The sequence below is a fragment of the Gossypium hirsutum genome, chromosome D10 (genome assembly GCF_007990345.1).
Source record: "Gossypium hirsutum isolate 1008001.06 chromosome D10, Gossypium_hirsutum_v2.1, whole genome shotgun sequence".
Taxonomy (NCBI): Eukaryota; Viridiplantae; Streptophyta; class Magnoliopsida; order Malvales; family Malvaceae; genus Gossypium; species Gossypium hirsutum.
Window position 1 is genome coordinate 22190699 of NC_053446.1, and position 72089 is coordinate 22262787.

The following is a 72089-nucleotide window of genomic DNA, read 5'->3' on the forward strand; positions in this document are numbered from 1 at the left end:
AATCCTTGTTTTTTTTATTTTTTTAACACAATTACAAGTAATTTATTTGAATTTGGTTGTTTTCAATTTATGACGGTTAATATTGTAGCTTAGTAATTGATTATTATTATATATTTAATTTTATTTATTTATTTATAAATAAATCATTGCAATATATGTAAAAATAATTTAAAATATAAAATTTTATTAATATGTATATAAATTTATTAATATATGTAAAAGTAACTTTTTCGGAAAATATTTTCAGGAAATCTGCTACACAACAGAAAATATTTTACACAAATTCATCCAAACACCAAAAAATATTTTTAGTAAATTATTTTTTAAAAAAGTAAATCATTTTCTAAAAATTATTTTCCGGAGAATATTTTACTGGTAAATAAATAGACCTAATCTATCATTATTACGGGAAAATGTTACAAATGGAGTTCGATAGCAACTATTTCAACAATACCAAAATTTAACTATTGTAGTGTAACCAACCGGGCTCAATACCGGAGTTCATAAATTATTGTAGCTGTTGTAAGCCTCGATGAAAAACATCATTGAAGCTATGCAATTCTTCTTGAGAAAGTGCTAACCCAAATTCAACCCCACCTTCCTCTTCTCTGCTCTCAGCCATGGAAATGGATCCAAATGAACCAATGTGAGCCACCTCTGTTTTTCTGGGTCTTCCCCACCCAAAATCTATCTCATAAACACCAAATTTGGGTGATGCAGCTATGCTTATAAAATGGATTCCAGGTTTTAATATTTCTTTCTGCTTTGACAACCATTTCTCTGCCTCTCTTAATGCTCCCACCTCCTCCAATTCCTTTACTTGTCTCCCAATGGCCTTTGCAGCCACAATAACTCCTTTCTCTTTCACCAGTTCAGCCTTTTTAGCGGTTGCAAAACGTGGCTGAATGCAGTTCCCGAAGTATGTTGCAGGCAGTTTCAGGTGGTGTCTGCAGTCTGCTGAGAAAACCATATGAGAATCGCCTGATGGTGAAGGATGTTTGGTTTCATTTTCTTGTAATTTGTTCAAACAAACCCACATGTAAGCACATGTTACTACAAAAGTTGAAATCCTTAATTTCTCCGATTTGTTTTCCTCCATCAACTTTCTTGTAACCCAGTTTTTCAGTAACTCAACTTGGGATCGTTTGATGACAAAAGTGACCCGAAGCTTGTTAGTGGGAAGGGTGCCCAACTCCTCCGTACCCCATTTGTCCTTCACGAATGTAGATGCAAGCAGCCCCTGAGGATCTTTGATCAAATCACGGTTGAAATCAGGTGGTGGAAAATTGTTGAGAAAACTGGAATCCCCTTGGGATCTATTAAGAAATGCCCATGATTTCATGAAGTGAATAAACGCTCTACCGTCAGCTACAACATGGTTAAACGTAACACCTAACGCAATCCCTGCGTTGGGAAACACAGTAACCTGAATAGCCATGAGAGACTTCTCCAACTTCTTCATTCCATTTCCATTTGTGCTCGTATTTGCAGGCTGCAATTTCGGGAGAAGAACCTGGAACTCCTCAACACGCCGTCCATGATCGCCGATAAGATGGCCGAAATCTTCCGTCGACTCTTTAGCAATAAAGCAAACGGAATTGCTGTCTTTGAAGTGAATATAAGGCAATTGAGGCGGTGGAGGCAACACAAGATTGCCCGCAAAGGGAAAGAAATGTTGAAGAGCGAGGGAGAGAGATGATTTGAGATTGGGAACAACAGTTTGCATAAAATAGGGAGTAGGGTAAGGGAAATCATAGAAAAAAAGGCGTTGCATGGGAGGAAAACCGAACCAGTATATATCCAAGAACGTAAGAGGAAGAGTCGAAGCATTAAGAACCGATCCATGCGGGAGGAACACCAAGCTATCTTCAAGAATTTTCATGGTGCAATGATCTGCAGATAAGAGGACCTTAAATAGAAGTTGCGCTTGCCTATGCTAAAATCGGGTTGATTCTTATTAAAATTTCAATGTTATGGAGTTTTAAAGTTCATAAATCCTATGTATGGATTTTGTAACTCGGAGGGATAATTTCTGGGCTTATAGAATCAGCCAAGTAAAAGTTTAAACAATTGGCTGGGTAAGACAAATTTAGAAAAGTCGAGGCGAATATTATGGCATCTAATAATATTAACAATGACTGCAATTTTTCCAAAAAAGCAATCAGTTGTGTCGCTTGGTTTGAATTTAGGTGGATTTACCAAGATATCTCACACTTTAAATTTACTTAATTTATTCTTATTTTATGACTTTTAACACATAAAAATTTAAACTAAGAGATAAGTCGGCAAAAATGAAAATGAAAATGAAAAACTAATAAATGTTAGTGGTACGAAAAAGATAAAAGTATTATCATAATAATATATAACTTGTACTAGTAATTTAATCATATATTTAAATAATAGTATAAATATAAATTTTCTAATAAGATAAAGAATCCCGCTACCGTTACGCACCATTTCAAAAAGAGATATCAAGGGATTTACGTAATTAAACCCACCATCTCAAATAATTTTATGTTATTTATAATTAATTAACTATAAAAATTGACAACACCTTGGTTGAAATATCAAGGTCAAGATCATTACACCTTAACTTTATTAATTTACGATGAATTTTAATTATTGTAATTAAATTTTATTCGGTTAAGTTTGAATTTTATATTATATTTTTATTTTTAAGCATTTCATAATTATTATTTTTAATAATGATAGCCATTATTTATTATTTATTAATAAAAACCGAAGAAGAAAAGAGATTGCCTAGCCTTTTTTTTTTTTGTTCAATCTTCCCAGAGCGTAAGTTGCGTGTGAGACTTGCTCAAGTTTATCATTTCAGGCTTTCATTTCTGTCGAAACCTTTTTTTTTATAAATAAAAATTTAAAAAAAAGGATCGACTTTGAAAATAAAATAGGAGTCACCATCGATCTTTTATTGAGGTGTGATCGGTATACCTTAAAACGATTTTGGCCTACGAGATTTTAAGAAAATAAGTTCGGGAGTTGATTACGTACGAGGAAGGACTAGTACCCTCGTAACGCCCAAAATTGGTACCGAATTGATTGTTTAATGTCTTAGTGTCGAAACTTGAAAAGATTTTTAAATACGATCCCATGAAATAAAATCTAAGCAATTGAATTAGATGATAAAACGGACCCATTTCAAAGAAAATAATCGCCACACTAAGTGAGTTAGAGTGCAACAGTTTAATTTTCGAAGTTAGATTCATTTTTTTTATTTTTAAAAAATTTCATATATTTGAGAAGGATATTTGGTTATTTGGGTCAATCAATAAATTAGAACCCAGTAAGTTAGGGTTTAATTTCTCAAGATTCTTAAATATCAAATGTTGTCTTTATTTTAAAATCGAGATAACAAAATGTCGTATCCAGTAAGTTAGGATCTAATATTTTGAAATCTTAAGAACTTTATTTTAACAATTGTATGGTTTTAATAAAATGAACACTTGATTATCTAAATTCGTCGAGAATAATTGAAGCCCATTAAGTTAGGGCACTATTTTCTCGAGAACCGTGAATATCGAGTATTTTGACAATTTGCAAAATAAGATGATTTTTAAAAATTTAATGAAATCAGATTTTTTTTAAAAAATAATGTGATGAGATATTAATGTACAACACAAAACAATAATTAATAAACTAAGTTTAGATTAATGGTCATCAATAATTTATGAATACAAATAAACAACATAATATATGTACAAATAATAATCACTTATCTCAAACCAAGCAAACATAATTATCAACATAAAAAAAAACCATAACATTAATAATTAATCTTTAAGTACCTAAAAAACAAGAGAAGAAATGATAATCAATGAATTACGAACATCAAAATTTAAAAGAAATATATATGAATTTGTATTAGATTCCAAATAGAATTAATAAAAACATACACTATATAAATAATAGTTTTAAGATTTACAAAAATAAAATATGTGTATATATAAATGAATTCGAAAGAAAATATATAAATAAATCTAAAGGGAAATTTAAAAGTAATAACTAGAATAGTATGAAATCAATGATATATATATATAATAAAAATAATTTAATATAGATTATACATGTATATATAAAAATAATATTGTATAAAAACATTTTTTGTATTAATCTTTAAAATAAATAAATATAAATAAAGTAAATTTCAAAATTATATCATAGAATATGAACACCAAAGAATATATATAAAATTTAAAATATATAAAAAGGGTAATAAAGTTAAATAATACCAATATATATTAAATCTCAAAATAATGATTTATAATAAATTAAAAAAACATAATATATAATAAATTATGCTATTATTAATAATATATTATTAATCAATGTAAACTAAAGCAACCATACCGAACAATTAAAAAACTTAAAACATTAATATGAAATAAAATATATAAAAATAAAGAGTTTGATTTGTAAAACAAGATTAGATTTAAAATAGATGCATTTATGGGATAGAAAATTAAAAAAGAATTTAATGCATTACTGGACCAAGGTAAAACAAATAGCAAAATACATAACTAAATTTAAAAGGTAAAAAAACGATAAAAAAAACATCAGAAAATATATGGATTAATCATGCAAATATCCCTCCCCTTTTGCCAAAACATGCGGATCTTGCTATGCTTGGGTCGGGTCATCGGGTTGCAACCAAAAACGGCACCGTTTCAAAGCCATTAACGCGGGCCATAAACGGTGACGTTTTCAAAATTCTCCTTAAACCAATATCAGATCCTATATTACTTAACCTAATTAGAAATAAACCCTAAAAAACTTAACCCTTTCCCTTAGAAGCTACGCTGTTTCATGCTACATCAATCGACGGTGGCTTTCCAAATCCCGTGCACGACTCCGATTGCAACGGAGCGAACTCGAGACTGGTCACCAAGTAAGTTCGCTTCTAACTCCTCCTTTTTAAAAAGAAAAGAAAAAAAAACTAACATAGATGGACCCCCTCGCCGCATCTATGGATCGACTGCTCAGGGGACCCTCAACCTCGTCCGACCCCGATTGCGATGGAGCGAACGGAGACCAGGTAAGCCTCTCCTTTCCTTTCTCTCTTCTATTTTAGTACTAATCAATGAACAAAGGAGCAAAAAAAAGTAAAAAGATTAGCAATCACCTTTTTCGAACTTTTCGATTTCTTTGAATAAATTTTTGTATACAATATGCGTGAGTCCCCTAAAAAGGGTACGTCTGTGGGGTTTTTATAACCCGAAAATAAAAAGAAAAGAATACAAATTTTCTTCTATTTTTCTTATTTTCTTTTTGCTCCCGATTTCTGCCCGTCTTTTCATTTCTTGTTTGTTTTTTTGCTGCGCGTTTGCTCGTCTCTTGCAGGTACAGTGTGCAGAGGTGCGGCACGTACGGAGGCGAAGGCACGCGCGTACGAGGGCTCGTCACGTGCGGAGGGAGAGCGAGGGGACGTCACTGCTGCGGCGCTGGGAACCCTTTCTGCTAGGGTTTTCGGTGTTTGGGGAAAATCTTGGGCTGAGTTGGGTTCTGGGCTAGGCTAGAGTTTGGGTTTTGGTATATTTTGGGGTTAGAGTCTGTATTTTTTTTAAAATTGATCTAGGCCAATTGTAAATGGACTATTTTTTTGGACTGAATTTGATTTATTATTTTTTCTTTTTTTTCTGCTTATTCTAAATGGGCCCTGGGCAAATTGGGCCTATTACAGCTGCCCCTCTTTGCTCATTGTCGTGTAACGAGAATAGAGCAAAGACTAAAGAGGACCAATTTTACCCGGTCGTTCTTGGACCTTGGTGCTCTTCTTTTCAAGTAGTCTCATTCCATCCTGCTGCACCATCAGAGGTATTGGAATTGGTGCTTCGATCCACTCCACATCAACGTCGGGGAGATAGGATTTGTAACTTGTAGTTTTCCAAAGAACAAAATTTGCTATACTTGGTCTGCTCCATTGCAACTTCAGGGAGATAAGACTTGTAGCTTCAACTTGTTTTGCTGCAACTTTAAAGATAATTCTGATGTAGTCTACTCTACTGTAACTTCAAAGAGATAAGATCATTTTGATCCGCTCTACTGCAACTTCAGGGAGATAGGATCTATTACTTCAATCCGCTCCAATATAACTTCAGGGAGATAGGATCTATTAGTTTAATCCGCTCCAATACAACTTCAGGGAGATAGGATTATCGGCTTCAATCTACTCCACTGCAACCTCAGGGAGATAAGATTTGCCATCTTCGATCTGTCCCACTGCAACTTCATGGGGATAAGACCTGCTTACTCGTTGATTTGTTCTCTAGGGAACATAACCTTTTGATAAACTTAATTATACCTAAAGATTAGGATGGTATGATCAAAATGAATCAAATGCTCCTAACTAGACATGTGAATGATGTTTTCATGAATGTAAGATGCTGTTGTATTACTCAAAATCTATTAAGGCTTTTGTGACGATCTTGCTTTAACACCTTCCTTCCTGGCTGGTCCTTTCAATGAAACACTTAATTAAATTGCCCCCACTGTAAACTTCCAAGTTTAATCCACTGGGATACAAAAGTTGTATCTTCATTCTCAAGATGTGACTCAAAAATGAAAAGATCTGGCTTTTCAACCCTTTCCCATCGCAATTTGAAGGATACCTAACGTGTAATTCTTTGGTTTTTATACCATTCTCAAAGTGCCACATCAAATATTTGTGCGCGAGGAAATTTCCTCCAGAAATCTCTTCTTACCAACTCACGATTATTGCTGACATCTTGTTCAATTTATGCTTTCTTAATAAAATCCAAAAGGGATTATTTTAATTCAGAATTTCCTTTTTAGATTTCTGACCTTTAAACCTGGTTCGTTCTAAACAATAGTCCTGTTTCAAGCTACTGCATTATTAACACTTTTCAGAGTAATATGCAAAACTTCTTTTGTGAAAGTTTTTTTAGTCCATTAATCATTATTCCAATGCAACATGTTTACAGAAAAATCATAACAATGGATAAAAGTTGGTTCTGAGCATAACAGAGAAGTTCATTGGGAATGTGTATCTTAGCAAGAAAAGAAAAGGGCATTTTCAAGAATAACACATTCAGTATAAATAAAATAAAAACTAGGTGCCCCAGTTATCGCAACTTGAATTTCTCTGTACAAACTTTCTGAAGACTATTCTGAGTTCGACATGTGAATAGGAGATCTGCAGTACTCTGTCAATGCTCCAAGATGCCGCATACCCTTTCTTGTTGATTCAGGTATAGCAAGATCATCATATGCCCCAATCAAAATTTGAGCAGCTTAAATCACCTCATGCCCCATTTCGATCAATATTTGAGCTGCCCTTTTCGGGTTTTCGACTCAAGTCCCCTTTGGTCTCAAGGCGCCCTTTGCGGGTTTTCTCCTTGACCTCTCCAAATTTTTTTTTAGGAAACAAAGCGCCCTTTGCAAGTTTTCACTTTGGTTCCCTTTTCTTTCAAGTGAAGTATTTCTTGACAGAGTCCGTGTTTATAGGATTTAGCAAACTTTTACCATCCATCTAACTTAGGATCAAAGCTCCACTGGAGAAGGCCTTCTTTACAACATAAGGACCTTTCCAATTTGGCATCCATTTCCCTCTAAACTCTTTTTGCATAGGAAGAATCTTTTTTAGCACCAAGTCTCCTTCACGAAATTCTCTGGGGCGAACCTTTTTATTAGAGGCTCGCATCATTCGTTTTTAGTACATTTGCCCATGGCGAATGGATCTTAACCTCTTTTCTTCTATTAAGTTCAGCTGGTCACATCGAGATTGGACCCATTCGGCCTCGTCCAACTGGAGTTCAGATAACACTCGTAGAGAAGGGATCTCAACTTCAATAGGTAATACTACCTCCATTCCATAAACTAGAGAAAAAGGTGTTGCCCCGGTAGAAGTTCTAACAGATGTTCGATAGGCAAGGAGAGCAAATGATAAATTCTCATGCCAATCCTTGTAAGTTTCCATCATTTTCCCTACAATTCTTTTAATGTTCTTATTGGTCGCCTCCACTGCACCATTCATTTATAGACGATACGGCGACGAGTTATGATAGTTGATTTTAAATTGGCTGCAAACCTCCGCTATTGTGCTATTATTCAAATTCAACGCATTGTCGAATATGATTTTCTCAGGCATTCCATAGCGACAAATGATCTCCTTTTTTAAGAACTTGCTGACTTCTAACTTCGTGACATTTGCGTATGAAGCAGCTTCCACCCACTTGGTAAAGTAATCAGTGACCATGAAGATGAAACGATGCCCATTAGCCTTTGATGATATTGGCCCAATAACATCCATACCGCATATGGAAAACGGCCATGGAGAGGTCATGACGTAAAGTGGTGAAGGGGGTGCATGCACCTTGTCTCCATAAATCTGACATTTATGACATTTCTTGGCATAATTAATGCAATCTTCTTTCATAGTGGACCAATAGTATCCAAATCTCATGATCTGTCTGGCCATGGTGAAACCATTGGCTTACGTCCCACAGATACCCTCATGGACTTCCTCAAAAATTTTTATGACTTCCACGGCATCCACACATCTTAACAGTACTTGATCCTTCCTTCTTTTGTATAGCACTTCCCTATCAAAAACATATTCAATGGCTATTCTTCTCAGATTTCTCTTGTCATTCTCTGTTGCTTGACTAGGGTACTCCCGATTCTTCACATACTGTAGGATACTCCGATACCAAGGATGATCATCTTTTTCCTCCTCCTCAATACTGTAGCAATGAGCTGGGGTTTCGTAGATACTTATCTGAATAGGCCTCATTACCTCAAATCTGTTCACCTGAATCAACGAAGCTAGAGTAGCTAATGCATCAGCCATTTGGTTTTCCTCTCGTGGGAGATAACAGAAGGTGATATCGTCGAACTCATCAACCAATTCGAGAACTAACTTTCTATAACTGATTAACTTAGGGTCTCTAGTTTTCCATTCCCCTTTGAGTTGGTATATCACCAATGCGGAATCCCCATATACTCTTAGCACTTTGATGTTTCGCTCAATGGCTGCACGAATGCCCATAATTTATGCTTCACATTCCACCATATTATTTGTGCAATCAAAGTCCAACTTGTTAGCCACAGGGTAATGATCTCCACTCGGAGATACCAAGACTGCCCCAATTCCATTACCCATAGCATTTCAAGCTCTGTCGAAATTTAACCTCCACGCGTGATCTCTTTGAGGATTTTCTTTAGTGTTTGCCACATACATCAAGTCCTCTTTTGGAAAATCGAAGTTCAAAGCCTCATAGTCCTCCAAGGCTCTACTATCCAGGAAATCAGCTATTGCACTCCCCTTTATGACCTTCTGACTTACATATACGATGTCAAATTCAGAGAGTAGGATCTGTCATCTAGCTATTCTCCCATTTAAAGCAGTGGATTCCATCATATACTTTAAAGGATCAAACTTTGAAATCAACCAAGTCGTATGATACAACATATATTGCCTTAGTCTTCGTGTTGCTCAGATTAAATCACAACACAATTTCAATTTATGAGTATCTCATTTCACAGCTAGTGAATTTCTTGCTGAGATAGTATATTGCCCTTACTTTCTTTTCCGTTTCATCGTGTTGGTCCAATACACATCCGATGGAATTCTCAAACACCATCAGATACAATAACAATGGCCTATCCGGACTTGGCGGTGATAGTACGGGAATATTACCCAAATATTGTTTTATCTTATCAAAAGCCTCTTGACATTCCTCATCCCAATCGCCCGGATTATGCTTCTTCAAAAGACGGAATACTGGATCACATTTCTCAGTCAATTGTGAAATGAATAGAGCAATGTAATTCAATATTTCTAGGAAACTTCATACTTCTTTCTGAGTGTGTAGAGGAGGTAGGTCTCGGATTGCCTTCACTTTGTCTGGGTCAACCTTAATCCCCTTTCTACTAACTATGAAGCCTAATAACTTCCCTGATCTGGCTCCAAACGTGCATTTTGCTGGGTTAAGCTTGAGCTGAAATTTTCTTAATCTCAAAAATAATCTTTTTAAGACTAGAACATGCTTTTCTTCAATTCTAGACTTTGCAATCATATCATCAACATAGACTTCGACCTCATTATGCATCATGTCATGAAACAAAGTCACCATAGCTCTTTGATACGTTGCTCCCGTATTCTTCAATCCGAAGGGCATTACTTTGTAACAAAATGTTCCCCATAAGGTAATGAATGTTGTTTTCCCCATATCTTCGGGGTGCATCTTTATTTGATTATATCCAGAAAATCCATCCATGAAAGAAAATAATAAGTAGCCCGCTGTATTATCTACCAAAGTATCAATGTGAGGCAACGGAAAATTGTCTTTTGGACTAGCCTTGTTCAAGTCCCTGTAATTCACACACATTCGTACCTTTCCATCTTTCTTGGGAACAGGGACAATGTTTGCTACCTAATCTGAATATTTGATCTCTTGTAAGAATCCAGCATTGAACTGCCTTTTGACTTCTTCTTTTATTTTTAGCACAACATCAGGTCTCATCCTCCTGAGCTTCTGTTGAACTAGTTACAATCTTTTTTTATGGGCAGACGATGTACCACAATGCTAGTACTTAGCCCGGGCATATCTTGGTATGACTATGCGAAAACATCTTTGAACTCTCGGAGTAATTCAATGAGGTCTTGTTTTGTCTTTGCGGTGATTTTAGTTCCAATTTTCACCTCATTTCCTTCCTCCAGGCTCACAATTTCTAATGATTCCTTATAAGGTAGGATCTGTTTATCCTCTTGTTCTACCATTCTCGACAAGTCCGGAGATATACCACAGTCTTCGTCATTTTTAAAGTCATGAGATCCCTCTAAACACATGTCTCGCTCAAAAAGAGGCTCCGTGTTTGAAGCAACGTCACTCATGTCATTGATATCTGAGGACCTATGAGGGAATATATCAAAGAATATACCAAGAATATATAAATTTATGAATAATTTTTTATACAATAAGGTTACAAATGAAAGAATTATTTAAAAGACAGTCAATCAGATGGAAAATATTTACTTGCGTGAAAAGAAGAAAGAATAATTGCTCGAAATGAATGTAAAGATGTATTTCATTAGAATAATGATATTCAGGCTCAAACCTATTTCACAAAGGATTTCCTATTATTTCCAGGCTAAAAACAACAAGACTGTTCTGAGCATTACTCTGAATAAGTCCTAAAGACTACAGAGATTTCTTCTGCAATCCAATTGTTTAGCTCGCTCCCAGGTTCATAAGGGCAGATCTCCAACAGGGCCATTTTCTCCGTTGTTTATATAACGTTGATATGAACATTTTCTAAGATTTCTTCAATGTCTTCGCTTCTGGACACTCCTCGCTCAGGGTGAATAAACCCACCCGACACAAAAGATGTAGATATGTGGAGAAAGGTCAAAGGCTCCCACTTAACTTCATATCCGCTCAAACGTGCCCTTCTTCTCTCTTGTCTTTTCTCTGCTTCTTTTTTCTTCTGCTTCATGTTTGGCTTGTATCCTAAGCCAAAACTATCGAACTTTTCGTTCAGCATCGGTGCTTCAATCTTTCCTTGAAGATATTTTCCCAATCCTTTCCCGGGTGAAGCTCCTCTTCCTATCATCAATCGCAACCCCATCTCTGTGGTCCTGGATATTTTCGGTACCGGAATTCTACTTCCTTCAGTAATAAACATAGCGTTCAAAAATTCTAATAACCAAAAAGAACATTCCACTGACTCATCATTGATTTCCACATAAGGTGCATCACTAGTTACTGTTGCAATGATATCTTCCTCTGCATTTATTGTTATCAACCGACCTTCTGACACTAACTTCACCTTCTAATGTAGCGATGAAGGTACTGCATCGGCTAAGTGTATCCATGGTCTTCCCAATAAAAGTTGTAGGAAGGTTTAATATCCATTACCAAGAAGTCCACTTCATAAGTAGTTGGGCCAATCATTAATGGTACCTCAATTCTTTCCATAACCCTCTTTTATGTTCCATCAAATTCCCTTACTATGCTCTGGCATGCTTTCATATGTGAACTGTCCACCGGTAACCGACTAAGAGTAGATAAATGAAATACATTCAATGCAGATCCATTATCAATCAAGACCCCCGACAATGTGTACCCTTTGCATCGGGTAGTAACGTGCAAAGCTTTAGTAGAACCCTTTCCTCCAGACGGTATTTCATCATCATTGAAGAAGATAAAATTGTCAGTACTTATATTGTTGACCAACCGATCCAGCTTGTTTATTGAAATATCATCAGTCACATATGTTTCATTTAGTACTTTCATTAGTGCACTTCGATTACTTCTGAACTTAGGAGCAAAGCTAATATAGAAATACGGGCCAGCTGTTTGTGCAGTTTCTCCATAACACTGTATTCATTGTGTTTCAAAAACTTCAAAAACTCATTTGCCTCCTCTTCTTTTATTGATTCATTAACCAATGGCTCAACTTTCTCTGCCTTCCCTTTCCTCTGTTCTTTCTTCCAATTCTCTTTTCTTGACGATTCTGCTTGAGCGTCATATCGTTTCCCATTGCGCGTGTAAGAACCTATTTCCTGATTTCTCTCCGCTTCTCTTCCCAATATTGTCACATTGCACCCATAATTCTACGGCACCATTTTACTATCCTTATATGAGAAATTTGATGGTTTCTGGATTACAATTTTCGGTGTTATCTGAACCCTAGACTCATTACTCCGAGGGCATGAAATGATGACCACAGGATAATTCATTTCTGGAGTTTTCGTTGCCGACTCTGATGCGCAAATATTTCTTTTACCCTCCACTTTTTCATAAAACCTTATCTCTTTGTTATCCATCATGTTTTAGACCAAAGCCCTAAATCCCTCACATTCTTAAATCTCATGTCCTACTTCATGGTGGAATTCACAATAGTTTTCAGTCTCATACCTTTCTTCAAAATCTGAAATAACTAGCCCTATCTTCACCATCTCTCTCTAAACCCATTTCAAAGGAGTTTTTACTTCAGCAATGTCGTTCTTGACTTCTTCTCCCCTACTTTCGCTCGTCATATTTACCTTCTTATTAGCATGATTAGGTAACAGATTTTCTGTGCTAGGTGAGTCGTCAAATTTGACAATACCTATACTGATGAGTCTCTCAACTACCTTCTTAAAAACTGTGCAATTCTCTATTGAATGCCCAATAATTCTCGCATGGTAATCACATTGTGCGTTCGTATCATACCATTTGGGATACGGCGGTTACAAAGGACTTAAGTAAAAGGGTGAGACAACGTGTGCATTGAACAACTTCTGATACAGCTCCTTGTATGACATCGGAATTGGTGTGAACTAGGGCTTCTTAGTACCTTGTCTTACACCAGATTCTTGTCTTACTAAACCTTGTTGACTAGCAACCACCTTTCTTGGCTGGTTCACCGTAATCGACTTGTTGTACGTATTCACGTTGTTTACCTCATTTTCTTTCCTTCTCGAGGCTAGCCTTTTGTTACTCTCTCCTGTTTCTATTTTCCCATTTCTTATGGTATTTTCAATCATTTTGCCATTCATTACTATATCTGAGAAGCTTCTTGTTGCACTTCCCAGCATGTGCGTGATGAACGGGGCTTTTAAGGTATTGATAAAGAGCATCGTAGTTTCTCTTTCTAGGAGCGACGGTTGGACTTGGATAGCAACTTCCCTCCATCTTTGTGTGTTCTGCCTGAAACTCTCGCTCAGTTTCTTCTCCATGTTTTGTAATGTAATTCTATCAGGGGTCATATCCGTTACATGGCTGTACTGTTTCATGAATGCCTGTGCTAGGTCCCTCCATAAACCAATCTTGGTACGACTCAACTGATTGTACCATTTAGACGCTGCCCCTACCAAACTATCTTAGAAACAGTTTATTAACAGCTAATCATTATTAACGTAGCCAGTCATCCTTCTACAGAACATGGTGATGTGGGATTCGGGCAGCTAGTTCCATTGTAATTTTCAAATTCAGGCATCTTGAATTTGGGAGGAAGTACTAAGTCTAGAACTAAGCTTAGATCTTTAGCATCGATTCCCTGATTACTATCAGCACTTTCCAAGGCTTTGAATTTTTCCTCCAACCATTTGTACCTTTCTTCCCACTATTTTGGCAATTCTACGTTCGCCTTTCCTTCTTCATCTGCTTCGTCAAAATTGGGAATGATAGGATTAATCAGGTCATCTCCTAGGCTTAAACTTGATCCTTCTGGTAAAATCATGGGAGCTGAGACACCAGTTTGGGGCCTAATTGCAACAGATGGTCTCCTTGGGTATATTTCAGCTTGGGTTTGTACATTTGGTGGAGTGAAACCCGGAGGATATAACAGATCCTCATTACCTTCTCTAGGATTGGCCATAGGGCCCTTTCTTTTATCTACTCTCCCCGCGAGTAGATGGGTCAATTCAACCATCGCATCTTTTTGAGCCTTAATCAACTTTTCTATCATGTCTTCTTGGATTTTATCTAGTCGCTCTTGCATTTGTACTTATAACCGTTCTTGCATATCCTTTTGCATTTGCTCTAGTTTCTCTAATTTTTAGTCCATTTCCTTAGTTTTCCGACGAGTACCGTATTGATGCTTAATTGGTGAGTTTTTGTCGGTTTCCAGGTTAACTGTAATAATTTTAACCAATTAAGGTCTTTCGGTGGACTTTGATGCATATGATGCAATGTAATGCAATGAAAAAATGCGTCGATTCTAATTCAATTTCATTTAGAAAGCTTCACTTAGAAAACAAAATTCTTTACATAAAATAGATTACATATACAGTTTTGCCCTAATGCTCAGAATTTTAATTTTTCTAAATAGCGAAGCAAACTCTTTTCCTCGATCTGATTCCAACTCGTATTTTACGCTCAAAGTGTCAGCTTATACTGCCAAGGTCTGTAAGTAATCGGCTGCCTCCCGAATCTAGGCCACGGCTTCTCCCATAACGTGATCCATGTCTCTAACTAGGCTCTGATAATAGTGGGCTACTCTTTCTGACATTCTTCATTCGCTTCGAAAAATTCAACCAGCATCTCATAGTCTTGTAATGTCGCCTCTAATTCTTCTACTCTTTTCTTTGTTTCCTCAATATTGTTCAAGCCCGTTCTTAGCTCCACCGCGGTATTGCGATTTCGGTAACGATAAAGAGACCTTTCAAGTTCAGCTATTCTTGCCTTTAATTCATCCGTCTCTCTCCAACTTTCTAACAAATTCCTCTCTAAGGCATTGTTTTGTAACTGAGTCTCTTGGCATTTCTTTTCCCATCCATCAGCCTTGTTTTTTTCTTCCTAAGTCTCCTGTCGCCATTGCTCTGAAGTCTTTCCCAGCCCCACGGTTCTCATTGATACTCATCGCTTTTTGTAGTCTGTCTTTAAGCTATCTATATCCTCCTCTACTTTATTCTTCCCTTTCTTTAATTTTTCAGCTTCTAACTTTTGAATATCAGCGTCTAGCCTAAAATGCATATTTTCTTCTTCCAACCGCTCTATCTTCTTTTTGAGTTCTAAATTCTTTTTTTCAAAATCTTGTTTTATAATCTCCAACTCTGATAGGATCACTTGTAGGTACTCTTCCACTGGTCGAACACCCTCTAAGTTTAACTCCAGAATGTTATCATTAATTCTCTTACTTCGCCACTCACCGTACTCTGGAGTTGTCATCGAACCCACAGCTAGCCTTTTCATCCTTTGAATCTGATTCCAAGCCTGTGAAATTTCTTTCACCTTTTTCTTGTAATTGTCTCCTTGGTACGAGAACTCACATTGAGCTAAACCATACGTTGCCGGCACAAACTGTCTTGAATTGTATTGCCTTAGGAACAATAAAGGTGCATACCCGACGGCTCTCCAAATCCCAAGCAACGGAACCCAATCAAAGCTCCCACAACGGTAGAGAATTCCATCAGGAATCAACCAGGGAGCTCTCTATTCCACATCATCCTCTTGAAGATTTTACAGAATTACTATCCAATTTTCGTCTAATATATCGTCCCTTCTTGGCGTAGCCACTATCTCTTTTAACGGGGAGTAATGCCCAGAGAAAACTCGATACGAAACTTTGTCAACCTTCCAGAAATGACTATGGAACCAAGCTATCAACAATTGTGCACAGCCTATAAACCTGCCTTCACCAGCTCGCCTACACGCATTCAAAGATCTAAACGTTTCAGCCAAAATCGCAGGAACAGGCGTGACCTCTTTACCCAACCGATCAAAGAGATCCGAAACTGCTTCGTCAACATGCCCCAATGCTCTAGGGAAGATCACTAACCCATAGATACTCAAAGCAAACACATCGACCTTCTTTTTCCCATCCGGATGCGCTAGAATCAAGTCTCAGAAATTTTTCCATGGAATACATTTACACTCCCCCTTCTGCTTGATCCTGGTTGTGATCCACTGCTCGCTCATACCAGTAATATTCATCAGTTTCTTCCAAAATGCCGGAACATATGCGGCTCTAGAATATGCTTTATCCACATCAAGCCTCGGATAATGTAGTAAAGCCGTATATTCCTCCACCGTAGGCACCAGATCTACTCTGCCAAAAGTGAAACAGCTATATGCAGGATTCCAATATTGAGCAAGGGCCCGAAACAATTTCTCATCGACCTTGACGTCAAACAAATATGGCAAGTCTCCATAATTATAGTAGAACAACTTCTTGGTCTCATCATTCCACTTATCCCATATCTCTTTTAACTCCTGAAGGCAGTTTTGCGTCATACTAATACTAGTGTAGTCCCACAGCTCTGACACATAATCCTTAGCTAGACTATCTCCCTTTTCCAATTGCACTTTCTCTGACCATATACGGACAATGGCATTGTCCTCCACTTTATCAAGAAAGTCGTTCTCCATGACAAACTTCCTAATTTAACAATTGAACTTGAATCGACACTCTTTCGAATATGAAATGACATGCAAACATAGCAATAAAATACCATAAGTCAGTATAACATATAAACAAAGTTTGCAGCAAATACGAGAGAAACAAAAATTTATAAGGGCAATCCCTAGGGTTTGGGGGAGTTCTACCTAGGTTGGGTTCCTAGGCTATATGCGGTTTGGTTCTAATAGTCAAGGTACCCGAACCAGCGGATTCCTCGATCTTCACCCATTATAGGCTCATACAGACCGAGTTCGGTTTAGAGGAATACATTTCCCTATGGCTGCACGGAGATGAAAATCTCATGAAGACATAGGTACAGATGTATCCCGAAAGTGATTCACTATCCTGCACGGAGGTGAAAACCTCACGAAGAAGTAGCTTCTCACTCCCACTTAAAAGGGTAAGACCAAACAGTCTTTATGCAATATGATGCCAAGATATAAAACTTAATTTACAACAATCATACAACAAATGCAAATAGAGAATCGTAATTTTTCTAACTTTCAATTTTCGACAATAAGACCAAAACAATCAACCTTATGGCCTGACTCTCTTGGTGTCCCCAGTGGAGTCGCCAAGCTGTCGAAAACATTTTTTTTTATAAATAATTTTTTTAAAAAAAAAAATAGGGATTAACTTTAAAAATAAAATGGGAGTCGCCACTGATCCTTTATTGAGGTGTGATCGGTACACCTTAAAACGATTTTGGCCTACGGGATTTTAAGAAATAAGTTCGGGAGTCGATTACGTACGAGAAAGGGAGATTTTAAGGATTTTAAGAAAATAAATCCGATTCGATTCAAAAAATTCGATAAAAAATTTAAATTTTGAATTAAATAGTTCGAGTTATTTGTGTTAATTTAGTTATTCAGATCAACTCGAATAAAAAATTAAGTTTTTCGGTTTAACTCAAATATGTGTCGAAACCATTTTTTTTTTAAAATTTAGTCGTCGACTTATTAAAATGAAAAATTGGAGTCGCTACCGATCTTTTAATGGGGTGTGATCAGATCACCTTGAAAACGATTTTAGGTCTACGAACTTTGAGAAAATAGGCTCGGGAGTCGGTTACACAAGAGGAAGGGTTAGGACCCTCGTAACGCCCAAAATTGGTACCGAATTGATTGTTTAATGTCTTAGTGTCTAAATTTTGAAAAGATTTTAAAATACGTTCCCGTTATCTTGAATAAAATGAATTGGATGATGAGACTCACTTATTTCAAAGAAATAAATTGTCACACTCAGTAAGTTAGGGTGCAACATTTTAAATCCTCAAAATTAAGTTTATCTTTTGACTTTTAAAACCTACACATTTTGAGAAGGATATCTGATTATTTGGGTCAAATGAGAAAATCAAAACCCAGTAAGTTAGGATTCGATTTCACAAAATTCCTAAATATCGAACATTGCCTTTATTTCCATTTGTTAGAAGAATCCTCGTCTCGAGAGAACAACATGTCATATCCAATGCGTTAGGACACAACGTATCGAATTCCCGAGAATGAGCTTTTTATTTATGTTTTGATTAAAAAGGACATTTGGTTTCTTAGATCCCGAGGAAGATTGGAATCCAGTAAGTTAGGACACAATCTTTTCAAGGATCCCAAATTCCGAGTGTCGCATCATTTTGAAAGACTTTTGTATAAAATGATTTTGATATTTAAATGATATGAAACATAACCTTTTAAACGAATAAAATGCGATAGAATGATAATGTACGACGCGAAATGGTGATTCGCAAATTAAAATGTACACCAATGAACAATAAGCAATTAATAAACAAATACAAACAAGCATAACAATAATAATTTCATATATTATGTAAATATCAACATTAGCTAATAAGAGAAAACTGATTGAAAATCAAGCAAAAATAACACTAATGAAATATTCAAATTTAAACATAATTTAAGAAATAAATATATTATATATAAATAAATAAAAGTTAAAATAAATTTGAATAAATTAACAATATTGAAATAAATAGAAATAGATTAAAGATGTTAAAATATTTGAAAGAAATAAAATATCTATACAATAATATGAAATTAACAATAGATTATGTATGTATGTATGTATAATAATTTGATATGAAAGGTGTATACATATAATAGTATTATATAATAGCATAATATAAAAAGGTATATTCACAAATCTAAAAATATGTAATGAGTGAATTTAGAGAGAATATATTATAGAATAAAATAACACATTATAAAATTATAATATAAATATAAATAAAGCTCAAAATGATGATGTATAATAAGATAATATACAAAAATATAAGTGAAAATATGACCGAATTTACCAATAATAATAACAAATTAAATTAATAAAAAACAAATGTAAAAAAGAAGGGATTAAATAGCAATTAAACATAAATTAACAAGGAAATAATAGAATTAAAATAAAGTGGAGGACTATACTGCAATGCGTGAATTACATGGGGGCCGATTGGGAAATATCCCGCTTCCCCAAAATGCAGCGCTGCGAACGGACTAAAATGACACAAAAATAAAATACCCAGCTGAATCTAAAAGAAATAAGAAACTTGATTTTGATGCGCTATAAAAAGCGAGGGACCAAGCGCGAAAATAACCCACCAGAGGCCGAAACGCGCGGACTTGGTCTGGTTCGGGTCGGGTTGGATGCGCGGGTATGGTTTTTATGTCTAATAAGATGCCGTTTTGGGGCCACTGAGAAAGACCTCAAACGGCGTCATTTCTGACTTAATATAAAGCCAAAAAGAAACCCTAAACTAAATAGTTTTCAGCCATTTTGGATACCATAGCCGCAAGGCTCAGAGAGGAGGCCTCTCACCTTTCACCAGACTCTGATTACGGTGGAGTTAGCAGAGGCACGGCCACCAGGTAAGTCTCTCAACCTTGACTCCTCCCCCTTATTATTTCAGATATGGATATATGATAATGGAGAACATATCGAAGCAAAATAAAGAAAGGGGAAAAAATCAATAAACTTTTAGATTCACCTTAAAAAAACGATCTTTGACGCGTGTAACCCATTACAAAAGTTTCGCCTTTTGTTTTATAGGCCGAAAAAAATGAACAAAACGAAAAATGAAAATACAATTTTTGTTTTCTGCTGCGTTGTCTGCTCTGTTTGCAGGTACGACGTACAGAGTCAGGGACGTGGCATGTACGGAGGTGCATGGCGTGGCAAGGGAGCAGAGGGTGATGCTAGAAGCCGTGCAGTCATGCGGCGCCTAGGGTTTCTGCTTCTGAATTCGTTTTGGGCTTGGGTCGAATTTGGGCTAATGCTTAGGATCGGGTTAGGGTCTGCAATTGGGTTTAGTGACTGGGCTTCAACCCGCATTTGGCCCATTGTAATTGGACTTTTAACAATTTTTACTTGTTTGTTTTTTTTACTATTGTGCGCCGGGCAAATTGGGTATTACAATATGAATTACACAATTCGAGTTATCCGAAAATCCGAATAAGAAAAGGCAAAACTATGTCGTTTTGATAAATGTTTACCTACTAAGTTTAAAGTTAAAACCATTATATTGTTTATGTAGTTAAATAATATTGTATTTCATCTACTAGTTAAATAATCGATCTATGTAAATGCAACATTAAGTATAAATAATAAGATTCGTTAACTCGACTCAAAATTTTTTGACTCAATTTGATTCGATTTGAAAAAAAACTAATTTGAGTTCGGTTGCTAAAATAAGATTCGTCAACTCGGCTAATTTAAAATTTTTTTTAACTCGACCGAATACTCACCCCTACATGAAACAAATTCTTTTATGACTTGAAAGGAACTTCAAGGCAATATTTAGTATATAAGAATTTCGGAGCCACTAATATTAAGTGTTTTCAAACTAAATATCATTTAAAATCTGAAAATAACACATGTCACATTTTTCTTTTAAGACAAAAGTAGTGAAGAAACACACAGTTGAGAGATTTGAGATCTAATTTCCTTACCTGTTGACAAACATCACACATCCAAATATCTTGGGTTCAATAGAAAATAATGATTTAGAAGGAAAATGACATTATACATCCTTAACTACAAATAAGGGTCTCCGGTTTATTAGAAAACAAGTTGTGGAGACAGCATCAATCCCAAAATATTTCGGAATCTACATTTGGGGAAAAAAAAAACCATAAAAGATGTCTATCTTCTGTTCAGCGAATCCATTTTAAGGAGTATCAACACATGAAGATTAATGAATAATACCATTTTTAATCATATAATCTTTAAATAAATTGGAAAAATATTCTTTTGTGTTATTACTTTATAATATACGTACTAGAACATTGAATTGAGTTTTTATTTCAACACAAAATAGAAAACAACTCAAAACGATTTTTCATAAAATATAACCAAATAATATGAGAATAATCATCACAAAATATCAAAACCAACTTTAGATGGAATACGACAAGGACCCCATATATCGGAATAAACTAACTCAAAAGAGAATTCAGTTCGTTTTTTAAGTCTAGAGATTAAAGGAAGATAATGATATTTGACAAATTGGCACGACTCACCATCTATTGAAGACACAATCTCTTTAATGATGAAAGGTAGGATGGCCCAATTGACAATGAGTCTCAAAAGGAGTTAACACACTTGGACAAGCAATGGATCTCCACGCCTTTATATCAAGAACATAGAAACCTCCAGGTTCATGATTTTTACCAATAATCTACTTCATCGTAAGATCTTAAAAAAGACAAATGATTGAGAGAAAATGAAAAAAGAACAATTTAAGAGACAAGTAAGTTTCTTAACAAAGATTAGCTTAAACAATAAATCAAGCAAACATAATACTGAAGACAAAGGAATGGATGAGTTAGTTCATGTCTTCTCCAACAATCAAACAGTGGGAGGCCTTCTCCAACAGTCAAACATTGGAGGCCTCGAAAAAAATCTCTTGGTTACTTGAAGGGAACTCCTGGATGAGGTTCGGTATATAAGAATCATGGACACACTAATTTTAAGTGTTTCTCATATGCAGATTGGACGGGATCAAAGACTGACAGGATATCTACAACGGGATATTGTGTCTTTGTTAGAGAAAACTTAATTTCATAGAAAAGTGCATCATCAAAATAAAGAGCTATGACAATTTGTATCAACTATTAAGTGAAGTCGATTTCAAAATCACTTTGCTGGTAAAATTGTGGTGTGACAATCAAGCAACCCTTCATATATCCTTCAATCCAACATTTCATGAACTAAGTATATTGAGGTTGATTGTTATTTTATTCATGAAAAGATTCAACAAAAATTCATCTCTATAGATTATGTTAAAACCTGAAAACAACTAGGAGATATCTTTACAAAAGCTTTCAGTGTTGAGTTAATTATATTTGTAACAAGTTGGCATGATTAATATCTATGCCCCATCTTGAGGGGTGTTGTAAATGAGATATTATAGGCTTTTTAGAGTTTGTATTTACTTAGGTTTCCTTTCTTAATTAAATTCTTATAACTTATATATATATATAATATGATATAAAACTTAAGAAGTTGCACACCATTTTGTAATTTTTTATAATAAAAAAAAACAAACTTTTAATTGTCAAATATAGATTAATATAGATAATATTTTATATCAATATGGTAGAGATATCAAATCAATTTAAAAGTTTATATGCATGACAAGAACAAATATCTTGATAAATTCATCGAATGAATTATTAAAATATTAATTGTATAAAAAATTATAGAAAAATGCAAAATATAAATAAATCTCTCTCCCATATATATAGAATTGAATAATAGAAGACTTTTTTTTTCCTCTCATATTTTTTATTATATTTTGTCAATTTTAATATAGGGATAAGTTGGCAATTTGTTAACAAAACTAATGTTGAAGCACATTCAGTTCCATATTTGCATTGCTCGATTTTTTTTAAAAAACCATATTTCACACTTATGTTCAGTACACTTGAACATATTTGAATATGGGTGTGAAAATATATAACCCTTAAACATATTTGAATATGGATGAAAATATATAATCCTCAAATGACCCTTTAAATACATGAGAAAACTTAAAAACAATTCATCATACCAATGTCAAACACAGAGTCATGTCCAATGCTCACACAACAGCTCCAAACTGTGGCAATTTGTTATACAAGTGCCCTTTCTTAAGTTCAAGGTAGATGTACAAAGTAATGCTTGTTTGGTATTACAAATATGTGAAATTACATGCCAAAATACAAGAAATGACATTCTAGGCCTCTACTTGAAAACAAAAACATGAACATTGATTGCTCAGGTGAAACCGCTTTTTGATCAACAAAACAAATAGAATTCATCAATAAAATAGTAAACATAAAATTTGGGTTTAACTAGCCAAGTGACTGGGAGAGTTGTTAAACATACTGTGCCACATATATGCCCTAGAAAGCACCATTTCAAGCTCTTGATACGTCCAGTTGTGAGTTGGAAGGTGTTGAAGGAACATCACCAATTCCTGAAAATCAAGCTTCTGAAGTGTTTCTGACCACTGAAATTATATAAGAAATCAATCATCGATTAGCTTTAGTAATCATCAAGATTATGAATAATCATAAAGAAGAAAAGTTAACAAAGGCATCTAATGTAGGGGGAAAAAATCAGTTGAAAGTTTGCAAATCAGCAGCAAAGGTCATCAGCAGAGCCCGTAAGGAATAAAATGAGAAAATCTGAACAATGCAAGAAAAAGAAAAAAAAGAAGAGGGAAGTCATAGCAATCCTGGAAAGCAATCATCGATCCATTTAAGATAAAACAAGCTCTTATGCCCTATTAAGAAGGCCGTAACAGATGCTAGCTTTCAGTTTCAGTGTCATTGATCCAATAGCTACACCTTTGGTGATTGTTATGTTTTTGATCAAATATTCATTCATTTCTTTCGGATAAGAAAAAGTGTAAGTGAAGAAGACAAAAAAGACACATCTTGTTATTTGAACATTTATTGTAGTTATATCTCCTTAAGATTCCAGAAATGCACAGTCAAAGATGAAGTGAATTATATCAGTAGAAAGGAAGTAGCATGGCTCACCGTTAAAAGAAAACTGGCAAATATGTACACAAGAAAATCTGGGAGTGCATCTCCTTCAGCAAGATATGTGTCCCATAGACGGGTTACTAGATGGAAAGGAATCTGTTAAATGAAAATGATTAAAAAGAAAAGCTAATAGAGCCACAAGAAAAATTAAAAGGGCTACCAGTTTGTCAAACATAAAAAATTATTAGACAGTTTAAGTATAGGATTGGATAGATTAAACCTTACCTCACGTATCAGTAGGCAGTTGAACCAGCGAAAAGCAAATTGAAGAAATTCAAGTCCTTGGTCTTCCACATGTCTAGAAACAGGTTCTGGTACAAGTTAACAAAGTGGTTAATATGAGAAAGAAATTAGACCGTACAGAAAGGAAACAAAATTTTTAAGTTATGTTGCACCGACTATTCATTTTTCTTCAAATGCCTGTGTCAAATGCATATATGGATATGGGGATATGAGTATGACCCTCCAAGGATCCTTCAAATACATGAAAAAATCAGAAAAAATTCAACATTCGCATGTCAAACGAAGACCCATATCCAACACTCATATCCGAGTCCGAGTACCAGATTTTAAGTAAATAAAGGAATTACACAACATAAAGACATGCATGCTCAAACACACACAAACTCACTAAAACCTATTCCCTTTCTCTATATCAGTAAGAAAATAGGGGGGCCTGCACAAACACATCCTTTAGCTTTCTATATAACCATTACTAAAATATCTGCACATAAATGAAAGCTTAAATTTCGTACAAGGTGGTTGAGTTCATGAATAAAAAAGAATGCAAGGGAGAGAACTGATTGCCCCTAAAGAGTTTACCATCAATTCGCCTAACCAATTCCTTCAGCTTAAATACAAGCCTCTGGATTCCTGGTTGAGCAAATGTGTAATGGTCTTGCATGCCATCAAGCAACTGTGACAAGCACCAATAACAGTCGGCTTCTATGTTGGAGATGTTCGCTGAAGATAATTCAGAGATTGACCAACTATCTATGCTCCCATCTAAGTACTCTGATAAGAAGACAACTAGAAAGGGTGTAACTAGATCATTTATCCCCTGCACATATCCACTAGCAGGATGCCGAATGGCCCTATACATGAAGTTGAAGAAAAAAATCATTACCCCGTAACAACAAATGGGATCTCACAGCATCTTGATTCCAAACATTACGTGTTATAAGAAGTCATCAATAAATTTGAACTCGCTAATGTAAATAATTTCTTACCATGTATAAAGAATGCGCTCCAAGGATTTTTGAACTTGTGCTTGCTGAAAGAAGGCAACATCAGGTACCGTTCTAGGACAATCAACAGCAATCTAATGAACAGAATAAAGGAAATTGTTAATAATCGGGCATAGAAGGCTGATATCAGACTCGGGGAATTCAGAATGGGCTAAAGGTACCTGGCGAAGCATATTGATCTCATCATCTGAACGTTCAGTATCCGGAATGTCATAAAATTGAGCAACACAATCAAGATATTCAAGGCGTTTCCTCCTTAGAACTCCCTCCCTTCTATCTGAATTAGGTGGTGCATATCCCTGTTGTCAGTTCATACTTTAATTTCAAACAAGCAAACAAAATATAATTAAGATAACCATGCCTATTAAATGACTCATTAGTCAAGCATGAATATAAAATATTAGACATATATGTTCTTCCATGCATGCTCTAAACAGTGGCCCGATTGGTTTCATTAATTGGATAGAAAGGCATGAAGCTATGCAACAAAGAGAAAACCAACTCCCTTAAGAGACATCGCATTCCAGAATAACAAACTAAAACCAATACCTCCTAAAAAAGAAGAATTTGACATCAAAGGCGTGCTTGGTTGAGTAGAAAAGTGGAAAGAGGGACTGGAAAAGCATAAAGAAATAAATTTTGGGAGTGCCTAGTAAGAAAGAGAATTAAGAGGAAAGAAAATAAGAGAAATGACCACTTTTCATCATAATGCATAAGAACAAATCATTCCAAATTGGAATGATAAGAGGAGAGAAATGAGAGAGGTGTAAGTTATTTCAAAATTATGGATTTTTCAAAAGTTTTATTTTCTTTCCTCCCATATTTCAACTCTACCAAGCAATGAGTGGAAAGAAAATTACTTTTTCTTATTTTTTTCACCTTTTCTACCAAGCACATCAATGGAAAGAAAAAATATATATTTTCTATGTTTCTATTTTTTCTATTCCTTCAATTTCCATCTTCCCAATTTTCTTTCCACTCTACCAAGCAAAGCCTAAAAGCAGCCTAGTGTCTTGCGATCATTTTACAGTAGCAATTTATCAGACTAGGATGCAGCAATTTGTTATAAAACTTCAAAAGCACAACTTTTGAGGATTATACAGGGACTGTTTCTTTGGAGGATTCACAAAATGGATCATTAATGGTGGCAACTGGCAAGTAAAAGAAAACCATTAGTATCATTTCAACCCTAATGGGACAACATAAGAAATAGCAGCCTTTGCAGAAAAGAAGATGAACAAATTAGTTAATATACAGTGCCAGTCCTCCAAGTGCCTAAAACTAATAGTTTCATTAGATCATCAAGCATACCAGAAGAAGTCTCCATACATCAGGACGCATGTAAGGTGGAACACCACTCCAAGCTAATTCACGTAACCTCTCTGCACAAGGAAATCATGATCAAGTCAAACTATAATTCTACTCATAAAAAGTTTGTTAAACTAGAGGTCGGAAAAGTAAGGGAACGGAAAAGACTAGGTTCTCTATCAAACTCAGAAAGTGACAATGTGCAGCATGAAAATATTCGCTATACAATTAACACGGATAAAAGTGCATATAGGATAACAAAAATCAGAATCAGTAGGGCCTATACATTAGAATGCAGATTGAAGATGTCAGGCCAATGTAGAATTTTGTTTCTTTCTGATATGATGGGAAAAGTGGGCATATTAACACCAAAGCAATATTTTGTTTCTCTCTAATATGATAAGAAAATTGAACATATGTGATCTCATATCTTGTTGGTACTAGTAATATGTGAATCCTATTGTTTAAATGCAACAGAAACCGAATTTGTTCACAGTATCTGTTGTTGTGACTGTTTCAAGAAATGAAATAGTTTCGAACAATTTTTAGCAATATAAACACCATAATGGGTCAAAACATGCAAGAGAAAGGAGAATACAATTTGATAAAGGAGCGAGTACAGTGTCATCAACATTTAGATTTAGCATCTATAGATTACAAGCAGTCCCAAAGTATTATTAACGTGTACAGAACTACATATACTAATAGCATCATGCTATCACAAACTTTATATATCTCTTAATGTCACCATGCCATCTCCAATTGACAACAAACAAGCAGGTGTCTACTTTTGAATATGCTTCTCTACTACATAACATATTTTGCAATAAAAAATTAAGAACATTTAGCTCTATTTTTTGAGCTAGACAAAGCAGCAGTAGAGCTTACTTCAACTTCGCTCTATATTATTTCTAGAATGGCTCTACTCAAGTAACACCGCTCGTAAAAGTTTCAGCAGAGTTACAGACTCTAAATCATCCTGAAGCAACAAAATAGACATAGTACCTACTACGATCATTTGCCCTGAGAGCTCTTTAGTGAACTTCAAAACCCTTGCAGAATCTGTAGATCTTGCACCCATCACAGACTTGACTTCTCTAGCAGAGGTCTCAATGTTTGAGGCTGAAGATCTTAACTTATTAACAGTTGCATTACTATCTGAGTTATTTGTATTTCTGACCCCTCCCTATATGAAACAAAAGTTTTTCAGTTAAATAACCTTACGAATTTTTAAAGAACTTCAAAACGACGCACTAGTAATACAATAATTATTTTTGGTACTGTAGTAATAGAATAACTATCACACACAATAGATATTCACTCTCAACATCACCTCCATGTATTTGTCCGCGTCATTACTCCTTGCAGCGTCATTCTGAGAATAGCTTCTTTGATAACTGGGAGATTGATGCTGTATGCCTGAATTGTCGAATAATTCCAACCTTCTAGTCAATAATACTTTACCAGGAATGCTGCGACCCTTAAGCAACCTTAATAAAAGGCAAAATAGAAAATTATTATTTGCATTCAAGGCAATAATTGCGAGAGAAGTAAGCTCATGAAGCAAAGAAAAAATGGGTGAACACTCCACAGACACAACAGTGGACTAGTTACGCAATATATAAATAAATATTCAGATAAAGGTATGTTCTAAATTGAAAAAAATGGTAAACACAATATTTGCATTTGAATTAAAAAAGAGAGAGAGAGAGAGAGAGAGAGTAGAAAACAACAAGAATTTCATAACACTAATAAAAGCCACATGGAGGAGCAAATAAAGGTGACATAACAAGACAGGCCAACCTTACCGAAGAGGAAACTTTTTTTAGTTCGACCTCTTTATGAATTACACTCAAGAGAGATTCCCATTAAGCAAAACAACATTGCAGCCAATTGGTATTAAGAAATCCAAGCTCATTAATCAGCATATCAAGAAACACATGGTAACATCCTTTATGAATTTGCCAAGTGCATAACCGCCTTTATTATCAGGAAAAACCAAGCTAACGAAATGGAATAACCTTTTCTTAACCCTTGTAACAAGGTCATAATCAAATTAGACAATACGCCAAAATCAAGGCATTTTGAGATAAAAAAGATATTAAACACACAGAATTATCATCTATGATAAATAGAAACTGTGATAATGTCGTCAAGCAGAACTCGAGAGATCTGAATTTAATGTCCGAAAGGGTCCTTAAATCTAAGTACAAAACTCAACAATTCATACCCAACAAACAGAAACGGAAATATTCGACAAATCAAAGTTTCTCCTTGAAGAGGAAAATTCTTCTATATGACTAGAGAACTTGAATTGAAATTCGAAAGATCCGAACATATCCCTCAAAAGGGTATCTAAATCCAATGACAAAAAATACAAGTAGAAGAATCCAGATTCAAAATCATTGAGAAAAGAGAGAGAGAGAGAGGGAGAGAAAACAAAAACAGAGAATTAAAGGAAGAAAGAAAGAAAGAGGAATGGGGAAATTGAATAAAGTGAAAAGGAGGTACCCTTGGACATTTCTGAGGGTTTGGTTGAATCTGGAATCAAGGCTTTCTTTCTTAGGCTGATGATCTTCCCCCTGGGTGTTGTTGTTCATGGTTTTGTTGTTAAGCGTTGCTATGGAAAGAGCATGCTCTGTTTTACTGTTTTTCCTTCGTTTGTGGCTCTCTTTTTCACTTTTACTACTAATTCTTCTTGTTTGTTACTCCTTTTTCTTCTTTGAATCTCATGTTTTTCCCCATGAAAAGAAGCTCCAGAAAACATGCAGCACTAAGATTACCTAACATTCATTAACATCAAATATAATATTTCTCCCCCAAAAAAAAACCAGCAAATAATCTATATTGAATGGAATTAATTAATTATAATATCTAAATCCAACAAAAACATAATACGTATTTATGAGATTCAGATTTACACTCTCCAACTTCATCTATTCAATACAGTAATATATTTCTCTTTTTATTGCAATTTTTGCATATATGTCTCTGGCGATTAACCAATAACCTATAGAACCCATCACTTGGTTCAAATCTCAAGGAAGGAAGTAGTAAACTTTTATTTGGGCCCTCATTGTCATGGGTTGGACGATGCCATTGCCAAGCCCAGAGCAATAGCCATCTTTAACTTTATTAATCTATATATAGTTTTAGACTGGGTATTAGTGGGGGGTGAAAATGGAGGCAAGCTTTGCTAGAGAAAATACAAAACCAGTTAATCAACTGCTTACTATATATTTATTATACACATTTGGATTTCAACAAGCATTTCATATATTGAAATTCGAATTTCAGATATGTTAAACCACACCTTTAAAAATTATTACATAAATCAATTGGATTAAATCTGGATAGGACAAATGCCCTTTGCTACCCCTCTTAAGAATTTCTATTGCTCCCCCTTAACATTTACAAACCTATATAAAAACATATATATTAATTTATTAATTACAATCCATGCTCACATCTTCCAAGCCCTCTTTTTTTCCCCTCAAACTAGTTATAACCATTCAAGAATCAAGATCAAAGTATCCTTGAGCTGAGAAGACATTTATTTTGGAACACCATGGAAACCAAATGGAGTAACACATCAATGCGAAAAAAGGCTTCTTTCAGATAATTACATCTTCCATTGTAAGAACTAGAAGCTGGATAGAGTTCAAGGAACCATTATGAAGGCCGGTGATTGCATCCTGAGCATCGACATATTGGCTATTAGCTTCCCCCCAAAAAGCAATTGCTACCACCAGAACTGCCAATAGCACATGGCACATCACGAACTTGAAACTTCACGTTATGTGTTCCGACAAACTCCATAACTTCCAGACACTCCTGTAAATCCGAGTCACTAACCAACATTACCCATTCCTCTTCATCGTCTAAATACTTGAGTTGGAATGTCCCAGTTTGAAGTTTAAACCTTCTTGCAATTTCTTCATATAGTTCAAAGCACCCAGCAGATGGCTCGAACTTAAAACGGACAGTATCATCTTTGTAGGTAGCTTTTACAGTAATTTTTGAGCTGCTATCAACACAGATTGTCTTCATTTCAAATTCTTTGCCTCATCAAAACTTTGAGAGCTTGATGAACTTCCATGTGATATTGAACCAGAGCCATCTGAAGAGTCTGTCATACTTGAATAAGTTGGTTGGTGGTTGTGCTCAGCATTCCCATCATCAGCCTCCATTCTGATATTGATCTCATCGTCAGCATTTTCTGGACAAGTCCGATCTGCAGTGCGAACACTAGCTGCCTGGAATGAACCTGCATCTAGAGAAACTGACTTAGAGTCATCATTACAATCAATACAAGGGACACCAGATTGCTTTACTTCTTCACAGGTACTTGGAACAAGCACACTCCTTGCAGCCATGTTGTTGTTTCCACCGAAAGAACACTCATCTTCTTCCAATTTAACAACTGAATTTTCTTCATCAGGGCAAGATTCTAGTGATGCAGCTGATGATTTCTCCAGATCCAAAGGTTCAGAAATTCGGATGGGAAGGTTCTTATTGGAGAGAACTACTGTTTTCTGGGTATCAACTTCTTGCATGACAGTACCTGCTGCAATAAACTCTCCTGTGGTTGGATCAAATTTCAATCCTCCTTGTACAGAGTCAAGAACAGTTTGTATTTTTCTTAATGATCTATTCACTTTGTTAATCTTGCGAGAGGGCCATCTTGGGATCCCAAGTTGTCTGCAAATCCTTTTCAGTGTAGTGGGGCAAACTACAAGGAAAATAGAATCAAAGGTCAATCAAGATTAAAGTACCTTGGTATGAACCAGATTCACCCTACTGCTTGAAAATGATATTCTTCTAACACTTGCATATGTTCATTAGACCACTTTTAATAACTATTTTCTAGAGCATATAGACTCAACTATAAAATACAAGGTCTAGTATCACAAGGCCTTAATAAATAAACAACACTTCAGCCATAATTTGATTCAAAGAATCTCTTATCTATAAAAATATTAAGCTCAAATACTACTTTACACAATATCTTAGGTTTTTGGAGGTTTTCAATGTCAATGTTACTCTTGCTCTTTTTTTTTTCTTGAAGTGTCTGTGTCCAATGCATATCATATTTGAACATGAGTATAGGAATATGACCCTTCAAAGATCCTCTAAATACAAAGGAAAAACATAGAAAAATTGAACATACCTTTGGTGGACATATATACATATCTAACACTCATACCAAGGTCCAAAACATAGCTAAAGGTTATTAAAAACTTAGAATCTTGTCCATCGACCCACTTTCAGAAGAAGACAAGATTGAAAAGTAAGTTGTTAAAATAATAATACTGAACCATATCAAAAATCTTCTAAGAAGCTTATGTATTTAAAGAAGCTAAAAATGCAATCTCACAGAATATATCAACTTATATTTAATGCTTCTATATAAAGAAAGTCTTTCTGCAAAAGTAGGATGAGCTCATTTTATGCAGTAAACAAAAAACATAAAAACTTTTACTGAAACAAGACCAGAACCAACAATATAGTAACCTTATGGTGCATATAAACTTGTAACATCAAGGCTTACCACCAAGGCTTTTTGCAGCATCCTTCAGACTCCCTGAGAAATACGGCTGAAGAACACTCAAGGTCACATTCTTTTCCGCTGTACTTCTCTTCTTCTCTATCTGCTTTCGTGGTCCACTCATTGCCTATAAATATATACTAAGATATTACTTAACCACATAAGATTGTCCACAACAGCCACTAAGATATTGAACATCACAGGTACTAAATAAAGAAAATAAGTTGAATATACATACATAAAAGGACTCATACAAATTAATCATAGTAAATGATATTAAAACAGGAAACTTGACCGCATTTTTTTTCCTACAATAAGAGCTTGAAGACTTCCTAAGCTCAAGGTGAGTATAAAAAGGCAAGCTCATGAGACATGCTAATGGTACTAGCTTAACATATTGCCGATGCTTCAATTTCAATGAGACAGCCACTCTTTGTTACTAGTAAACATAAGTATCTTATTACAGGAAAAAGATAGTATCTTATTTAACATTTAACTCAACATGTATCAGAAAAATGGATCTCAGATCATGAAGTTCCTTTGTCTCAATGCATCTTTCAAATCAAATTTCCAGACTTCTTTCATTCATATACAATCAGCGAAGGATCCCTTTCAAGCGTTTCACAAGTCAAGTACTGAAGTCATTGATCAAAAGGTAAAGAACATTCAACACGGCACCTGTTCACGAGGACCGTCAGCTTCCTTTCCATCACTTTTTGCAGTAGATACATGCAAGGTAACTCTATCATTAGAGTTCATTTCACTATCAGCAGATAATTCTGTTTCCGAGACCCTCCTAGATATAGACAATGAGGGGGAGTCTGAGAGTTTTCCCCTCTGAATCTCAATTTTTGACCCTTCATCGATTTCCACATCCGAAACTGTCCTCAAACTCCTACAGATTCGTTGCATGGTACCTGAGAGGTTATTCAGCAAGAGTTGCTGTTCTGAACTTCCTTTTAAGTTAATTGGAAGAAAAAGCTCCAGTATATAATCATTATCACCAGTGTAGGTGCTCCTCAACCTGATTGCAACCGCAGCATTCAGGTTACATTTGCGTGCATGATGAACAAGCGGATAATCACTAATGTCATACGTCTTCACATCGGTAGAGAAGAATGGATGATTGGACCGAAGCACTTTTCCAGCTATGCCTTGTCCTTCTTCAAGATAGTGTTCCATACATGCATGCACAAAATCCTGCATCCCTCTTTCATTAACATAACAGGCTGTATTTTCAACACATAAGACGTGCTTCCCGTCCCAACGTCTATTACCCTCTCCACCACCTACTTTTAAAATTTCATCCACAGCTTCCTCGGTGTAATAACAAGGAATCCATGTTAGAGCCAACGGCAATCTATGCGCATGACACACAGCACGTAAAACATCAGTTATTTCAGCTAAAGCAGCTCTCTGACTCCCTGATAGGCACTGAGGAAAAAGATTTAAAGAAGAGACCTTAGAGGAAAGATACAGTACCAAACTATTTATTCAGTTAACCAGGAAGAGAAAAAACCAGTTCTTGTATATATATATATATATATATACCTTTATATATATACACACACACAATTCAACATAATAATAAAAAAACCGCCTTTCCTGTAACTGCTGAAGTGAAATGCATACAAAGTTTTAATGTACCTGAGGAAGAGGTTGAGGAGGAGCAATGGTTCTTAAATTAACGGCCTGCACATGATAGGGTACAAGATAAATTTCATGATATCAGCCATAACATATATGATATTTCTTGCTTTTATAGTTTATGTCTGTGTGGACGTCATATTTATCAAGTTTGTTTTCTTTTCTAAAAGTGAAAATATGATATTAAGTAGATAACATATACTATCAAAACCTTTCAGCTATGAACAATAGCACGGCGCCTAAAGGTTGAATCTTAATGTTAGCTATAAATTTTATCTTACATTTTTAAAATTGTTAAACCAACTTTTAGCATTAATAATGCCAAACCCACCCATGCAAGAGAACAGAAGAAGTTTTCTGTCATTAACTAAGCTCCAGAGTTTCCATTTACAAACATTATAGTATTCAGAGAACGCTGTGCAAGAGTTTCTAGCAGAAAATACATTCTTGTTCAGCAGTATATGAGTTATTTTGAAATAATATGCGAAGACAGTAATATTTTGTTGCAAAAAACTGAAAATATGGCTTAGCAAGAGATGTGCAATGGACAAAACAACTCTGGCAAATTATTAGTCAGTAATATTTTACTTTCTTGTTATGTCATCCACAAAAAAGGAGTTTAAGTTTAAATGAGTTATGGATAGCCAAGTGAGTAATATGGATATGTTTGGAGAGTTACAAGGAACAGAAAACAGAAGTTCAGACCTATGTTACACAGACTCGGGTGTTACTGTGGAGTACATGTATGTGTCTAACACTAGTTTTTCTAAGTTCTACCATATACTTGCAGGATATTTGGAAATTCATCTCCCCATGCTCTTGTCCGGATATGCGTTGGAAACGGGGATTTCATACATTTCAGAAAAATTGAAGAGCTAACATAGGTTCAGAACCAAAAACACAAACTTTACAGAAATATAAATAATAGATACTAACCTGGAGTGCAAGGGAGACAGTTTTCATTTCTGAATCAAAATTGGGTTTCTCTTTCATAGTGACAAGTTCCAGCACAGCACAACAAGACATCTCAGGAGGTTCAAAAATTGGCAAGGCGATGGAACCACGGACTTTGTAATTGACTGCATGTGTAAACCGCAAGTACTCACCCTTACTGTAATGGATGACATCGGAAGTCCACTCAGGAACTCTAGAGATAAAAACACGACCAGGAAGACCAGGGAAAGAACCCGGTTTTTGTTCTGCAGAGAAGATATATGTCCTCGAAACTTCACGATAACCTGAAAGCATCTGATCAAGCAAATAGGGCTGTTCAGAAGTAGTCAGCATATACTGATCTCCATGCTTAATTGGAACCCAAACTTGTGCCAAAATGCCCCCTCCAGAAGACTCCTTAAGCAAGGACAGTGCTCTAAGCATCTTCTCATCAAGTGATGGTCCAGTTGGCCCAGAAACCAATGTATTAGGCAAATTTGAAGAACCCAATTCTGCATCAGAAGGAACCACTGGATTACCAATGTGTGTACTTGTTTGCTGGATCACCATTTTGTCCCCACAATTATAAGAACCATCCATGCCATTCAATGCATCAGCAGCTTCAACAAAGGTACCAGAACTTTGTCCTGTAATAGGTAACAAATCGAAAGAGGCATACGGCAAGGATGGAAAGGAGGATAAACTAAAGGAAGCAAACATCTGATCTGTAGCCGAAGGGCTATTAAACCACCCAGCATAAGAATCAAAGTTCATGAGCTCTGAAAAGTTAAAAGGATCCTCTGAAAGTGAATTCTTTGTACTTCCAGTGCCACCAAAACCCTCCATCTGAGCTCTTGGAGGAACCGAACTATTATTCCCCTTTTCTTTAGATGAAAAGGGGGATTCCATTTTTTTCATAAAACAAACTAAACAACCCCACTTTTCACCTCAAATCAGCAAATGCTAGAGCTCTATGGAAAAGCTTCCACTTAGCCTAACACTTTTATCTTAAACAGTTAAACCCAAATCTGCTTCCCAAACCCCAGGAATTTCCCCCCATCAACTTCATGTATCCTTCCACCATTTCAAAACTAAACTCAATTGTGTCAAAAAACAGAGTTACACAAAGCCAAACTGCTCCTAACCTGGAGAACCCACAAAGAAACATTAAACTTCATCTCTATGCTATATATTATACATATGTATAATTGTATATAATCCAAAAATGGGTGCACATATATAATATACACTTTTTCTTTTTTTCTTTTCAAAGGCACGTAAACAATTATAGTTCGTAATAGTAGTGATATAATGCTCAGAGTGGGGGAAAAGATAAAAACCAAAATCTCAAGCCCCCGCAAATCACTACAAGAGAAGTCCACTGCTCTCAATCAACATTAACCCACAAAACCCACCTCAGATTCATCTTCTTATACACAAAAATATCAAAAATTCTAAATGAAAAAGTACATATGCTAATAAAAAGAAAATAAAATATTAATAAACAACGATAAGAAATTTCCAAAATTGGCACCTCTTTTTCCTTTTATTAGATTCAACTGAAATGAATTGGACAAGAAATGGAAGACCAATACTTTTTTACCCTTTACCTATAAAATCTGAATCTCCTTGAAATTCTGTAAATAAATAATAAAAAAACCCAGAAATCTAGAGGGAGAAGTTACTATAAAAGGGAATCTTGGTAACTGGAATAAGGGATTATTAAGGCGTGGAAGAGAAAAAGAGGTAGTTCCTCGATACTTACTAAAAATGGAAAGTTTTCTTTGGATTGGTCGTTCTTTTTGGAGCAGTTAACTATGAGAACTGAATACCTGTAGATGCATCTGATGTCTGAAAATCTTGTATTTTTTCACTCTCCTTTTTTTTATATAGATTTTTGATTCGGGAAAAATGGAAAACATGAATAATCAATCAAATTTTATTTGGGTAAATTGTACTAGTAGTCACTCAACTATTAGTAAATTTCTTTTTTGACACTCAATTATGAAAAGTTACAAAATGGTCACCCAATTATTAGTAAATTTCTTTTTTAGTCACTCAATTATTAAAAGTTATAAAATTTTTACTCTAAATATTTACTGTATTTTTTTTTATTAGCGGACTAACGATAACAATTTTTAAAATTAACATAATAATAATTTTAATCTTCAAAATTTTTAAATTATATGATAAATATAATACGCTAAATATGAAACGATTACATATGAGACAAATAATATACCAAAAAAATCTAACAACGCAAACCAGATGAATATACACATATATCAAGTTTTTATAATACAAATTATTAACTTATCAAAATTTTATATAAATATAAAACAACTTACATGTAATTATAATATAAAATATAAATATATGTACTGACTTTATATATATTTTTTATAAATTAATTTTTTCACCAAGTCCTATCCAAATATTAGAAGTACATTTAAGTATCATGAGGCTAGAATTAAAGGTTGGCAAACCATGCGGTTTTAAACGATTTCTTTATTTTAAATATGTCTAAGTCAGCCTAACATTCGAAAAGTCGGAATTCTCTTAAAAATTCTCAAAGACACCGAAAAATATAGCGGAAACGAACTCGAAAGGAAAGTGCAACGAAAGAATTGAAAAAACCATAAGAAAGCAATGCACACCAAGTGTTTGAGTAAATATTCTCAAATATATTCTTTAACTATCAATAGGATGAATACAAATGAAGAGGGAAGCCTCTATTTATTGTTGAGCTCCCCCAAATCCAACGGTATAAATTGAGTTACATCGATAATCAAGATTAGAGTCTATTTATAATTGAGAGTCCTAAGGGATTTAAATTCTATACATTTTTATCCCTTAGGATTTACATTAATTACCTTGGTAACTCTAGTTTTACACTAGGACACCAAGGCTTCAAGTAGATAGGCTTTTCTATGAGTTCCACAAATTGAGCCAGTTCATGTGGGTCAAATGAGCCTCATTTAATAAGTTGACCTCCATGGGACGTTATGTGCATAATGGTCACGAGCTTTGATCAGCAGCCTGTGACATTCTCCCCCACCCATTCTCGTGACGCCCTCATCGTATCCTTAGGATAACACTGGTTTGACTCGCCTCAAAACTTTCTCGATGCCTCGGCTAATTCTTGACTAGCCTCTCTGTTAGGTAGTCCTGCCCCTCAAAACACTTACCTCTACTTCCTTCATCTCCTAACTTGAATTGTTCCCCTTATTGGTACATTTCGTTCGCAAGAGCCTTGTAACACCCCCTCACTCAACTCAATCGTCAGGTCCGAGCTACAGAATGCTACTTTTGTTGCCGGAACAACTATGGTCAATCAGGCAGCATAAAATCATTTATACATGTAATCAATATTTAATCACGTTCAAAATTATGTTAAACAATCAATTATGGGTCTTAGTCAAGCTTACGAAAGCTCTTTTGTCAACCCGAGCACGAAATAAGACCAAAATGCAAAGTTTTAAAAATTTAAGGTCAACACCATGATGTCACCTCTTCCACGCCGTGACATCGCCAAAAAGATTATCACATCTTGACTTCAAGCCACTCGACGTCACGATGTGACTCACTGTCAGTTGACGTTGTGACGAGGTAGGTTGGTCGTCGGGACGTGGACTCTGTTTTAGTAATAAAAAGAATGAACCATTTGGTACCTATTTCAAAGTTTCCAACCAAACCTATCAAATTTATTCATCAAATACCAACTTTATTTGAACCAAAACATATCAAAAACATGCCAAATAGTTCAACCAACTATGTTTAAGTTTCCATCAAAATATTCACTACATATACATCATTTAAACCTAAACAATTCAATGTCAAATACCACATAATAACCAAGTCATTTCATACCAACTTTACTTATACCAAACCACCTTAAAACATGCCATTTCATATTCTATACATATCTCAAGCATATCAATCAAAATATACCAATTCAACTTGGCATCACCAATGCCAAATCATGCATTTCTAAATATGTCACACCCGATTCCTATTAAAATCCGAAATTAAAAAAGACTGGGAATTAATAGAAAAAGATATTAAGTTCAACGGACCCTATTGGGAAACCTAGAAACTTTAGTGGCTAAATAGTAAATAATTAGGTTTCAATTCTGGTTCGGTTAAGCTGGAACTAACTAGTTCCTTAGCGGGAGACAAAATGATTAGTGGTGGATGGTTTTGGAGACTATGGTAACCGTGCGTGAGAAGGGCATATATATGTGTGTGTGAAGGGTTATTTTGAAGGCAATTCTTTTCAATTTTGTTTTAATTTTCTTCTTCTCTGTATTTTTTTCTTCTGTTGTTCCAAAGAAGAGGAAGTTAAGTAAAATCCTACATGGGACAATGATCATAAGGTTCGAGCTCAGGAAGTAGGGAATCTGGTGAGTTGGTAAGCTTTTCAATCTCTTTAAATTTGTGGAATTGAGAAAAAAAAGAAAAAAAAGTGGGGATTTCTGAAACCTTTTAGCAAGCCTCTGTACGGTACTGAATTATGGGTTTTGAAGTTTGAATATCTTCAGTTTAATTAGTTTATGGGTTGTTTTGCTTAGCTTTCAGAACGAATAAGACTCTGGCGTCTGGAAAAGCTAAAATGGCAAGAACAAAAGATAACAAGTGAGTTTCTTTGCTCCATCTTTGGATATTGCTAAGTGTTATGTTGTATGAATGTATGCTATGAGTTCTATGGTTGTATATGAATGTGGTTAATGAAACTCTTATGCATGCCTAAGGCTATGAGAATTCAAGAACGTCTACAAGTATGGTCTTTAGTCTATATGATAGAACGAGTATGTAGAGTACTTCATAATATAGTGGTACTGATTGTAATGATGTGTATGTTATGCGTAACTATTAAATGGGAGTACGGAGGGAAAAAATGGTGAGGTAGTTTAAGATAGGAGCGCAATGGAAGAATGGGCAGAGTGAAAGGGGAATTTGAGAAAGTTGGCGACATTATGAAAGTGGTTATTTACAGGCTCTACGAAGCGACACCATGAAAATGGTTATCTATAGGCTCTACGGAGCAACACCTTGGAAGAGGTTTGCCGAATTATCAGAGTCAAAAGTCCATGGTTAGCCATGACGCGATTCAATGGTGACCAGGTACACTTTGTGGCGAATTAAGTCTACCAGGATGGCATACAAAGAAGCCTGTCAGAGAATATAGATGAAATTCAAAGTACGACTAACATGGCGATAAGTCTAACTTATCGATTATGGAAGTGTAGAAGCACTGGAAAACATGTTGATAAAAAGCTTAGCCAAGACGCAATGGCATGAGAAATTATGATAGCATCTTGCACGAGGATATCCGTGGAATCAGGGAATTCATTTTAGAACTTCTATTAATAAATATCTGCAAATAAGGGTCTATTAGAGGTGATAGACATACTAGTATAGATTATGAGATGATCTCTAGATCTTATCCCTAAGTGTGTATTGACAACGGGGTCGCTAGAGAAAAAAAAGTTCGCCACGGACTATCATGTAAACCACCAAGGAATATCTCAGGTGGAATATCCACCAATGAATTACAAAAGGAAGAGGATGCCTATAGGACTACCTAGTGTTGGGATGTTCACAAAGGACTATCTAATATGGAAGTCAGCCAAGGATAATATAAGGAAGAAATATCCCAATGGGGGACATCCGTCGCTTGGAACATCCAGTCAGGCGATCCAAAGTGGAAAAACCAGTAAGACTATTCTACAAGTACCACACCGCAAGAGAAAAGTAGAACTACCAATAAAGTCTTATATTCATGAGCCACATCGAGGACGGGACTTTCTTCGAAGGAGGGTGATTGCACAAGTTGAGCTATAAAAGAAAAAATACAGGGTTAATATGGTAAGTAGAATATGGTTTTAACAAGAGATGAATGAAGTAAGGTAAGAATCCGTCGTTTGACGAAACATCAGAAAGTCTGCCAAAACTAATCGAAGATTTGCGCATTTTTTTACATGACTATCTTAGGATGAGTCAAACCAGGAGGTTAAAATAGAAGCCTAAAAGAAGCTTGACGGGACAGGCCTAAAAAAGGGGCTTCTATGTCATATAAGGAGATTAATTATGAGCACAAATTCTCATCTACACAAAAATTTTGGGAGTCTTTAATTAATACTACTGCACAGGATCTCACTAAGTTCAAATGGGACTTATGAGTGATTTACCTTGAATGCAGGGTCAAAGAATGACCAGAATGATACAAAGGGACCAAGCCAAACACCGCGAAGTCTACGCGAATAGCATTGTAATTGTATCATGCAGTAGAGGGGCGCCCTTAGATGCTACACCTCAAGGGTTGGATTGGCTAAATTATACCAAATTTTTCTTAGTTTCATGACATAGTGAGTATATATGTATACAAGTCTAGTAAGGCAAACTATTGTAAGATCTTTTATACTTGTATTATAGAGAATTTAATTGATGTTTAAATTTTGAATCATACTGTCAATTTAGATGAAGTTGTATGTTAAATAAAGGTTTAAAATTTTGGCGTGGATTAGATTCATAAATAAATTAATTTAGAAAGGTTGTTAAGTTATGCAGTTCAATTGTGACATTCGGTACCTGGACCCAGCAATCGAGTCAGGTATAAAGTGTTACAAAATCAAATACCAAGACCAACATCCAAATACCATAAACCAATTTCAATACCATTTTCAACTCATAAAGACTTATATACATCAACGATTACATCAAAACACTTATACACATGCCACAATCCTTGACTCAAGATGACCAAATAGCTACCGAATTGAGGATAGTGTGAGATTTGAGATGATTTGAATTGACATGTTTCATAAGGTGACAATCTACAAGGTAAGGCAAAACAAACTAGGTAAGCATATAGAATGCTTAGTAAGTTGATATGAAATTTACATTATTTACCTTAATCAATTCAACATGCTAAATTATCAATCACAGTGGCCTTCATTATGGCTTTCCTTGACATACATCGATGCAACTAATACATATCATTATATACAACCAAATAGGTTAGTCAATTAGCATATCAAGAACATTAAGCAAAAATTCATATAATACATCTCAAATTGAATGCATATGCAATATATTTCTAAACCATTTCAAGTTTCCACTTCCATTAGATTAAAATTTCGCCCAAGAGAACTATAGTAAAATGGACTTAGATACCCAAGAATATTTTGCTCACACAATCTGACATATATCAAGGTTGCTCACACAAGATGATATTTTAATGAAATTGCTCACACAAGCTAACATTGTATCAAGGTTACCCATCCGTGTTGGAAAAAATCTAGTTTGAAAACGATTTTTGCATAGCGAAAAATTAAAAATTTGAAAACTGACCTGGTTTGTGATATTTATAATAATAAACCTTAAATTGAAATCATACCTGTGTTTTCAAATAAACAAATCCTTGACATTTTCCGACTTTAAACCAAATGATCTTTTTTGCTATTCTCGTACCACGAACTACTTCGACTGTAGGCTCAAACCAATCGAATCAAAACACTGAACTAGAAATTTTTTTCTTTACTTTTGGGGTGAAAACGAAAATTCTCTCTTCTTTAAAAGAACTGGAAAAATATATTTAATAGTTAAGAATAAATTCTCTCTATTTTTTAGTAGAGCAATAACCTCTCAAAGTTGTGTCAATAGCTCTACCAATGCCATCTATTTATAGGAAGAGAAGGTAGAACCCTTGTTGAGTTGTAGTGGTTTATTTCAAATAGAAAAACAACTTCCTACTTAGAGTGAAAGTATGGTAGACAGCACACCCTAGTATTCCTACTAGTGTTGTCGCCCCGTTCATGTTACATGAGGGGATTTTTGGCCTCTCTCATACAGGGTCCAATTACAAGTACTTCTTGAACTTTTCGACCCAATACTTTGTAATTTGATCCAACTCGATTCTATTTTTATATTTCCCAAAATAAACATCAATATTTTATATTAAATAATTTTCTCATCCCAATTTTACCCCCAATAAAATTATGACATTTTACCTCTGATAAGATTTTGAGAAAATATGTTTAATATTTCACCACTCAACATATTCATTATGACCAAATGGTTTATTTTTATTTTTAGGATTTAAATAGCACAAAAACATAAACTCGTTCTTTCGATCATTTCTGAGTAATCCATGTACATTTGCAAATATATCACTTCTCATTTTCATTTCCATTTTGAGAAACCTATATTCATTTCCAAATCATAAGTGTTTCCCATTTCTCGATTTCTATTCATTATGTTCATTTCTATTCAAGTACACAATTCATTTCTAGTTTCAACGAGCTAGTGGAAGGACAGATTAAACATATGCAATTAGGGCTCAAATGATTTATAATTAAGCATAGAGTTTTTGCTTATTAATTATAAATTTATTTAGTCACGAATTCATTCCACTATAGTGTTGGGGAAAAATTCAGTTTGAAAACAGTTTTCTTACACAGCGAAAAATTAAAATTTTGAAAACCGACCCGGTTTGTGATATTTATAACAATAAACCTTAATCGAATTCGTATCCGTGTTTTTGGATAAGAGGGTCCTTAATGTTTTTCGACTTTCAACCAAACGATATTCTCCTCTGTTCTCGTACCACGAACTGCTTCGAGTGTGTGATCGAACCAATTAAATCAAAACACAGAATTAGAAAAAGTTTTTCTCTTCGGGTGATAACGAAATTCTATGTTCTTTAATAGAAATCGGTAAAAATTTTATTCTGAAAAATATGTTTATAAGTTGAGAATAAATTCACTCTATTTTTCGACAAAATACAATATATCAAAATTTATGTTAATAACTCTATAGGTGCCATCTATTTATAAGAAGAGAAGGTAGAACCCTTGTAGAGTTATAAAAGTTTATTTTAAATAGAAAAATAACATCCTAGTTAAAGTAAGAGAGGGCTGAATGACTCACCCTTGTATTTCTACTAGAGTTGTCGCCCCCTTCATATTATATAAGGGGTTTTGGGCCTCTATCATATTGGGTCCAATTATGAGTACTTTCTGGGCCTTTTTTACCAAGTACTTTGTAATATGATCCAATTCGATTCAATTTTTCTATTTCCTAATATAAACTTCAATATTTACATATTCAATAATTTCTCATCCCAGTTTTACTCCAGTAAAATTTTAACAATTTTACCCTGGTCAATTTTCGAGAAAATTCGTTCAATATGTTACAACTCAACATGTTCACTATGACCGAATGGTTTGTTTTCATTTTTGAGCTTCAAAACAGTCCAAAAACATAAACTTATTCTTCCATTATTTTTAAATAATCCTATATAAGATTGCAAGTTTACATTTTCATTTTTATTTTCATTTCCATTTTTGTAAACCTATATTTATTTCCAAATGACCATTTCTCTATTCCGGAGAAAACCATAGTCATTCTTAAATATTTCTCATTTCTCTTTTCCTATTCATTCTATTTATTTCTATTCAAACACGCAATTCATTTATAGTTTCAACGAGCTAGTGGAGGGACCGATTGGACATATGTAGTTGAGGCTCAAACGATTTATAATTATGTTTCGGTTTTTCGCCTATTAATTATAAACTCATTTAGTCACGAAGTCATTCCACTATAGTATCGGGACTGAGTTCTCCCCAATGGCATACCATTACGAAAGTAACTACTCAATGCTCGTCCAATGACCTTATCATAAGTGTGTTACCCTCATAAGATATCCTTGATCTCTTTGGGATAATATTCGTTCTCCCAGTATGATCCTATTTTATCTTATGGTAACCGTTACATCTTCCTTCATGAAAAGTCAATTACTATAAAATAGTAATCAAGTTATCCATCACAAAGACGGACGATCTATGACCATGTATATTTTTTATCAACCATGTACTGCCAATGAGAGGATATCATTTACCCATGTTTTGTGCTATGAATTCCACTGTTGTGAATGATGCTACATGCCACAGAAGTCGTACATCCAATACACCAACTTTTGGTTCCTTATCTATTTGAACTCAGGTTTTTACTTACATCAAAGTGTACGAGTCATGCATACATAGTCTACTATCCACTCAGGATTTAGGTATGTCGCACTATGAATGTCACAAGTGAATGAATCTATAAATAGATCCAAGATCTATTCTGCTTAAGTCTTATTCGATGTACTGTCAGTCACATCTATGTCTCTATCTTCTGGAAATCATCCGCTCCGATACCCAAGATAAAGCATCTTCCCAATTGGACTTGATAGACGACATATTAGTCTTTCAATCGGTTTACTCATTTCCGATTAGACTAATGACATATTTAGGTTTATCTACTAATATAAATTGTCTTTTTATATTACGATCTGACCACGTAATACTACTTAGTATTAGTTAAATATTAGACAACCAATAAGCAACATTTTGTCCTTTTTGCTTTGTGTACAAAAATCATGCGAGGACAATATACAAAATATTAATGTAATTCATGAATAATTTTATTAGCCAATCTGTCCGAAAAATTACAAGTGCGCTTAGACAAAAATACTACACTTAGGGCATCAGATCTAATAGTTTGGGCTAAACCAATGATACATATAACCTGAGAATCTGGAAAAAAAATGTTAGATCTCGTAACATGTAAATCTCTGATCAATTACGTGTATAACTCTAATGTCATACCCTACGTATCCTAATCTTTTATTAAGTTCACACGTGCACCGTTGTCATTACATATCATTAACAAACCCCGTACCAATTTAAATATTTCATTACATATCTTGTAAGCATTCAACATTCATATTGGTACTCCATACGTTTTCGTAATAGCCAATATTTCCATTATTTTCACTTCAATCCATTTTAAGCCAAATATGTCAAATTCACTAAATTCACTTCAATCTAAACACATAAATGAAATAAAACACAATTCAAAATAACATTAAATAAAGTAGTAAGTTCCATATGAACTTACCTGACCGAAACACCAAACAAGCTGAATCTTTAGGGGCTAATTAACAATTTTGTTTTTTCTTTGATTATCTCCAATTTGATCCAGTTCTTGATCTATTCAAATATTTCATTCAATCCATCAATATCATGCATTTATACATAACATCATGATATGGATGAACCTATAAAACTTTATTTTTTGATACCAAGTTTTACATTTTATTCAATTTAATCTCTAAAACCAAAATAGCCAAACTTTCAATTTTGAGCTCTAGTTTGAAAATCAACCTCAATTATATTCATTACAGGCCCTTTGTTATCTATTATTAGAAAAATTTCACATCAATTTCACACTTTATTCACTTTAGTCCTTATGTACAAAACTAACAACCAAACATTACAGTTTATTCCTTTTTCATAATCTAAACTTAAAATCTATCAATTTAACACCAATTTCTTCAAGAAACCAACAGCAAAAACTTTCAAAAACTTTAACAATTTTGCAAATTTCTACATGGACTAGCTAAATCAAGCTCCTATAACCTCAAAAACATAAAAATTACAAGAAAAGGACTTGAAATCACATACCAATCAAGGGTCGAATGTTAAGGTTTTGAAAGTTTTCTTTAAGCTACAACAATTGTGGTAGACGATTCTTTGTGAAAGAAAAAGAGAAATATTCTTTTTCATTCTACCAACATTAATTTATACCAAAATTAAGGTAATTAATTTAATTAATTAAACATAATATTAATAGTAATCATACTTAAGAAATATAAACACTACCGCCGACTTTAAATTATCCAAAATGGTTTATTTGCAATTTTAGATCCTTAGTTAATTACAATTTAAATCCCTAAACCTTTGGCAAATTAAAAACCTATAGCGATAAGACTTTTACAATTTAGTCCATGTACCCTAATTAAGCAATTAATAGAAAAAATTGGAGGACCAAATATTTATAATTTTTTATACCAACTCTGTAAATATTCATATTTAATATTTATGGACCAGGTTTACGAAACCGGTTCCGAAATTGCCTTTTCTAGCACCACTAAAAATCGGGTTGTTACAAGCCCACTACTTTTACTTGTCCACGCTGTGACTTGCCCTGATTGGGATCTCATTGACTAAAAAAACTAGGCTTCGACATGCCCACATTGAAAATCGAGTTAACCTTGGGTGTTCTCGCCAATTCTGGTCTGTAAGCTGCTCAGCTTACCCACTTTAGAACTCTAAAATGGCCTTGTGTCCTTGCTAAGCCAACAATAAGTCAAAATAAAAAAAAACACTAGACAAGTATTTGAGATGTACCTCGCTCGTTGCATTTACTCATTTTAACTACTCAACTTACATCACTACTTTACCCACAAAGTTTGATGCACAACCCACCTCTTTTATAGGTGGTAGTGCCACTAATGACTTAATAGGCTTCATATAGGTTTTTTGTGCCTCTATCATTTCCAAGGGGGTCTTTGTAGCACACAGATCTATCAAGTCAATATTCCAACCATACAAAACATCATTGGCTAGTTTGATTGCTGACAATACATTGGTTCCACCCTTCTCATCATAATTCACCGACACCACGCATTGTCGTTGACGAGTATCTAAAATACATATGCAATCGAAAAAAGGAACCAACAGAGCATTAATCCGATCAACGAAATTCAAGCCAAGAACAAGGTCGTAATCATCTAAATGAATTACCTCAAAGTCTTCATTGCCTTTCCACTCGCCTATTTGTAGCTCAACTCTTTATGTCATTCCCATAGTTGAGACCTCTTTGGAATTGATTATCTTGATCTTTTTGGTCAATTTACTAACTGAGAGACCAAGTTTACCCATGGCTTTCTCTGATATAAATAAATCAGATGCCCCCATATCGACAAAAGCATTCCTCATTTCGTTTGCGATGCTGATGTCCACAAATATTAATCCTTTCTACTTGTGATCCTTCTTCGCCTTAGAAGAATTGAGTATAATTGATCCAAGCTTCAATACCTTATTCTCAACAAGCTTCGCATCTTTTTTATTACTTGTGGATATCTGAGATCGCTCTAGGTTGTGATAGAATGCACTCTCTCTGATCCTCTTGGCTACGATAAAATGCACGATCGAAGCAAGCCTCATTAATGCTATATATGTCTCATCATCCCCTTTTATGACAGAAAGCACGAATAATTTCAAACTGTCTTTCACAATATGTGAACTTTCACAAAGGAAGCATCTCATTAGCCCATTTAGTTTGTTCTTAAATTCCACTTCCCATTGTGTAGTTTCCCATTATCACTACTGTCGTTGCCATTTTTAACTTGTCCATCTTCATCCCCCTACCATTTCCCTTCTCCTTAGGATCTGAGGACTCGAACCTGTTTTTCCTCAGAACAAGTTCAAATAAAGATTCCACTACAGTCATTGCTTTGGAAAGTTCCTTGACTCATTGACGTTTCAACTCTTGCTTTGCCCAAGGCTTTAACCCATCTACAAGGGAGAAAAATGTCTCATTCTCACCCAAATTGGAAATCTGAAGCATGAGTTCTTTAAACTCCTTCACATACCCCCTAACTGTGTGTTCTTGTGTAAGTCGGTGCAACTTAGCTCAAGCCTTATTCTTGGCCTACTCTGGGTAAAACTTCCCCTCGAATTCTCTATGGAACTCCTCCTAAGTCCCAATAGCAGTGCCACATCATCTCTCATCTGTGGGCTTACGACACCACCATAACAAAGCGACATCAGTAAAATACATAGCATCAATATTTACCTTGGTAGCATCATTCATGATGCATTTGGTATGAAAGTATAGCTTTATTCCCCACAAGAAATTATCCATATACTTTGTGGACCTCGTCCCATTGAACTCTTTCGACTTCGGGACATCTACATTAGGCTTAGATGCCACAGCCAACACCCCATTGCCCAAAGTAACTTTATAGATATTGAGCTTCTCAATATATTCCTTAAATGCCAACACTATAACCTCGAGAGCATCTTTCTTCTCAATTAGTTCACCCACAACGATATTAAAGACTTCTTGCATCACATCCATATTATCACTGAGGGCTTCTACTATTTGGTCCTTAAGCTGATCTTGCCTCGATTCTAGCTCAGTGGTACACCCATAAAATTCCTCAAATGTCTCTTTTACATCACCTATAGAGCCCTCAAGTTTGGCCACTAGCAACATATCCTTCAATCAGCTAACTTTTTTTGCTTTCCCATGTGTCTCCATTGGCTCAACCTACTTATCTACTCCTTTTGACTTCTCAATCGGCACATTCAAAACATTATCTTTGATACTAATTGTCATGAGGCTAAAACTTAATTCTAGCAAACTATACGGCCTTAGGTAATTTCTTTGCTTCAAATTTGCCTAATTCAGCCTAACATTCGAAAAGTGAGAATTCTCCTGAAAATTCTCTAAGGCACCAAAAATTATAGTAGAAGTGGACTCAAAACGAAAGATCAATGAGAGAATTGAAAAAACTACAAGAAAGCAATGCACATCAAGTGTTTGAGTAAATTCTCTAAAATATATTCTTTAACTGTCAATTAGATGAACACAAATGAAGGGGGAGACCTCTATTTTTACTTGAGTTGCCCCATATCCAATGGTGTAGATTGAGGTACATCAACGGTCAAGATTAGAGCCTATCTATAATTGAGAGTCCTAAGGGATTTAAACTCTATACATCTTTATCCGTTAGGACTTACATTAATATCCTGGTAACTCTAATTTTACATTGGGCCACTACGGCTTCAAATAATTAGGCTTCTCCATGAGTTCCATGAATCGAGTTAGTTCATATGGGTCAAATGAGCCTCATTTAATAAGTTGACCCCTGTGGAACATTCTATGCACTATGATTATCAGCTTTGGTCCGCGGCCCATGACATAAGTGTTATCTTATATCCCCTAGTGTAACTCAACATGTGAGGACTTGGTGAATTCTTTAATAAAAGAAATGGGATTGGTGAGTTCGTAAAGTTATACATGTAAATTACTCAAAGTATGAAAAAATGACTTATATGATTAAATTTGATATGAAAATATTTTATAAGGAAAAAGTGTATTGCTTTATGTATTTGTTATACCATCTTCGTAGACACCCACCAAAAAAGTATCTTTGTCAAGCGACATGCCTCCACCTCAAGTACTATTCACCTACTACCATTGACAAAGATCTTTTATTGACAAGACAACTATTATCTATCACTAGTCCAACTTATAACATCACATCACTATCCTACAAAATCATGTCGTCACCTTCATACAACAAGGTGGCTAGTCTACTATCTCCCTATTCTCTCTCTCGTAAATTATTTTTCATTGGCAACTAAAGCAATTAAATGGCTGGAATTTGTGATATTAAATTTTCTCAAATGGTTAGCTTTGATTTGGTAACATTGTAAACTAATGCTTCATGTATTTTTTTTGACTTGATAAAGGGAAAAATCGTAAGAAGAATAATTCATAAGTTATGCACTTCAATAGCTCGAGTGTAATACCAAAATTGATCAAATTGTAAAAGGGTTAATTGCAAAATTGACTCCCCAAATATACTTTTTTTCCACTTAGATATTTAAAGGTTTTTTTTTGTCAAAAATGATATCCAAAGTATAATTCCATTACACAAATTACCCCAACTGTTAGCTCCATTAAAATATTCCGTTAACAGATTATATTATGATACATGGTAACTTTTTTTACCTAAAAAGATCTAATGTTATTAACTTTGTATTCAATATATATAATTACAATTAATTATAACAAATTATATAATAAGCCTTTCTGAATGTTTTGTTCTTTTTTTCTTTTTTCTCTAAAATGACTCACTGCTTGTTTCATTTTTCTTTATTTTCTTATTTATTTTTTCCTTTTTTCATCTTTCACATTTTTTTATTTTCAATTTTATTTTCACATTTTTCTGTATTTTTTTAAATTTTCTTTTCTTCTTATTTTTCTTTCGTCTTCTCTTCTTTTCCACAACCTTAGACGTTGAACATCTCTTCTCCACCAGTAATCTCAACAAGCTTTCCATTTGCCCTTATTTTCTTCAATACAACATGTATTTTTTGTTACCTTGTTACTTTTTTTTTATCCTTATATCAAAATATGTGTATCGGAAATTTAATTTCCAAAATAATATTTTAAAGGTATCTCGATGCTCATGGATGTCGAGTTCCCTTGTTGTTTACAACAATTATTGCATGATTTGTTTGTCTAAGCATTTGTTCATGATGAAACGACCATATTGTAACTTTGATATCCTTTGGTGTTGAGGTCCATTTGAATATTTATTTTAGGATTCCCTCAAGAATCTTGTACTTAGTTTTTACAAAATTTGACTTGATGTAGTAGTATCTCAACACCTATAGGTATCAAGTTCAAGCTTTATTTTAAAAATTCACCTGAACATTTATAGGTATCAAATTCATGTTATTTGAACTTGCTTATTCCCCTTTCCTTTATTATAAGTTCTACATAACTAAAATGCAAAATTACTCTTAAAATTTTCTTAAAATCTATAAACCCTAAATCATTTGAATTATTTTTTAAATTTACCAACAAATCATTTTATTATGTAAGTTTTTATTTTCTTCCTTTTTTTGCTATTAGTGCTATGAAAGTTGTCATAAGGTACTTTAGCCAATATGATGTTATTATTGTGTTTACCACTTGCTAATAATAAATTTTGGTGCTTGTTATAATTGTTATCTTATTATTTTAGTTCCCATAGTTCAATTATGTTATATGTATGTTCTAAGGAAGTTGTGTTATTGCTTTTTATTGCTATTGTTGTAAGTTAGCATTAATTTTTGTTGGATATATTATTTTCACTGAGGATAGCGTCGTGTTTCAACTATAAGCTACTTTTAACATGGCGTTCAACATTGATATGATCTTGGAGAATGTTAGAGTTGTGTGACCCAAATTCTAAGAGATTGTTTGCAAGTCAAGTTAAACAAATATATATTTTATTTCTAGAAGATTTAGTATTTATTAGTATAATATATTTAACATTTATTAGTATAGTTTATTTGACTTAGTAATTTAGCCTATAAATAGGCTCTTTTACAATCTTAGAAAACACACCCATTAGATTAGAACTCATAACACATTCAGAGAATTTTGTGTTTACGTTTTGAGGGTTTTTTATTTTTTGGGTTTTCGGGGTTTAGTTTTATCTCCATCTTTTGTACTCTTCATTCTTTTGCCATTATAATAAAATTATCTTTGCCCATGGTTTTTTATCCTCTTTGGAGGGGATTTTCCATGTTAAATTTGTGTGTTCATCTTCTCAATTTCTTCTGCTATTTTTACTTGTTTGTTGCTTAATCGGGACGATCCTAACAGAGAACATGAAAATGGAGGATTTTTAGAAAAATTTAAATTGAGGGTATTAAGTGAATATCCAATTTGAAGTACAGATTTTTGAGATCTACTAGAAAAAATTGTATGCAGTATGCAATTGATCGTAATGATGATAAAGATATGGAAATAATAGTTTTTAAGACACCGAAAAAATGGCTATGTTGTAGTGGGTCTATTAGTGGAGCTCGAAGATCTTCCTGTTAGTGGTTATAGTATTTCAAATTATGTAGGCATATCATTAGTCCTAGTGCCAACATATTACTAAGAAATTTCCTCAATTACAAAGTGATGGTGGTGATTTCATCGAAATTAAAGCCTTAGCCCAAGCCGAAGCTATTGAAGACAAATATTACAATAATCCTAACCTAGAAGACAATCCAACAAATCCTATCCTAGTGAGTCGCAATCTTCCTACATATTAGCCACCAAGCTATTACTGAACCCTCAATCTCGACATTCATAAACATGAATTTCTTTAATATGTCGATGAAATGTTCAATTTAAATTTTCCTTTGGTAGAAGAACTTGGCGAGCTCGCTACCGACCAACTATTTCTATCAAAAGAAGTTATAGTTAGAAGAATAAAATACTACAACATCAGAAAATGGGATTAAAATATTAATTGAGTTGTCAAACTAGATCAAAGACGGCAAATGAGTGATCAATGCCTATTAACAACCGATCAACATCGATAAATGACTAGTCAACAATAAATCAATGGTCAATGATCAATCAACAATCAATTGTCTGGTCAACTTAACATTGAAAAAGGTAGACACATGACGTTTCTTCATTGGTTGCATGTGCCACCTTTTTTAATACAGTTAACTTTTAAACTAAAATCTGTAACAAAGAATAATTTAGGTACCAAAATGAGACCAAAAAATGTTTTACATAACAAAATAAAAATATTACAATTCAAGTACCAGAATGTGATATAAACGTTCTTAAAACACTGTAATATTACTTTTAAAAAAAATTCATTTCTAAACAAAAAAAAATTCATTTTGTGGTCTTCTTACTTTATGTTTTTTTTGGTCTTCTTACATGAAAGGATTGCAATCCATCAAAAAGTGATGATGACCCCCCTTTTCTTGGTTTTTCTATTCTGTGGTTAGAAATAATTTGTATTTTAATCGCAAAAAGAGTTTGGAAAATTAGTGGGAACCATTATCCGTTCGTTTGTGGTCCGTGGAGCCTCCCACGCTTTCAATCTAAGCTCTTATATAACTTCAGAAAGGTATTTTAGTAATTTTATAGGTTAAATTTTGACATTAATTCCATCCTTTTTAAAGTTAAATTATGACACTAATTCGATGACGGTCTCTATATATTTAATAATGCAATAATATATGGGGCACTTTACATTAATAGTCACTTAATTATAGTTCATTTTATTATTCAATTATGAAAAATTATAAAATAATCACCTAAATATTTAATTTTGCCTTTTTTTATCACTAGCGGGCTAACGTAAAATTAGAAACACCCAAAAATCTATGATATTTAGGTGACCAAAAAAGATAAAGTTGAATAGTTAAGTGACTATTTTTATAACATTTCATAGTTAAGAGACCAACAAGGAAAAATACTAATAGTAAGGTAACTATTATTGTAGTTTACCCTGATATATATTAAAAAAATTGGAAGAATAATTAATGTTAAATATGCTTAAAAAGTATTAATTGGAATAAAATTTTCATAAAATGAGAAATAAACAAAACATATACTTACTACTAATATATAGGAGCGAGCAAAAGTTAGTGTACTTACGATCCCTTTGGATGAACAGTGAAATTAAATACTGCAGTAGTGATTGGGTACCATGAGGGGTGAAGTTAGAAAATTTTTGGAAAGGTCAGATTTTAATTATTTATTTAGATAAGAGCTAAAATACAATTTAACTATTTTAATTATTTATATCTTTGATATTTTTTAAAAGCCCAATACCCAAAATGGAACCTTTTCATTTTAGAGGCAAGTCTTTTGTCAATCCGCTGGCATCATTCTTGGATATAATAACAATGAAATTAAAATCAATGTTAAAGTGTGTTTAAATGTAAACACAATGATGGCAGAATGGTGTAAGTAAAAAATGACCATTAAATTCATCGTATTAAATTTTTTATATATGAAAAATTTTAATTATTGTTACTTATAAAATTAATAAAAATAGAAATAAAATAAATCTATGTAAAATAATAATTTTATTACTAAAATGATAATAATATATCATAATATTTTTATTATTGATGTTTTGTTTAATGATTATTTACATAATCTAAAGTCAGTTAATAATATTTACAATGTAAAATTTTAATAATGCTATTTTATAAGTTTATATAAATATTTTAGTTAAATAAATAATTGTTTAAAACTATTCATTTAAATGAAATAGGTAATTAGAGCTCCATGGGCTGGGTGGCTTACCCGGCCAAGCCCAACTTAGTTTGGGTCGACTTGGACAAGCTAATTTTTAAATATTTTAATTTTAAAAATATATGAATATGAATATGAATATTAATAGAAATATATATTATTACTTTTAAATAGTAATATAAGTTTTTTGTGCGGATCGTATCAGGGTCTGAAAATTTTTTAACCAAAAAGCCATAAAAATATATTAAGATTATTAAAAGGATATTTTAGAAAATAAAATGAGGACGTTAATGTGAAAAAGGGAATTTCAGGGATCACTGAAGCTTTTACTTCTAACCAAATTTTAGGACATCAGTTGCCTAAACTCACTACAATGGTGTTATCCAAATTCCTTATACCAGATAAAGTATGTTTGATTGTTGAAAAGCTCTTAAACACACTCAACTAATTTTGGTATTGTTAATTCAGTTGGTTCAGTTAATAAAATCTATAATTGGATTGGTTTTAATATATACTATTTTTATTTATTTTAAATATATTTATATTATTATAAACTAAGAGAATTATAGAATGAATATCATAAAAGAATAAATGAAAAAAAAAATTCAACTTTCACTTGAAATACAGAAAGCTTATATTTGTCCTCTATTTATAAGGTCTCAATCACCGTAAGTTACAAAATGAGAATTACGACACCTTATAAATTCTTTAGAGGTTACAAGAGTTATAAGAGTTACAAGAGAATGGTTTTGGGGGGTTTTGGGAGTCATATGGACATCCATTTACCAATGGATTTACAACATTCCCCCTTCGATGTCCTTTAACGAAAATATGTCTAGTTAAAACCTTATAAGAAAAAACCCCGTGGGATAAAAATCTAATGAAAGAAAATGAGTACACAACCTTCTATTACAAGTTGTCTCATTAAAAGCATTTACTAGGAAAACTCAGTGGGACAAAACCTTTATTAAAGAAAAAGAGTACAACGTGTTTTAAACTCTTTGTAGCCTCCCTAACTCAACCTAGACGTTAGACCCAAATTCAGAAGGTTACATTAGCCACCGAAGCGGCCTAGTGAGTTGTTGGAGTTTTGAAAACATTCATTTTTAAGATATTTAATTTATCTTAGAAGAAAAACTTAGTTAATTACTGATTTATTTATTACTCAAATTTTTAATTATACTTTAGCAGAGGAAAAGTGATGTATGCTTATGATTTTAATAAAAAATGGGGTTCGTGTATACTATTTAGTAATCATAATTAGATATCCTAAAATTAAATCAAATGTCATGCAAGCTACAAATAAAAACAACTATCCTAATGTCTGTTGCCACAGTTTGAAATAAAATAAGACAATCTCTGAATGATAAAATATCAAATAATAAGTAAAAATATTATAGTAAATAAGCTGAGCCCAAACCCTCCGGATGTCGCGTCCGCATCCTAACCTGGTGGGTTATCTGTAATGATGAAAATATAAGGGGGAGTGAGTTATGACTAGAGGTGATCATTGGCTAGGCCAAACCCAGACAAAATTTTAGGCTCATTTTCTAGGCCCGGGCCCAGCCCGAAATATGGGCCTAAAAATTTGTCCAAGCCTGACCCGAAATAAAATTGCTAAGCCCGAGCCCGGCCTGGTCCGACCCATATTTGATTAAAAATAAATATGTTTAATATATAATTCGAATTAAAAGTCCAAAAAAAATTATATTTAATAAAAAGTATATTTGATTAAAAATAAAAATATATATTTAATATATAATTCGAGTCGGGCCGGGCCCGGGGTAAAAAGTCTTACCTGAGGCCCAGCCCGTTTTCTAAACGGGCCTCGTTTTTTTTCCCAAACACATATTTCGGGCCTATATTTTTACCTGAACCTTCCCATTTTTTGGGCGGGCCGTCGGGTCGGGCCAGGTACCCCAACCCATGATCACCTCTAGTTATGACGATCGGTGTGAGTTCAATCATAAGAAAATCAGTACAAACAGTCGGTAGGACATATTAAATAATATCACATAAAATAATCACAAACAAACAACAGTTCAGAGTATCAATTTTTCAATTTAACCATCGTTAAGATCAAAAAACTCATAATAGAAATTTCAGAATGTTGATTCCTCAACCATATATATATGTATATAAGTCATCTTAGAATTTCCAGTTTTGTAAGCATATGTTTTCATAGATGTCATACAGTTTCAGTTTTAATAGAAAATATCTTACCCCACCGCTACACACCACAACAGGAGTTCCCCCAAACTCCAAACTCCAACCTCCAACACACGGGTTGTGTTTTAGCCACTACTAGTTCGCATATAAACTATCAATGGTTGTGGACACACAACAAAAATCCCCACAGATGGAATCTGCTTCTAGCTGTGGGTATATAACAAATGTCTCGCAGATGAAATATGCCTATGACTGTGATTTACACAGCAAATAATCCACAGATAGAATCCGCCTCTAGTTGTGGATACACAACAAGTACTCACAGATGGAATTTGCTTTTAGCTATGAATACACAACAAATATTTCTGCAAATAAACTATCAAACTTCCTCCGTTCACATCGTCTCACCTCATACAATGCAATGTGGCATAGTTAATACAGATCATTATGGTAGCAATTTAGAAGCAATAGTCATGTTTTTCATGAGTTCGGTTTAATGACAACATAAGGCATGTTATACGATCAATAAAAAAAGATAAATAAACATATGTATTTTTTTCACTATTTATGCAAATATATAAATATTATACTAATTCAGTCAATTAGATTATGGGTTCTAATTATCAGGGACTTAATTGAATAATATAAATTATTAAAATAGTTTGGAAACCATTCAGGGACTAAACTAAACAAATCATAAAAGTTAGGGTAAAACTATAAAATATGATAAACAGGGGACACATGGCTGTGTGACCGGACCGTATGGAGGGGTTACACGATTGTGTGGCTGGGCCATGTGACAGACTATGGCTGTGCGAAAAATGCAAAATTAAGCTTCAAGGGAGACACAGCCATGTGGCAGGCTATGTGGAGAGGTCTTGGCCGTGTGGTTCAAGAACTAGCCTAAGGTTTCAGGGGAGGCATGGTCGTATAGTTCACACGTGTGGCCCACGTGCCTGTGTGGCCCTACCCTAAGCACAAATTTGTCCCGATTCACTTGTAAAAGAACATACTCGTCTTCAGGATCTTGACCGACGTTCCTCGCGTTCAAGTCTAGTCCGGGGCACCTAAATCAAGTCCTTCAAATGATATTTACGCAATAATTAATAATGGATTTCATGATTTTATCAAGATTAATGGAAGATTCGATAAAAAATGAGAAAGATTGTTTTATCGATTGCAAGATTATTAATAGGCAAAAATTTTGTAGAATTTCAAGATCAAGTATTGATATTGAAGCTTACTTACCGATTCTTGGTTAAGATTAAGAACGTTTCTAATGGCGATTATGAAACCGGTTGAAAAATGACTTAAATCAAGAAGAGATTTTGATTCGGAAAGAAATAATAGTTTCAGCAATGAAAAGAAAATAATTTGCAAAGAAAAATATGAAGAAGAAAAGGGAGAAGAAATAGGGAAAATAGGGCTAAAATTTAGTTTAATTTGGAAAAAAAACTATAGTTCAATTGCAATTAGGACAAAATTTCCAACTAATAGCACAGAATACTTCCAATATATCGACCTCATAGTTCCTTAATAAATCAATGAAACAGTTCAAATAAGAACCTAATGCAGTATTCCATAGCTTCCCCCATAAACACCAAACAGCAGCAGCCTTAACACATCTTAAAAGAGCATGTGTTTTATTTCTGAACAAGATTGCAAGCCAAGCTACATTGAACCCCCTGATCCAAGTATTAGTTAACATGTTTTGGGGCAAGGAGGATAATACTCGGGTTGCCTAGGAGCAGGCGAGAACTTTGGGGGATGATTTCAAGATCCATAATTTATCGCATGCCTCGATGAACTTGTAACACCCCTAACCCATATCCTTTCTCCAGGATAGGGTTATAGAGCATTACTAAAGTTTACAAATTAATTTTCAGACATTTCATTTCATCAAGCATTCATATTTATAACCAATCAAAATCAAAACATTTATGAGCTAACATTAACCAATTTAACTTATACAAGTCATTATAACCAGAATCAAATCATCCAAAATTACCAATAAAGCCAATGGATAATGTGATATATCTCCAGCAAGCTTCCAACCCAATCAAGCTTTCGATAATCATTTCAAAACATCTAATAATTATACCTATTACAAATAATAATTCAATTCCAATAATAAAACACACATATATATAATATTCATTACCAAATAACATTCACTTCTATTAAAATTATACAAAATATAGTTCATACGAACTTACCAGGCTAAATTGCAGAAATAGCAAAATTCAGGGACATTTTGGAAAATTTCTATTTTTCTCGAATTTCCACCCAATCTTGATCTAAATTAATATTTCATTCAATTTATTAATTTAAATAATAAAACAATTCATTTCATGCAATTTGGTCACTTTTTGACTTTTTTACAAAATACCCTTAAAGTTTCACATTAGTTCAATTTAGTCCCTGAACCTAAAACATGTAAATTGGTCATTTTTAATGAAAAATCATGCTAGTTGAATAATCATATATTTTCCTTCTCCTCTTCTCCATTCCACATCCTTAATGTATATAACATGCTTATATGTAACATTATCTATAATTTCACCATTTATTTATATATTCATTCAAAGTTGTTCACTTGAGTCATAGTCACTAAATTATTTATATCTTGAACTACAGAACTTCAAATTGATATCCGTTAATTTTATCTGAGACTAGACTCATATATATTCTTACCATAAAATTTTCAGAATTTTTGGTTTAGCCAATAAGTACAGTTTATTCTTTAAAGTCACCTCAGTTCTGCTGTCTGACAGTTCTAACCCTTCTTCACTAAAACTTAATTATATCCTTTTAAAAAATTCATATGATATCCTTGTTTATTTATATTGAAAATAGACTATTTAAGGATTTTTAACATATAAATTATAACCCATAATTATTTTTTTACAATTTTTAATGATTTTCCAAAGTCAGAACAGGGTAACCCGAAATCATTCTGACCTTGTCTCACAAAATCTATTATATCTCATGATTTACAATTCCATTACTTACACCGTTTCTTCTATGAGAAACTAGACTCAGTAAGATTTAATTATATATTTTTTTCATCCTCTAATTTAATTTCCACAATTTATGGTGATTTTTCAAATTTAACCTACTGCTGCTGTCCAAAACTGTTTTAGTGCAAAATGTTAATGATTAAGTTTATAACTTCCTTATTCCCTTTCTCTATAATATTTTCCATCACTTTCACTTATTTCTCTTCGCTAATATATCAAGAACATAAGAGTTTATATAAGAAAACTCTACTATAACATCTTTTACATGCTATTTCAATAATATCAAACCTAAAAATATATTGAAATCTCAATGTTCTTACCTTGTACTATTGATTTCAATCTTTAACTTGATTTTCTTTCTCCTCCAGCTTCAATTTCTTGAATTCAACTTGATATTCTAGCTCCCCATAGTCTCCTTGTTATCTTTCTCTCTTGATGGATATGGAAATTCTTTTGATTTCTAGGTGAAAATGGTAAGTTTTTGGAGGAAGGACCAAATTGTAAAGAAAACAAAACTTTCCTTCTTTCTCTCTTCTCCTCACGTTGGATGCATGGAAGATGATGAGTTGGTTCATTTTCATCTTTCTTTCCACATATATATATACTAAATAAATTAATATAAAATAATAAAATATCATTTAAAAATCAAATTAAAATATTAATAAACTAATATTTATTTATTTATTTAATCTAAAATATGACCAACATCATCATTGCCTTCTAGATTTCTCTCTCTTCTAATTGACCATTTTGCCCTTTATGTTCTTTTAAAATTTCATCCTTAAGTCATCACTTAATTTGGTAAAATTATGATTTAGTCCCTCAAAATTATTCACCTTTTCAATTTGGTCCTAATTCATCCATTTTTCTTGGTTTCTAGATTATTCTACCCTTAAAATATTTTCACTATTGGTCCTTCAACTTTTTCATATTTACACTTTAATCCCTTAAATTTTGAGTATTTACTCTTGGGCCACAAAATTTTTCTCACTTTTGCGATTTAATCCTTTCTTGAATTAATATGTCATAATATAGTATGTCATAATATAGTTCTCAATGTTGACATAACTCAAAATTACTCTTTCTATCACTTTATTTCCTTATTTTACTATATTAGGAATATTATTTTACTTTTTTACTGTAGTATTTTTTTTTGGTATTATAGAACCCTAGGCCCCCTAGGTCCCATAGGTGGACCAAGCCTCCAAATGAGGCCATTAAGATTAATGTCGATGCGACAGTTTTTGACTCAGTTGTAGGCATTGGGATTATTATGAGGGATCATGATGGTTTTGTGTTAGGGGGCCATGCAATCTTTTTTGACGATAAGATGGATATTGAATGGGTTGAGGCGGAAGCCTTAAGGGAAAGCATTATGTGGGCTTCAAACAACAACTTTACAAGGGCTGTGTTCGAGATCGATTGTGCGAGTTTAGTTAATCGGTTTAAGTCTCGATGGGAGGACATTTCAATTTTTGGTTTTCAATTGAAGGAAATCTTTGGATTGTTGGAGTCTTTCATCGATGTTAACATTGAGTGGGTCGCTCATTCGAGCAATAGAGTGGTTGATAGCCTTTGTAAACTTACTATTAACAAACGGTGTACCTTTCCTTTTAATATGGAGTATCCGAGCGATATCTATGGGCTTGTACTTGCTGATGCTTGTTAATTCAAGGTAGCGGCTTTTGGGTCCATTTTTTATAATAATAAAAAAGTATTAGTCGGCAAAAATTTCCGCAACGCCCTCCAAATAAACTCCTTCACTTGGGAGGAATAGAAAGCTTCCAACTGACTTACAATTCACCTCTATCAAACAATCTTGACTATTCAGATATAAATTACATGCAACGTGGTAACCTGACTTTACTGTATGCCCTCCCTTCCTATCAAAGTTCCAAATTAGCTTATCTCTAACCCCCATAAATAGGAACAGGGATTGAAACTATAGCTTTCACCTCATGCACATAAAACAAATCAAAAAGCTTCTGCATATCCCACCCCTCGCCATTTGGAAGCATTAGATCCTTAACTTTAAGTCCCTCCTCTACTCTAGCGCCCCACCTCTCCAGCCGGTATTTGTAGTCCCTCGGTAACCACAGATTAGACCAAACCAGAATATTATCACCCTGTCCCTACTCTCCACCTAACCCCGCTTCAAGAACTTGTCTCGCTCTAAAGATAGCTCTCCAAGTAAAGCTCGGGTTAGACCCCAATCGAGTCGATAAAAAATCCACATTCGGAAAGTATCGAGCCTTGAAAATGCTAAAAAACAAAATATCCGTAGCGAACAACAAGCGCCAACCTTGCTTAGAGAGAAGCGCAAGATTAAAACAACCTCCTTCCGCATTTTTTCCACACATCCGATCCCAGCTAAGCCAATGGATTCCCTTCCGTCGTTGTACCCCACGAAAACAAATTCAACATTCTTTGCAACTCCTCACAAAGAGATGTTAGTAGCATGAAAACACTCATGCAGTATGAAGGGATAGCTTGGGCCACCGATTTTCAAATTAGTGGAAAAAAGTGTAGTCACTGATTTTATTGTATATAAAAAAAGATGTATAGAATAAGTTGGCATTGAATGTTTTGTTTGAAAATTAACATTCCATGTGTTAGCTTAATATTAAGACAAATTTCATGCAACCATCTTATCCAGTACATAAGCCACCGCTCCCATTTTGCTTCAAAACCCTGCTATGGTATTTACTAATCTTCTTATCTCGTATATATTAAAATTTTTAAAAAAAAAATTGTACACTTTCACGAATGATATAAAATAACATAGCTTGACTACAGTATACAATATTGTATATTATTTAACTCATCAATTAATTAGATGAATGAAATCTTCTTGATAAATTTCTATAATGATTTTGTTCATTTCAAGCTTTTTTACATTTTCTTTTATTAATTTTAAGTTGCTAGTTGTGCAATGTATTGTACATGTTAACCTCGCATTATAGTTGAATGATTACTCTCCTATTGGATTCATTTTTTAAATCTTTAGTGGATGTTTCCCTTTCATTATCTTACTGTAAAAAATAGGGGATAAATTAAGTTAAAATAAATGGTGCAGAGCTCTAGGGATCAATAATGCGAATAAAATAAAGTGTATTGAGGAGTTATTAATTTAGAATTTTTAATTAATATAATAATACATCATTGTTATTTATGGTACGAAAATAATACTTAAAACCTAATTATTAAAATGAGATTCACTTTAAATATAACTAAAATGGAAGCATTTTGGAATTCAAAGAACTAATATTCTAGAACCCAATGTTTCCATTTATTCTTATATATATATATATATATATTAGATTTATAGGTATCAAATAACTTAGTAATTTTTATAAAGGTTAAAATATGTAATAAGTCTATGTACTCATTACAAATTTAGAATTTAGTCCTTGTAATTTTATTTTTAAGAATTTAGTCTCTCTACTTTTTAAATTTCAAAATTCAAGTCCAATTGCTAACAATGTTAAAATTATTTTGTTAAATTTGAGTTCATTAAAACGTCAATTTTTTAGTTACATTGTTATAAAGCGAGTATTTTTTTTCTATTTCAAAATGTCACATCAACAAATTTAACAAAAAAAAATTTAGTGTGCCGAACCTAAATTTTGAAATCTAAAAAGTAGAGTGACTAAATTCTTAAAAATAAAGTACAGAGACTAAATTTCAAATTTGTGAAAAATACATGTTGACACCATTTTTTGGATGAAAAACGGGGTCGACTTGGGTTTTGAAAAAAACAAAAACGGGAGTCGCCACCCATCCTTTTTAATGAGGTGTGAATGGATCACCTCGAAAAGTGGTTGTTTTTAATAAACGGTTTTAATTTTATTAAAACAACGATTTTGGTCCACGAAATCTAGAAAAACGGGTTCGGGAGTCGATTACGTACGAGGAAGGATTAGCACCCTCGTAACGCCCAGAAATTGGTACCTAGTTGATTAGTCAATGTCTTAATGTCGAAAATTGGAAAATTTAAAAATTTAAAATACGATCCTTTGTATTAAAATGACTTGTATAAAATAGGTTGCTTATATTAAAAAAAAACTCCTACAACAAAAAAAAAGGATATTCAATTGTTCGAGTCAGATGAGGAAATCGCAACCCAATACGTTAGGGCACAATTTCTCAACATTCCGAACATTGAACATTGCCTTGGTTGTTTTTAAGAAAATCCTCATCTCGAAAAAGCAACGTGTCACATCCAATGCGTTAGGACACGACATATTGAATTCCCGATAATGAGCTTTTTATTTGTATTTTTTATAAAAGAGTAATCTCGATTATTTTGATTCAACAAAGAAAACCGGAACCCAATACGTTAGGGCTCGATTCTCTCGAAGATCTCAAATACCGAGTATTGCTTTTACTTTGAAATTTTCATTTTTTGACAAATCTGAGTAAAAAGATGTAACGTAACAACAATGATGATAATGTGAGTAAAATAATACAAGCAAGGGCTACAAAATAAAATAAATACAAAGACAAACTAATATAGTACACAATTGCAAGCATATAAGCAATAAAATTAAAAACATTCTTTCAAAACAAATAATGAAAATGTACATAAAGAAATAAACAAAGTAAATGTATAAAACTATAAAAATATAAAAGATACATATATGTGTATATACATAAAATTATGGAAATATGAAAAATATATGTATGTACATATGAATTATAAACTATAGAAATCACATACGAAAATATAGATTTTTTAAAATATAAGAGTATATATAAATACGTATGTGCATATTTATGAAAAAAAAGATACATGTAAGTATGTATATACATAAAAACTTTAAAATGCAAATATAAATACATTCATGTATATAAATTATAAAATAATAATAAAAGGCGTATATATGCATGTAAATTAAATATGTACACATGAATGTATATATAGAAGCAATTATATTAATATAATAATAGTAATAATATTAATAATGACAACGCTAATAATAATAATAACATTAAAATAATTAACTAAAATAATAAAAGTGCTAAAATACGGACTAAATCGAAATAAAAATGAAAACACTGGGCGAATTTAGAATAAAAAGGATTAGATTGCAACACGCTCAAAAAGGGGAGGGCCAAATAGGTAATAAACCCGATTTTAGGCCACGCGTCCCTCCCTCAGGTGTCCAATCGAATTGAGGACTAAATTAAAAAGGGGGACAAATCCGTGGTCCAAATTAAAGGAGGAGAAAAAAACAAATGGTCCAAATTGAAACAGATCGAAAATGCGGAAGGGCCTGAAGCGCAAATAACCCCTTGAAGGCTAAAACATGCGGACCCTGGTTGGACGGGTCGGGTCGCCCGCGGGTCGCGCTAAACGACGCCGTTTTGGCCGATAGGCTCGCCCCAAAATGACGTCGTTTTGGGGGCCTATAAAAGCCCAGTTTTAGAAAAAAAAAATCATTTGCCTTTTGTTTCAGAAAAAAAGAAAAAAAAAAGCTTTAAGTGCTCTCTCAACCTTCCCCTTAGCCGGCCATGGCTCCGGTCATCGGCCACCGCACCGGCCGCTGGACGTCGGCGACGGTGCCGCCGTCCGCGGTGGCCGGAAAACCAAAATAATACCTTTTGTTCCTTTTTCGAATAGAGCCCAGATCTGGGGTCAAAACTACCAGAAAAACCCGGCGACAAGGGCTAAAATCGGAAGAGACCTTTCGGTTCTTCCTCCTCACATCTGCCGAAATCAGGTAAGACTCTCCCCTTTATTTTATTTTATTATCTTGTTATATTGATTAAATGAAAATGAAAAGAGAAAGAAACAATGTAGAAAAACTGAAATAGAACGAAAATAAGAAAAAAAAGAAGAAGTCGGAAAAATCACAGTAAATCACCTTCTAAAAACTTTTTTATTTCTTCCAATTTTTTTTCAAAAGCCCCAACCCCTTACAATTTGTTTTGAATGGCCTTTTATAGCCATTTTTACAACCAAAATCCCTATTTTCTACTGTTATTGTGTCTTTTCTTTTGCAGGCGGAGTAGGTGAGGGCGTCGGTGGCAAGTGGTAGGTGCGGCGCGGAGTGGCGATGGCAGAGACCAAAGGTCAAAGAGGGCGGCGCCTAGGGTTTCAGTCTCTGAAACCCTAGGCAGATTTTTTTATAAAATTGGGCTTGGGTGTTTTGGGCTTCGATTTTTGGGCTGTATTTGGGTTAGTTTTAGGTTAATTATTGTTTTATTTGTTGGGCCCAGGTTTGGGCAAAATTGGGTTGTACAGCTGCCCCTCTTTGCTCGTTGTCGTGTAACGGGAATGAAGCAAAGACTAAGAAATACCAATTTTGCCTGGTCTCACCGAGTTTCGACTTCTTTTGACGCTCCTCTTCAAGTAGCTTTATCCTAGTCCACTGTGTCTCGTCGCTTGACTCCACTCCACTGCACTTCAAGGAGACCGGACTTGCAGCTTCAATCAACTACAGGGGGACGAGATTCGTGGATTTAGTCTATTCTACTGCAACGTCAGGGAGATAAGACTTGCCATGATCTGTTCTACTGCAGTTTCAGAGTGACACAGTTTGCCATCTTCAATCTGTTTAAAATGTCAGGGAAGCGAGATTCGCCATTGTAGCTTCAATCTGTTCCACTGTACCTGCTTAGGAATAAGATTTGCCGTTGTGGCCTCAATCTTTTAATTGCAATGTCAGGGGAGTAAGATTCGCCATTGTAGCTTCAATCTGTTCCGCTGCATTACTTGGAAGTAAGATCTGCCGTCGTGGCCTCAATCTTTTAAATTACAATGTCGAGGGAGTGAGATCCGCCATTGTAGCTTCAATCTGTTCCTCTAGATCGCTTGGAAATTGCAATGTCGGGGAAGTGAGATTCGCCGTTGTAGCTTCAATCTGTTTCGCTGCATTGCTAAGTAAGTAAGATCCGCCGTCGTGGCCTCAATCTTTTAAATTGCAATGTCGGGGAAGTGAGATTCACCGTTGTAGCTTCAATCTGTTTTGCTACATTGCCTGAAAGTAAGATTTTCCATTGTGGCTTCGATCTTTTTAATTGCAATGGGGAAGTGAGACTCGCCGTTGTAGCTTCAATCTGTTCTGCTGCATCGCCTGAAAGTAAGATTCGCCGTTGTGGCTTCGATCTTTTTAATTGCAATGTTAGGGAAGTAAGATTCGCTGTTGTAGCTTCAATCTGTTCCGTTGCATCGCCAATGATGTGAGACTCGCTGTTGTAGCTTCAATCTATTTGACTGCAATGTTGGGGAAGTGAGACTTGCTGTTGTAGCTTCAATCTGTTCTATTGCGTCGCCTAGAAGTAAGATTCGCCGTTGTGGCTTCGATCTTTTAGATTGCAATGGGGAAGTGAGACTCACCGTTGTAGCTTCAATCTGTTATGCTGCATCGCCTGAAAGTAAGATTCGCCGTTGTGGCTTCGATCTTTTTAATTGCAATGTTAGGGAAGTAAGATTCGCTGTTGTAGCTTCAATCTGTTCCGTTGTATCGCCAATGATGTGAGACTCGCTGTTGTAGCTTCAATCTATTTGACTGCAATGTTGGGGAAGTGAGACTCGCTGTTGTAGCTTCAATCTGTTCCGTTGCGTCGCCTGGAAGTAAGATTCGCCGTTGTGGCTTCGATCTTTTAAATTGCAATGGGGAAGTGAGACTCGCCGTTGTAGCTTCAATCTGTTCCGCTGCATCGCCTGAAAGTAAGATTCGCCGTTGTGGCTTCAATCTTTTAAATTGCAATGGGGAAGTGAGATTCGCCGTTGTAGCTTCAATCTGTTCCGTTGCATCGCCTGGAAGTAAGATTCGCCGTTGTGGCTTCGATCTTTTAAATTGTAATGGGGAAGTGAGACTCGCCGTTGTAGCTTCAATCTGTTCCGCTGCATCGCCTGAAAGTAAGATTCGCCGTTATGGCTTCGATCTTTTAAATTGCAATGGGGAAGTGAGACTCGCCGTTGTAGCTTCAATCTGTTCCGCTGCATCGTCTGAAAGTAAGATTTGCTGTTGTGGCTTCGATCTTTTAAATTGCAATGGGGAAGTGAGACTCGCCGTTGTAGCTTCAATCTGTTCCGCTGCATCGCCTGAAAGTAAGATTCGCCGTTGTGGCTTCGATCTTTTTAATTGCAATCTATGGTTACTTCGATCTGCTCCTGTCAACTCAGGAAAGCAAGATCTGCCATCTTCATTGATCTGTTCTTTGGGGAACATGACCTATATGAACCTATTTATGCCTAGTGATTATGATAAAAATGAATCAAAATACCCTGGCTAAACGAATATGCATGAATGCAAAATGATCTTTCAATGTTTGAGTTGTTATTGCTCATTGCTCAATAAGTCCTTATTGCCAACGCGCCCGAATGCTATCTTGTCCGGTTGGTAATGTTCATCTCTTACTTGGTCGGATTGCCCCCACTGTATTCTTCAAAGTTTAACTCATTGTGATTTTCAAGGTTAAGCCCATCGTAATTTGGGACATAAAATTGAAAACCATCTTCCTCCTACTGTAAATTAAGAGTACAGGATCTGAATTTCCTTGGCTACTTACACCATTTCTAGGGCGTCGCAACAAAAGTTTATGCATAATTGCAAAATTTCCTTTTTCGAAGAACCTCTTCTTATCATTCAGTAATCATTGAAACCTTGTCACCAGCATGACATCTTCTCATATTGTTCAATCCTTGTTTGGACAACAAAGTTTGAAAGGATAGTCCTACTTTAGGCTTTTTCCTTTTAGATACTTAAAATTGGTGTGTTCTAAACAACCATCCTGTTTCAAGTTCCTTCATTATTTAGAAATTTCTAGAGTAATATGCAAAACTCCTTTTGCTTGAACATTCAATTTATTAACCATTATTTCAAATGTTTTGAAAAAAAAGATTATCATAATGGACAAACAAAATGTTATTGGGAACAAATCTCGAAATGAATAAGTTAATCAAGATAGCAAATTTTGTTAAGATAAAATGAGAAAAGACGATGGACAAGATGGAATTTTATTAGGAGCAAAGCTTGAGATGAATACATTAATCGAGATAACAAATTTTTGCCAAGATTCAAAATGAATAAGATGACGGCAGGTGCCCAAGATATTGCAGCACGAGTTTCCCTGCATAAGCTTTCTGAAAACCATTTGAATTTGATATGTGTTAGGGAATCTGCAGGGTTTTGTTGATACCCCAAGATGTCGTCTACCCTTTCCTTGTTGATTCAGGTATATCGAGACCACCACATGCCCCAGATCAAAATTTGAGCTACTCCGGTCACCTCATGTCTTCTCAAATTTGAGCTGTCTTTCAGGTTTTCAACTCAAATCCCCTTTGGTCTCAATGCGCCCTTTACGGGTTTTCACCTTGGCCTCTCTCTTTTTTTTTGAATGCCCTTCACGGGTTTTCACTTTGGTCCTCCTCTTTCAAGTGAAGTATTTCTTGATTGAATCTGAGTTTACAGGATTTGGCAAGTTTTTACCATCCATCTCACTCAAGATCAAGCTCCTCCAGAAAAGGCCTTCTTTACAACATAAGGACCTTCCCAATTTGGCATCCATTTTCCTCTAAAATATTTTGTAGAGGAAGAATCTTTTTCAACACTAGGTCCCCTCGTGAAATTCTCTGGGATGAACTTTTTTGTTATAGGCTCGCATCATTCGTTTTTGATACATCTGACCGTGACGAATAGCTTTTAGTCTATTTCTTCTATCAAGTTCAGCTGATCATATCGAGATTGAACCCATTCGGCCTCATCTAACTTTAGTTCAGTTAATACCCGGAGAGAAGGGATTTTAACTTCTATGGGTAAAACTGCCTCCATCCCGTAGACTAAAGAAAACGGTGTTGCCCCAGTAGAAGTCCTAACAGAGGTACGATACGCCAAGAGAGCGAAAGGTAGTTTCTCGTGCCAGTCCTTGTAGGTTTCAGTCATTTTCCCTACAATCTTCTTGATATTTTTATTTGCTGCTTCCACGGCCCCATTCATTTTGGGCGGTATGGTGATGAATTATGGTGTCTGATCTTGAACTGACTACAAACTTCCGCTATTAAGTTGTTGTTCAAGTTCAGCGCATTGTCAGATATGATCCTTTCTGGCATCCCATACCGACATATAATATCTTTTTTAAGAATTTACTAACTGCTGACTTTGTAACATTAGCATATGAAGCAGCCTCCACCCATTTAGTGAAGTAATCAATAACCACAAAGATAAACCGATGCCCATTAGAAGCCTTTGGAGATATTGGCCTGATGACATCCATTCCCCACATGGAAAACGGCCATGGAGAAACCATAACGTGAAGGGGTGAAGGTGGTGCATGCATTTTGTCACCATAAATTTGGCATTTATGACACTTTTTGGCGTAACTAATGCAATCCCCTTCCATGGTGGACCAATAGTACCCAAATCTCATAATTTGTCTGGCCATCGTAAAGCCGTTGGCATGCGTTCCACAGATACCTTCATGCACTTCTTCCAAAATTTCTTTCGCCTCGACAGCATCCACACACCTCAACAATACTTGATCTTTTCCCTTTTTATACAAATTTCCCCATCTAGGACAGAGTCAATGGCCAATCTCCTTAATGTCTTCTTATCATTTCTGTCGCATGGTCAGGGTACTCACGACTCTTCACATATCGCAATATGTCATGGTACCAAGGGTGATCATCCTTTTCCTCTTCATTGTCAATGTTGCAACAATGGGCTGGAGCCTCATAGATGCTGATCTAGATAGGCTTCATATCTTCTAATTTGTTCACTTTAAACATGGACGCTAAAGTGGCCAAAGTATCTGCCATCTGGTTTTCATCTCGTGGGAGGTAACTAAAGGTGACATTATCAAATTCTTCAATCAACTCCAAAATCAATTTTGGTAGCGGACCAACTTCGGGTCTCTTGTTTCCCATTCCCCTTTGAGTTGGTAAATTACTAATGCAGAGTCCCCGTACACCTCTAGTACCTTAATTTTTCGCTCTATGGCTGCCCGGATGCCCATAATGCAAGCTTCATACTCAGCCATGTTATTTGTGCAGTCAAAGTCCAATTTGCTAGTGAAAGGATAATAATCTCCACTAGGAGACACAAGTATTGCCCCAATTCCGTTGCCTATAGCATTTGAAGCTCTGTCAAAACTCAACTTCCAAGGACCATCTTCTTGGAAATATTTCTCTACAGTTGCAACATACATCAAATCCTCATTTGGGAAATCGAAGTTCAATGGCTCATAATCATCCAGAGCCCTACTTGCTAGGAATTCCGCTATTGCACTCCCTTTGACCGCCTTCTGGTTCACATAGACTATGTTAAATTCAGATAGAAGAATTTGTCATCGGGCCATCCTTCCATTCAGAGCGGTTGACTCCATCAAGTATTTCAGAGGGTCCAATTTGGAGATTAACCAGGTCGTATGGTACAACATGTACTGTCTCAGTCTCCGAGTTGTCCAGATTAGGGCACAGCATAATTTCTCGACTGGTGAATATCTTGTTTCGCATTCGGTGAACTTCTTACTGAGATAGTAAATTGCTCTTTCCTTTCGTCCTGATTCATCATGTTGACCCAGTACGCATCCCTTGGAATTTTCAAACACTACCAAATACAGTATGAGCGGTTTGTCTAGGCAGGGTGGAATCAGCACTGGGGCGTTGGATAAGTAATACTTAATCTTGTCAAAAGCTTTTTGGCACTCCTCATCCCATACTCCCGGATTATGTTTCTTAAGGAGACGAAAGATGGGGTCGCATTTCTCCGTTAACTGTGAAATGAACCTGGCAATATAGTTCAATCTTCCTAGGAAACCTCGAACTTCATTCTGAGTGCGTGGAGGAAGCAATTCTTGTATGGCCTTGACTTTATCTGGGTCAATCTCAATCCCTCTTTCACTGACTACAAATCCTAGCAACTTTCCCGATCTAGCTCCGAAAGTACATTTGGCTGGGTTAAGCTTTAGTTGGAACTTTCTTAACCGTATAAAGAGTTTTCTTAAGACTTGTATATGCTCCTCATCTGTTCTAGATTTTGCAATTATGTCATCCACATAGATTTCTATTTCTCTATGCATCATATCATGGAAAAGGGTCACCATGGCTCTTTGGTATGTGGCTCCCGCATTTTTCAATCCAAATGGCATCACTTTATAGCAGAAAGTTCCCCATAGGGTTATGAATGTAGTTTTCTTCATATCGTCAGGATGCAGCTTAATTTGGTTATATCCGAGAAGCCATCCATAAAAGAAAATAGTGAGTTTCCCGCCGTGTTATCTACCAGAGTGTCGATATGAGGCAAGGGAAAATTATCCTTTGGGCTAGCTTTATTTAAGTCTCTGTAATCTACACACATTCGTACATTCCCATCTTTCTTAGGGACGGGTACGATGTTGGCTACCCATTCGAAGTATTTAACTACTTGCAGGAATCCAGCATTGAATTGCTTTTGCACTTCCTCTTTTATTTTTAATACGACATCCGACCTCATTCTTCGAAGTTTTTGCTGAACGGGCTTGCAATCCTCCTTTATAGGAAGATGGTGAACTACAATATCTGTATTTAAACCAGGCATATCCTGATACGACCATGCGAAGACATCTTTGAACTCTCGAAGCAATCCAATGAGGTCTTGTTTTACTCCTTCAGCTATGCATGTGCCAATCTTCACCACCTTTCCTTCTTCCAGGA

At 34.6% G+C, this 72089-nt stretch overlaps 4 protein-coding genes across 4 annotated transcripts; all 4 read right to left on the reverse strand.

Annotated features, from left to right (window-relative positions):
• Positions 1 to 508: 508 nt before the first annotated feature.
• LOC107916029 (coumaroyl-CoA:anthocyanidin 3-O-glucoside-6''-O-coumaroyltransferase 1) lies at positions 509 to 1882 on the reverse strand. The gene has a single exon (XM_016845196.2). It carries the CDS (start codon positions 1880 to 1882, stop codon positions 509 to 511), a length of 1374 nt encoding a protein of 457 aa, XP_016700685.2.
• Positions 1883 to 15323: 13441 nt separating this feature from the next.
• On the reverse strand, positions 15324 to 16835 carry LOC107915396 (uncharacterized). Its single transcript, XM_016844559.2, has 3 exons — positions 16388 to 16835; positions 16041 to 16297; positions 15324 to 15899 (listed from the first exon to the last, which is right to left on the reverse strand). Exons 1-3 carry the CDS (start codon positions 16833 to 16835, stop codon positions 15324 to 15326), a joined length of 1281 nt encoding a protein of 426 aa, XP_016700048.2.
• A 6103-nt stretch (positions 16836 to 22938) lies between these two features.
• LOC107914634 (GTPase-activating protein GYP1) lies at positions 22939 to 29565 on the reverse strand. The gene is made up of 10 exons (XM_016843592.2): positions 28967 to 29565; positions 27789 to 27945; positions 27461 to 27641; positions 26459 to 26529; positions 25309 to 25446; positions 25130 to 25221; positions 24723 to 24994; positions 24126 to 24211; positions 23895 to 23996; positions 22939 to 23359 (listed from the first exon to the last, which is right to left on the reverse strand). The coding sequence occupies exons 1-10, from the start codon at positions 29053 to 29055 to the stop codon at positions 23198 to 23200; spliced, it is 1350 nt and encodes a 449-aa protein (XP_016699081.2). The 5' UTR covers positions 29056 to 29565; the 3' UTR covers positions 22939 to 23197.
• Positions 29566 to 29713: 148 nt separating this feature from the next.
• On the reverse strand, positions 29714 to 36440 carry LOC107914635 (protein NLP9). Its single transcript, XM_041102200.1, is given in 6 exon segments — positions 29714 to 30508; positions 30511 to 31187; positions 32007 to 32130; positions 32682 to 33437; positions 33651 to 33695; positions 34587 to 36440. Coding segments are annotated over 6 exon segments (2853 nt in total). The 5' UTR covers positions 35502 to 36440; the 3' UTR covers positions 29714 to 30172.
• Between the last annotated feature and the right edge of the window lie 35649 nt (positions 36441 to 72089).

Excerpts from the sequence above, each read along its gene's own strand:
- LOC107914634 (XM_016843592.2), bottom strand. The coding sequence starts at position 29,055 with ATGAACAACAACACCCAGGGGGAAGATCATCAGCCTAAGAAAGAAAGC. Across the intron at positions 25,222-25,308 it reads AGATCAATATGCTTCGCCAG|ATTGCTGTTGATTGTCCTAG; the intron begins GTACCTTTAGCC and ends TCTGTTCATTAG. Across the intron at positions 24,212-24,722 it reads ATTGGTTAGGCGAATTGATG|AACCTGTTTCTAGACATGTG; the intron begins GTAAACTCTTTA and ends AACTTGTACCAG.
- LOC107915396 (XM_016844559.2), bottom strand. The coding sequence starts at position 16,835 with ATGGAGAACGACTTTCTTGATAAAGTGGAGGACAATGCCATTGTCCGT. Across the intron at positions 16,298-16,387 it reads GAAACTGATGAATATTACTG|CGCATCCGGATGGGAAAAAG; the intron begins GTATGAGCGAGC and ends ACTTGATTCTAG. Across the intron at positions 15,900-16,040 it reads TCCATAGTCATTTCTGGAAG|AGAGCTCCCTGGTTGATTCC; the intron begins GTTGACAAAGTT and ends GATGTGGAATAG.
- LOC107916029 (XM_016845196.2), bottom strand. The coding sequence starts at position 1,882 with ATGAAAATTCTTGAAGATAGCTTGGTGTTCCTCCCGCATGGATCGGTT.